Raw genomic sequence first — 72,089 nt, forward strand, 5'->3', positions numbered from 1 at the left:
TTTTATTTTTATGAATTTGAATCGACTAAAATTTGGATTTGAACAAAACTTTAGTTAGAATAAAAGTTTTGGAAACTTCATTAATTTTTCTGTTCTGACAATTAAGAATGTTTTGGAAACTTAATTAATTTTTCACAGGATTTACAAGTTTTTGAATTCTAAACTTCAATTATTCTTGGTGGGTGTTTTAGATAGAATATAAACATGAATAAAAAAAGCATTAACTAATAAAATATGTGCAATAAAGTAATCCTTTGTAAGCATCCTGAGACAATTTTTTTTTTTTTTTTTTTTTTTTTTGAAAGGTTAATTCGCATCCTGAGAGTCTGAAACACTTGATAGCATGATTTTTTATTAAAACTTAGAAGAGTAGAAGAACTCTTTAACTTTGATATATGTCCATGACTTTATTCTATTCAATTTCCTAATAAAGAATGGTTCATACCCTACCACTGTGGTACTAAAGTATGGTTCCAATAATAGATGGAAAGGCTTCAAAATTTTCATGCAAAGACAAACTACTATTCCATGTAAAACTAAAAAATTTAAGTAAAGGTATAAACAATATATCAACAACTTCTCCTCCACCACAATCAATCAAAACCTCCACATACGATGATCCCATACTCCCATGCTTTTGACATTTTAAAACAAGAAATAAAAATGGCCTCCACACGGGCGGATGTACCAATAAGGTAATAAAGTTCAAGATACACCACAAAATTGGTCACTTAAAGGCACGTGACCCCCCCAAGTATGAGTATAAAAAGCATTAAAATTGTGCAATCATAAAAGAATTTTATCGCACATAAAGACCATATAACTTACAATATTCACATACACATGCATGCACGCTAGTAAAAATGTACATGCAATGCAACATATATGTATAACTTTTGGATACATAATAAATTCTATTTCCATTTATATAAACAATATAGTACTCGTTCATGAATTTTGTAGGAATTAACTCAAATCCCTTTTGAAAGCTGAATATTAAGATGATAAAACTTAGAATAATCAAACTTTAGTACTTTTTGAGTGTTCCATTGATCACTATATGTGCCATTAACTTATAATTTGTCACCCTCATGATCTCTAAAGTGCCTGCAACTTTACATGCACTCTCGATTGATGAAAATATCAGTGAGCCATTCAATTCTGCCCCAACCTCCATTCAAAATATACTGGTTAATTTTTTAGAAAATTCAGGCCCTTCACAGGTTTTTCAAAGAAAAATGTAGCTTCATAGTGTATTGCATTCACAACCCAAGTAAAACTGTCCCTACTCCATTCAACAATTCCCAAACTCGAATTACAGATTTTTAGCCCAATCCCCTTTTCAATTTAAAATCACAGTCCAATAATCAAGTCCCATTGTTCAATTTCAGTCCAATTTTTTCTTTTTAGATTTCAATTTTTTTGATTTTTCAGAATATCAACTCAACAAGTATGCATATATATACTGAGAATGAAAAATAAAAATAAAAATAAAAGATAAAAGGCACGTGACCCCCTAAAACAATCAACTTTTTAAGCATATAATGCATTGCCATGGTGATAATAAAAATGAAGAAGCATAGTATTTGACCTTTGTTGTAGACTGGAATCATAAAAATTCCGATTCTTCTACTCCTAATGAACTGGTGATAATCAATCCTGTCAGAAAAAAATATTGACAGAAGAAAAGGAGGAACCAAAAGCAAATCCAGGAAAATAGCTTAATTTCTTTTAGCAACAATGATATGACACAGACCTTGTAGCACCAAGGAGTAAGTTCCTGCAAAGACTTTCTTCCTTCTGCTATCTTTTCTCTAAATCACTGTGAAAGAGAAAGAAAAACGTCAATGCAAAACAACAGTAAAAAACAACGATGTGCAAAGATAAAGCCTGAAAATAATTGCAAAACAAGATTTTAGCAAGGTAGTTGAAACTCTCCCCTCATTGTTCACCAAAATAAACACATCTAGTTATAAGATCACATTTACTGACTTGTTAATATATTTTCAAATCTCCTTAACACGCTTGTCCTTTTTTGTCTTAACTCTTTCAACTACATCACATGTTATATAATTCATAGGTATAAAGTTTTTGTACACAATTACAAAAATTTCGTTCATCTCGCAAAGTTAGAGTTGTGCAAAAAATAACAAATCATTATTCTACCACCAAATGCGTGCATCATTAATGAAAGATGAATTAGTGATGCACAAAAATCTCAAAGCATTTTGTAACGAAATCGAATAAATACTTGCCAAAGAAAATAAATTAAGATCACAAAATTCTAAAATTACAAAAAAAAAAAAAAAAGAAAAAAAAAAGTGTGTTCACAAAGACCTACTTCACTTACAGAGGGTGGAACTTACAGAGGGTGGAAATGAGAGCAAGTAAACGAAGTCACTTCAATTAAGTTAAGAAAAAGAACAAAAACTTCAGTATTTGATATCAATGAACACAAAATACATCAACTACAAACCAGAAATTCAGTGGCACTGTGAGGTGCAATCATCATGATTTTATAGTGTAACAGGAAATATTGCTCAATCTATTTAGCTTGTGCTTAGCTTAACTCATTATTTATTAAACAGGCATCCATTATGCAATATTTTGAAAAGTAAATCAAATGTCATCATAACACCACTGTGATGGCCATTCACCTGTCTTTTAGCCTTTTCATGAAGATACTATACCAAAATAATGCACTTTCCAGGTAGAATATTTATGAATTTACAATATCAAGTTACTCACAGTAATTGAGTTACTTCAATTGCCGTTTCTCTAAGCGCCTTCTATCTAAAATGAAAGTAGAAGCTATTTCTACTAAAACCTAATTTATTGACTTGCTATACTTTTGAGTCTTAGGTTGATGTGGCCTTCTATATAGCTACATTAAGATAATTCTGAACCTCAAGGATTCCAAAAAGACTTGTAATTGATCAACTGCTTCTTCTTCTTCTTCTTTTTTTTTTTTTTTTTGACCAGATAATCACTTCCAACTGGAATCTCAGATATGCTTAAACAGTAAGAAGAAGTCACCATACAAAAGAATAATTGGCTTCCAGGTAGTCAATTTTCTCCCATTTGTGCTTGCCTTGTTGCATTTTTATGTTACTATCTTGTTTCTATTTGATAAAGTGTGCAATTCTCCTAATGTCATGTTACTCTACTCCAGTTTTATCCACAAGACCCCAGCAAACTAATGATCACATGTGCTGATTCACAAGTCAGATTCTTCATGGAATTAATGTGATTGGCAAATATAGGGGTACGTGTTTATTCTTTTCTTGGGGAAAAAAATAGGGGAGTTTCAAATGAAAGATAATAATAATAAATAATAAAAATAATAAAGGACATACTAGTTCTTAGCCCAGAGCGGTTTGAAATGCACAGTCAAACAAATCTTCCCTCCTCTATACATCTAACAAAATTCGCAAAAACCCAAATCAAATTACATCATTCCCACACATACAAACACATAGATAAAAAAATTGACAAACAAAATTTGATAAAAAAAAAAAAAATTAAACCTAATCGAACCTTGTGGGTCTTGCCATCCAGTTGGGGCAATTCGAGTTCAGGGGCAGTGGAAGGGTAGGTGATGGGGATGTCGACACTGCAACAGTCATGGCTTTCACCAGCGCTCAAAAACGTTGGTGAAAGCCTTAAAAAGTGCTGGTAAATCCCCTTCTTGATTGCTAATGTGAAGGAAACCGGGACAAAGGCTAAATTATAGTGGTCACACTGTCAGCAATAGTAAGAATGTAGCAAGCTCAGTGTCTTGTAGCATACAAAAACAGAATTTTTTGTTCAAGTAAAAGGCAAACAAGAGACCAAATGAGTCTTTGGTTCTTACTATGGTTATTTAGTTACAGTAGTAAAAGTCATCTTCAATGGAGTTTATTATTATGTCACTATCCCATAACTAATCCACGAAATTTCATAGTTATGATAGGCTGATACCATTGGCCACAACTTATGTCTATGTAAAATAAAAAAAATAATAGTAAATGAATTTCTCTAAGATATTGTGTGATGATTAACTGGGAAGGCTTGGACTGTTGACCAGCAAGTAAGAACTCTAGACTTTTGTTTTTTAACTTGGAACATATAGAGGTTTACACTTTATGGTGATAAAAAAGAAGTCCATGCTTACTAATTTCACTAATATTTAACTTCAAGATTTTTGTGACCCCATGTATCAACACTCATATTTAAATTCATATACTTAAATATATATATATATAAAAAATAAAAAAAAAACCCTCATATAAGGATCATAATATAAATAAATAAATAACTAAAATGAACAACTTACATGTTGAAGCAACCCTGGCACTTCACATCCACAAAAATTATATCGTTGAAAGTCTGAAGAAACTCTACATAAGACAACCAAACATCAATAGTCTTACAGAGAGAAACTAAAACAATCCTAACCAAAGTCTGAAGAAACGTATTATAAAAAATCTTATGTACAGTAAAAGATCTAATATATATATATACACACACACACACTAAGTACGAAAAATTCGTTTGGAAATAAAAGAAAAAAAAAAAATCAAACCAAAAATTCATATCATAAAAGAAAAAAAAAACATTAAAAAATGAAATTTGCTTATGGATTGGAACTTACTCAGAAATTGTAGAGAGAAACTAAATTGTGTAAAATGAATGATCAGTGAGAAATAAAACAACGAACCACGAAGAAATTAAAATGAAACAAAGCGGTATCTGAGAGAGGCTTTAGCGAGAACGTTTTGGGAGGAAAATCTAGTGAGTAAGATCTCGAAATGACATAAATTTACAGCTCTTAGAGATCGAGTAGCTGGTTAGAGATCGAGACTGAGGAGAGACAGCTTGAAGAGAAGCCTAGGGCTTCAACTTTGTAATCTCAGATGAGATAATGCCGAAAGAGAGACGGGTTAGCAAACATCAATCAAGGGCTTCAGCTGAGAAATGGAGATCGAGAAGTGAGAGATCAAGACAGGGTAGAGGAGTCTTGCAGTGAGATATCGAGATAGAGCAGGTTAGCAAACATCAATCGAGGGCTTCAGCTGCGAAATGGAGATTGAGCAGTAGAGATCGAGACAGAGTTATCTTAAATCAAAGGCAAAATATTTTTCAGAGATGGGAGTCTTGCAGCTGAGAGATCGAGATAGAGCAGAGAGAGGAGACGGATGAAGTATGGCTAAATGAAATTAAAATGGGAAAGTGAAATGTTGTAGTGTTAATGGACCCAAAAAAACGACGCAGTTTAGGCACCAAATATTCTAAATAAGCGGAGGGAAAAAGTGGAGGGAAGAGAAAAATTATAGGGAAGGGGAAAAACCAGAGGGAATGGATTTTTGTAAAAGGCTAGCTTATTTATGGGGCAATAAAAGTACCTTAGATGTGAATTTATCCATGAGTCCTTTAATACACCGTAAAAGAACTTAAATTCATTTTTTTATTATTTTTTGTGTATATTTTTTAAGTAATTTTATTAATTATGCCTATTCAAGCTTATTTATAGGGAAAAAAAAAGGTCTTTAATGTGAAATTTAATGCTTCATCTACGAGGAACATTTATCCAGTTAAAGGTGTAAAAATATGCCGTAAATATATCTAAATATTCACCGGCTCTTTAATATGCCGTAAAAATATTTTTCTTCGACGATTCTATAAAATCATCGTGAAAGCATATCCTATAACGTAACAATTACGAGGATTCTTTTAAAAACTCCGTAAATGGTGGTAACCACAAAGCAAAATAAAGAAGCCCTATAAATATTATGTCGTAAAAGCTCACTTTTCTTACCTTGTTGTGAACCCTTACTCGTATCCTGTTATCGTGTCATGTTATAACTTGCCACCCCTAATTGAACCTCTACTTCTTTATTTTTCCTATGAGTGGCCCCTGTTAGTTGTTACAGTATTCCCCTTAAATCTACGCCAATATACACGTCTATACACACATTTCTACTGATCCTTATGTCTACTAGATTCTTTTTAATTTAAAATAGTAAATGTATACTTCAATTCTATCCATTTTTAGAACTACAATATCTATTGGTGAAAGAATTTTGGAGATTTAATAAACAACCCTCCACCTCCACCTCCACCTCCTCCTCATCAGGACGAAAGAGGAGGAAAAAGAGCGCTTCTCTTTTGCTATGCAAACACGCAGTTGATATATATTTTGAAGGAAAATACTTAAGAAAAATATATATTGGCCATCATGGAAAGCAAAATGTTGTTGTTTTCAAAACTTCCAATTCTCATTGCACTCTTCATTATTTTATCTACGTCCCCAACCCCAGCTTTCGCAGCAAAAAAGGTACAATATTTTTTTCTCTACATCTATGGTGGAAATTTCGCGGTTGGAATTTAACTTATTTGCTAGTTTTTTCCCCTCTAATGGATTGGCTTTGATTATTCTCCTTTATTTGCTTATTTATTTATTTTCTGTTGTGGTGGTCTTTAATAGTCATATATTGTGTACATGGGAGGTCATTCACATGGTAGAAAGCTGACAGAGGTAGCTCTAGGCGAGGTCTCAGATTCTCACTACGAGTTCCTTGGATCATTCCTGGGAAGGTATGAGATTTGACACTTGTTTTGAGTAATAATTTTTTCCCTTTTCCATTATGTTCGTCATTCTCTTAAACCTATTTAAATATTTGGAGTTGGCCAAAAAAATTATAATTTCAAACAAAGAAATAGAAAAAGAGAATTCGTGTGGCCAACCCTTGAATTCATGGTGTCACAAATTTGAGAATTCACAAATTTCTCCACTTTTACCTTGTGTCAAATGAACTAATATGTAGATTGAGATGACAATTACCTTATGCAAATAATATTAAGTCTAATTCAATCTTTTCCGTTTCGAAAATCCTAATTGAAAAGAGATTAGGTGTTAGCATTTTTCATACTATTATAATGTTCAACTCTCTCTTTTGCTCATGGTACGGTTTAATGCAGTACAAAGGAGGCCAAAGATGCCATATTTTACTCCTATACGGCTTACATCAACGGCTTTGCTGCAATTCTTGATGAGGAGGTGGCAGCTAATATTTCAAGTAAAATGTCTTAGTGTTGATAAATACTTTTCCTTAATCCTTTGTCTCCTTTATGTTTGATCAGTGATATTTGGTGTACTAAAATGAACAATGTTTCACAATATATATCTATGCAGAGGATGCAAGAGTTGTGTCAGTTTTCTTAAATAGAAGGATAAAAAGACACACAACGCATTCATGGAATTTTCTTTCCCTAGAAAATAACTACGGTGATGTCGACTCGAATTCGTTGTGGAAGAAAGCCAATTATGGAGAAGATATCATCATTGGAAATATTGATGGTGGTAAGTGAACTCTATATGCTTGCTTTTAAATTAGTTCTCTTTTATCCTTGTAATTCCAGATTTTTAAATTTGAAATTCATAATTCTTGAGACTTTGGTTTTGCTAGGTGTCTGGCCTGAATCAGAGAGCTTCAGTGATGAAGGATATGGACCCGTTCCATCAAAATGGAATGGAATATGTCAGAGTAACACCAAGGATGGATTCCCTTGCAATAAGTATGTTGTAGTTTCATATAGATCACTGGCTGACCAGACGACTAAATATCAAAATAAATCAACAGAAATAGGGAAACAAAATCATATCTAAAAAAACTCGAAACGAATATATCAATAAGAAAGCATACAAATAACTCAAAGCACACACCCATTATGCACAAAACAGTTCCTGAACACTCAACTTTGGCCCAAAAATAATCAGTTGGTATTCAATTGAATTTTTGTTTTGTTTCAAAAAAATACAAGTTTGTGAAAAAATATTGATTCTCTCTTTTTATTTTTGGCTTGTAAAGTGAAATATCAATAATCAATTTTGAAACAATTAAGAAAAGTAAGTGGAAGTGGTTTGTTGACAGTCCAACATCTTGATTCTTCATAATCCTAACTATATATATATCAATATTCTTGAATTCTCACCAAGTCCAGACTTGATAAATATTAGAAACTAAATTTCTTTACGATTAAGACTTCTTCTAGTTAGAACAATACCGCAGGATTTGTTCAGTTATTGATGTACTGCTTGATTATTTATTTTTATTTTTTTTGGAAAACAAAATAATAAGTGAACTTCTTACTTCTATTGTCTAATAAAAATTAAAAATTTCAGGAAACTTATCGGAGTTAGGTACTTATACAAAGGATATGCTTCCTTATGTGGCGTTAAAGACCATTCCAATTTCTCAGCCCGAGAGGTCGATGATGGCCATGGAACTCACACGCTATCAACCGCAGGTGGGAACTTTGTCCCAAGAGCAAATGTGTTTGGCTTTGGCAATGGAACTGCAAAAGGTGGTGCACCTAGAGCTAGAGTGGTTGCTTATAAGGCATGCTGGCAGCGAAGTAAGAAAAAATGTTCAGAGGCTGACATACTCAAAGCCTTTGATTATGCCATACACGATGGCGTTGATGTGCTTTCAGTTTCTCTTGGTCCCGATTCTCCCCAAGACTATTTCAATGATGGCATTTCAATCGGGTCATTCCATGCTGCTAAGCATGGCATTGTCGTGGTGGCCGCAGCGGGGAATGAAGGACCGGAACCTGGTACTGTCGGAAATGTTTCGCCGTGGCTGATAACTGTTGGAGCTAGCACCATGGATCGTGAACTTGGTGCTTACGTTGACCTTAATAATGGAATGCGTCTCAAGGTTCAATTCGAATTCTGTCATTAACTTTGGCATTGTTTCAACTTAAAATATTTTTTTATTTTTCAGTATTTGCAAAGTCTAAATAGAAATTGAGGTCAAATGAAACATGTAAAATAACTTACCTAAATTTATTAGTAAAATATTTTTGTTAGATTTTAATATTTTTTTCTTCTTAAATATTTTTTTGACAACCAAACACAAAAATATATATATATATTTTTTTAAAGATATTTTACATCCAGAGAAATATATGTCTTATACTTGTTTGAGATTTTAATAATTATCTAATATATGATAATAGGGAAAAGATATTAGCTCCAAGCAATTGCCCGAAGATAAATTCTACCCACTTATTGCGGGTGAACAAGCTAAAAATGCCGATGCCGGTACTGCAGACGGGTAAGAACAACCTAGCTTATTCAAACCATCACCTTTTTAAGTGTTGCTTCTGTTTTGTTTCGTTGCATGTAATGTACGTGATGTGCTTGTTTTTATGTAGTTCACGCTGCCTGAATGGAACGCTCGACGCCCAGAAGGTAAAGGGTAAGATCTTGGTTTGTCTTGTTCGAGACACGTCTCGGAGAATTGAGAAAGGACAACAGGCTGCTTTGGCTGGTGCTGCGGGGATAATTTTTTGTGACAATACCACCAAAGGCAATGAAAATGATGATAACAACATTCATGTTTTGGCAGCATCACATATCAATTACACAGATTGTCTTGCTGTTTTTTCCTACATCAACTCTACCAAGTAACTTTCTCTTTGTCATCTTTCACATTTTGTGGACATCTACTTTGATCACTTTTCTTATACTCGTTACAAACATTTCGACAGTAATCCACTGGCTATGATTAAGCCAATGGAAGAACTGCACACAAAGCCTGCTCCGCTCATGCCTGATTTCTCCTCTAGGGGTCCAAACATTTTAACACCAGGAATCCTCAAGGTTTGGCCAATGGACACATTACCATTTTGCTTTTCTATTTTCTTTTTTTCTTTTTTATTTATCAGTTTTTAATTAAGTAGTAACCATTTTTGATCGGATTTATAAACTCAGCCTGACATTACTGCGCCGGGAGTACATGTCATAGCTGCGTACACTGGAGCTGCCAGCCCTACAGAAAAAGATTTCGATCAGCGCAGGACACCCTTTATCCATATGAGTGGAACATCCATGTCTACTCCTCACGTAGCCGGAATTGCTGGTCTTCTCAAGGCAATTCACCCAGATTGGAGCCCTGCAGCCATTAGATCTGCAATCATGACAACCGGTAATTCTTCAATAATTAGTTGTACTAATAAAATTGTTCTACTAATATCAGTTAGTTCTTGGAGCACATTTGTGTTGAACTTATTCTGTTTCTCATCATTCTGTGTCCAGCAAGAACAAGAGATAACACCCGACATCCAATGCTAAAACGATCACTGAATGGATCATTTGCTAAGGCAACACCGTTTGATTACGGTGCTGGGCATATACGTCCAAATCTTGCAGCAGATCCTGGCTTGGTCTATGACATAACAGTTAAGGATTACAAAGAAGACTTCCTTTGTGCACTTGGCTATAATAAAACTGTTATAAAACTCTTTTCTGAGAGTATCGTATGTCCACAATCCACCAATCCTCTCAGTATCTTGAACCTTAACTACCCTTCAATAACCGTCCCTAAACTCTCCCGTCCAATCACAGTGACTCGAACAGTGAAGAATGTCGGCTCAACCAGCACTTACACAGCTCGTGTCCGGCTACCACCGGGATTTTCAATTTCTGTTGAACCCAATGTTCTGAAATTTGAGAGGACTGGTGAAGAGAAAACCTTTTACGTGACTTTGAAAGCTAAAAGAAATGGTGTTTCAAAAGGTTATGCATTTGGAGAATTATTATGGTCAGATGGTGTACATAATGTTAGGAGTCCAATCACAGTTGCCATTGATCCCACACCTCCACAAAAGAAAGAGGAGGAGGAGGAGGACAACGAATGCTAGTCCAATTACAGTACCAAATAGAAAACACAATCATCAATCGGATTTGAATGAATGATACACTTAATTAATTGTCATATTTTGTACAGGGATAATATTTATATATTGGATTGGGACATAGGAAAAGAAGATATGAGTGGGTATCTTTGTATTTGATAAAAGCAGTTATAATTTGTGTATTTAATTTAAATAGAATTACTTGTTTGTGTAACTTGAGTTCTCTTTTAACTTAATTAGTAATTGCCTACCAACATTTTATAGTTGAGTTCCAATCTAAATTAACATAAATTTATTTTGCAAACCAGTTTTAGAGAAGACAATTTTGGAAAACAAAAGTAATTGCTATGTTTTCATTTTATCAACTCCAATAACATAAAAATTGTGTTTTCAATAAGAAAATTCAACAAAATTGATGAAGCCAGTTATATAAGGAAAGTTATGTCTCTAGAATTTTGCTTCTGAAGAAACGTGGCAGCAAAAGAAAAAAGAGGAGGAAAAGGTTGAAGTTGGTAATCCATCTTTCAAACTCACTCCAATCAGAATTGCCCATCAATTCTGGAGGCACCAATGCATGCGACGTCTTCCCAAAAGGTAACTTTCTTATATAATTGAATTTCATAAAGAACCAATCAATACTTTCCTTACAAATCCAAAATCTTCAAGTTAACAAAATTTTCTTCAAAGTTTTGGTTTCTAAAAAATATCATTGTGGAATATTTTCTTACATCTCATGTGGAAAAGAATGAAAGATAGATAGCAATAACACAATGATAAAACAAATAAAACAAGAGATAGAATTGAAAGAAATATAAACGTAATAAGGGGCATTACTAGAAGAATATATGAAGCAGTAAATGTATGAAGACGTAGAATCTTTGCTGCGTTGACATTGGGCAGTGACGTGGCAAAGCTGGATTTGGTGGCAATAGCATGACAGTGGGTATTCTAATACTGAAGGAGTTCAAAGTAGATGGACGATGAGTTAGTCATTTGATGTTTGGACAGTCTTTAGTGGTTTAGTTTGTCTTGACATTAGGATAGTCTTTATAATATTATTTTAAGAGTTGTTTAGGACTCTTTAGTTTTTCTTTAAAGAGTGGGGAATAATCATTGTAAGGGGTCCACACCTCTCAAACAATCGCATGATCAAACTCTAGTGCAATTTCCTTTATTATTTATCCTCTACCATTTGAATTATTTATTTATTTTTTTTTTCGGAAAGTAAGGTTTTATATAAAACTGTGCAAATGTACAAAAGGCCGAAGCCCCCAAACACAGCCCAAACAATATTGAGCCCAAGCCTATTCTAAGGCAAGATTACATGCAATCAGAAATTATCTAATTGTATACAGAATCAGTGGTTAGCCACCCACAGTCCGGTTTGTGGAAGAGGACGGCGACAGAGTAGATCAGAAATCATCCCGCCGATCACTGTCAAGAGAGGAAACCAAGAAGCTGATTTAACTCTGAGAGCAGCGGGAGACAGCGGACGAGACAGATTTGAATTATTGTTCCTAGCGTTTCATTAATTCAATTTTAGCAGTTATCATCGTTTTCTCAGCCTCATTTAATTCCACTTTAGTTTTATTTTATTGCAATTTGTTTTTCTTTTAAAAGTCCTGTTTTTATTCAAGGCAATTTGTTTTATCAAATTCTAGTCATGTTTTCTGGCTTTTACAATTGGACAAGTGAAATTGAATAAAATGATAAACATGGGTAAGAGTGTGAATAATAAAACTGGTTTAAGCTTTGTTAAAGGCTCATCTAGTAATCATGGTAAGCAGTTTTTGTGAAATCTGTTAATCATATTGTGACTAATCCTAGTTTGATTTATTCATCATTGCATTCTGATATGTCCTATGTATCAATATGTTGCACTACACTTTTTGTGGTAATAATGGACATAACCAACATTCATGTTTTCACAAGAAAAAAAAAAAAAATTCAGACTTTCATTCTCATGCGGTTCATGATAAGAATAGGGTGCATTCTAAAAAGAAAAATAATTTTGGTTCACCTAAAAATTTTATGGTTAGAAATTTGCCCAAGAAAGACATAAATTCTAAAAAATCTTTTCAAGAAGTGAGAGTGAAGACTATGTGGATCAAGAAAAAAGATTTAGTCAAGTACCAATTGAATCCTTGGAACTAGTTTCTAAAAGGACATTAGGTACAAAACCTTTAAACTAAGTCCTAGGGTAATTGAGTGATCATGGAATGTGTTGATTGAAAATTTTGTTGCCATTTAGATCACTTTTTAAGGCTAGGGTTTGGTTATAGTTTTGAGACTTTGATCATTTATTTTTTCATGACAATATATGTGAAAAATTCTTTCAGTTAAATTTATTATCTATTTGGGACACATGATGATTTGATAAAAATAGATTATTGGATTGTAATCTATACAATGAAAAATAACTTGCTTTAATTATGTGATTTTTAGATTTGAATCTCTTGAGTTCATATATTTTTGGTGTACTAGTCTATCTTTCAGAAAATTGATTGAAAATCATTGGATTTTTTACTAGGTTGTATTACTCATGAAAGTTATAAATGTTATTGTAATATATATATATATGAGCATGAAAATAAAAAATATATATAATAATATTCAGCATGAAGAAAAGAAAAAATTGAAATTGTTGAATTCTTTGTTGAGGAAAAGGTTACCTATTGAGTTTGGGTTGAAAACTCCCATTAGACTTTGAAGTGGAGTTATTTGAATAAAAAAAAAGGTGGAGACAAGTTGAAATGGAAAATTGTTGTCTGCTCTTTTGTAATGACCCGGTCATTTTCATTCCTTTCCTTTTTCTAAAATTTTACGGATTAATTTTTTCCGTTCAATTTTCTTTTCTCAGTTTGGTCACTCATCTCTTAGTGTCATCTCGAGTGCTTAGAAATGGTTTTCGAGACTCTTTCTTTGGACTGACAACTTCTTTTAAGGACTGAGTCATTTCCACTTTTCAATTTTTGAACACTATTCACTTTTCGTCCTTTTCCTGTTTGTCACTTTGTTGGCACAACTTCACTTTCCGTGTTCGGAGTTAAGTTTTGACTTCACGAGTTTTCATTCCAGTTGATTTCCTCGAAACGCGTAACTTTACTTTTGGAGAAAAGCTCGTCGATTATTTATTTCTCTTGTAGGGGCATGGATGAAAGGATTCTTCTGAAATATTGATATTTCTTTGGGGTGTTTTTCATAAATATCTTTTGGAGATATTTTGATCAGGGGTTTTTAAGAAAATATCTTTTGGGAGCCAGTTTTGCAATTATCCTTTTTGGAGGGGTATTGTGCAATTAATGAAAGTTATTGTAAAGTACCTCATTTTGAGCCTGAATTCTCGTACGGGATTTATTTTCACATTTCGTCAAGGCAGGAACTCTTAGAATTTTTGCACGGTCGTTTTTTTCAATTTTAGAGTTTTCGGCTCTAGTTACCGCCGAACTTATTCAGGGCATATCTTTCTACACGAGACTAGGTTTTCGACGTTGTTTCTTCCGTTATTCATTTTTTTTCATTTTGGTTCTTTTTCGTTCACGATGTTTTACCGTTTGAGCGCGTCTGCACAAATTCCACTTTTTCAGACCCGGGGGACCCGTTAGGGGCACTTTTTGAGATTTCTATAAATAGGGGGTCAAGAAAAATTAATTAGAATTTTTCCGCTTCTTCTCCCACGTTTCAGACCAGCCATTGCAGCCCAAGGGGCTGCTACCCTTCTTTCTTCTTTTCCACCTTCTTCCCCTTTGTAAAATGCCGTAGTGCCTTAACGTTTATCGTGGGTGTGATATCCCCGGATTTTCGGATACGGGTTGGCCAGGCCCACGCCCGATTACCCGGGGATATCAAACCAATTAGCAATAAATGAACACAGAATGTAGTTAAGATAAACAAGAACAAATAAAACTGCTGAAGCGAAACTAGAATGATAATCCAAAACTGAAAACCTCATAATAAAATTTTATTAATAAAGAATTAATCTGATACATCCAACTTCTCTAATTCTAATACATCTCGGGAATCCATCTCTAATGGACCCCTAATAATAATCCAAACTGAAATGAAAGCTACTTAAAGAACATCCAGAGTAAACGATGGAGAAAAGTCCTACGTCGTCGGAAGAGTGAGTAGTAGTTCTGCTCAGCACGATCAAGTCAAAGTCTGGAACTGATGAGTACCTGAAAAATAGAGGTGGGTTAGGCCCACGAACAAGTTCTAACTTACAACAATCCAAGCAGAGACTCGATACGCATATACATTCTAACCAACTCAACAATAGCTATTAGTCCGTATGTATGTATATTCACACTACAAGACTCTCACTGGACTATGGAGAGGGTCTCAACTAGAATAGAAGGCAACATGCGAAAATGCACCCATAGCTGGGCATGAGTACCTAGACCTAACAGGGTACACCTCAACCTCTCATATCTAGCTACGCATCCTACTGCATATACATACCCTAACCAACGAGTCTGAGACTCAAGCTAATCTCGTGGTACCATAAAAATATATTTAAAATCCTTTCATATCCATCCATAGGAAATCCAATAAATCTTTCAGCTTATTCAACTGCACAGACTTATAGAAGAGATCCAATAAGTCGTTCAGCTTATTCAACCGCACAGACTTATAGAAGAGATCCAATAAGTCGTTCAGCTTATTCGACCGCACAAACTTAAATATAAGGAGAATTATGTTTTTATAATTCGAACCCTTATTCCAAAATAGGTAGGACTGAGTATTTTGAATCAGTCTGTCCCTAGTATGCCACCGTCCCATGCCGGTTCATACAATCCACAAAATCCATATAACTGATAGAAAAGGTAAAGCTGTTTACCAATTAAAATCCATAAGGAAGGAATTAGCGTTTTGAGCTAAACCATACCTAGTATGTCACCGTCCCATACCGGTGCATACAATCCTCCATATCCATGTAAATTACAACATATAAATAATAAGTAAGTAATTTACAGTCCAAAACCAAATATCCATATCATTGCAGAAAAGTGATTAAAGTTTCAGCAATTTAAATCCAAGATCTAAACCATATAATTGCAAGAAATGGTTTAATAGTTCAACAACCAGCATCTAGAGCATGCATAGATCAGTTTTAATAAATCAACAACTCTATCATGTATTTAAATAAGTTTTATAATTATGTTATAGTCCCAAACAATTGCTAAATTAATTTAAGCAATTTAGTTCTTTCCATCCTGTAACATGATTCTCTAATAAGATTAAAATACGGAGAATAGGTATAATCCATTCTATAATCCACTATGAACTTAATAATAACATTATCAGAATTAACATGCTCACTTGAAACTATTCAAAGATCCAACAATTAATGACTTATAACCTGCATATAAACATCAATATAAATCCAAGATAGCATAACAGAATATACAGATTCATATGCTTACTATTATACCAAACCAACACTAACTGAAGCAAGTCGTTAAATTCTATACGTCAGTTAATCCGTAGCTAGCAGTGATTAAAGTTTAAGTATGATTATTCCTACCACTGTTCCATGACTAGTATGGTGTAACCATCCACTGTAAACTGCAAATTAAATCATAGGCAATTAAACATCTACATCTCCAAAAACGGTAACCAGATTTGCATCTAACAATTTATGCATTGTTTTACTATAAACACCAGTGTGTTAATCCACGTTAACCAACCCTTGGAAACTTTAATATGGCCTTAGAACATACTGAAAACCCCAATTATACCCTCTAACAAGATCTGAAATCTCCAAAATCCAACCCTCGTAGCCCAAACGGTCGCCAAAACATCAAAAACTGGAAAAAAAACCTTGAAGGAGCCGGCTCCAAACAAGTTGGAGCCACCTCCAACTCACTTGGAGCCACCTCCAAAGAACTTTGAGCCGGCTCCATGTTTTCATGGAGCCGCCTCCTTCCTCCTCTCATCCATTCTGCTTGCTTCCTTCAACTGTGTCCTCTCCGGCGACGTCCATTTCATCCGTCCTAAATAACTAAGGCTGCTATTAGTTTAAGTTATGTCTCAGTATGATCCAGAAATAGTTTAATGCCTTAGTCATTCACCGACAACAATCGGAACAAGAATTATGCAACGAGAGGTTAGAGCGAGTAGTTTATAATTCAAGAACACGTACTGTTCTAAATAATTCAATCATGTGAACCGGAGTAATATTAAGACTAGTTCAACTCTCTGTACATCAGTTTACATGACTTAGATCAAGAATTTCATAGAAAAGTATGTAAAACAACAGTACACAACCCACGACCACTTTTAGTTTAAAAACATCAAGACATGAACACCAGTTTAAGTTTGATTCTTATTTATTCCTGGAGTTGAATTAGACATGCAAAGAACACAAGTCAACGGGATAGAGTTATGACTAGAACTTGCCTGTGAGTTTTCAGTTCAAAACCTCAGCGTCGTCTTCCTAAGTTTCTCCGGCGAACTAGGTAATCCTCCTCTGTTCCTTCTCTGCTTCCACTGTCGTGAATAGGGTTCTAAAACCCTAGGCAGAACTTAACACCTACATTTATAGGTTTACACAAGACCTAGGTTCAATTCAAACCCTACACTAAATCCTAGTCGGCCCATAGAAAACCCTATTTAAAATCTACGTCGGCTAACATACGTGACTTCTCAAAGAACCCTAAGTACTGAACGTATTTTAAAAAACTCATTTAACTTAATTACCTAATTAAACAATTCCTTACAATAGTGAGATCAAAATAAAACAATTAAACAAGTAAGCTAATTAAATACAAAGTAAACATATAATTAAATTAAACCAACCAGTCAATTCACACTTCACGTAATTCAAATTTCACACATAACCACATAAGCACCTACAAATAATAAAATAAATACTGAAAACAATAAAATAAATAATAAAATTCTGATTATATCCCTTTCAAAACTAGGGGTATTACATTCTTCCCCCCTAACAAACCGAATTCCGTCCTCAGAATTCACGAAACTCTGAATTATATTTGTTAAAATTCATTTCCATTCCATTGTGGATGCTGCCACTATGCAGGAGCTCCACTGAATTCCAAATCCTCCAAGGAAACTTATAAGTTCCCTACCAATGAAACATAAAAGTTATGCAACACGTAAGTTGGAGTGAGCAACTTCCTATCCTTTTCTAAAGTGTTTAAACAGGGTACAGATCCACATTCCTCCAAGGTACATAGTAGAAATGTGTAAAACTTCTATGCGTCTCATCCTAACGTTGTAAATCACGAATTGATAGGCTACCGCCTAGATGGAGAAACACCCTCCATGAACGTCAATGAATATATAAAAATTGACCTTCCTCAGTAACGCACCTTGCTTCGGATATAGAAGACATTCCCAAATCAACTATTTCCCACTCCCATTTTGATTTAGGCAATGGCAAAAATCTCCAATGAGCTCCGGTTATCCATCGTCCACCTTTTAATCAAGTGTTACTTGTATAGATAGTTATAGACATGTCTCTTCCCAAACCTGATCCCTAGAATTGACAGTTGATGTCTTGATGTGCCTGATAACCATTCGAGTGCATGAAAAAGAAGTGTCGATTGTGAAATCACATTCATTCTGACAGCACTAACAAAACTACAAATCGCCCGTCAGTACCTTAAGCTCTAATTGAGAAAGGTAACACCTCCATGAAGATCAACCCCAATATGTGCAGTTGACTTCCTTATTTCCTGTGATAACAGCCCGTGTCATTGTTATAGAAGCAAAACTGCCACTATGAACCTAACAATGAATCGCAAGATATGAATATCCGATCGGTTGTTGAGAGCATCCATCTCCCTATTCCTTTCCCCTGGACAAAACTTAATGCAAAATGTGAATCACCACATTGAGGCATCTAAGTCGTCTTGTAATCCCCTCAATTCAAAACCATGAAAAGGGTCTATCGGTCTCGTAATCTCGAATGGTCCATCTTGATCATTTTAGAAATGGTATCCAAATCACCACGACCGTCTGCTTGCCGATCCTCCAAACAACTGCTTCATACCATGAAGCATTTTATGTTGCACCAGGATGAATAAAGAACTAAGAGATGTGAATCTCAGTCCTTATATCCTCCTTCCCATTTATCTACAGAAAATACCAACTGGTCTGGTACCACCAGCTTCCGTATGCACCCATTGTTTACAGCGAAACATTGTCAAAAGCTAACCCTATAACTGTATCTATGCATCACCAGTTAGTGACAAACTTACCGATAATAAAATTAATCGGTAATTGCATTCATCGAAGGTCAACTCATTATGACGTTTTCACACACACCGTGCACCATTTCCTTATATAGGTGTTCAGTCTCACCTTCCTGTCCTAAACACACCCTATATCTCTATTATAGTTAAGTGTCAGGTTAACTCCTTTTCTCGTTTCAATTGAATAGGAAACCTTTCCCATCCTCCATGTAGTCATCAACGTCGGAATAACAGCTAATTGTTACGAAAGATAATCCTAAAAAAAATTCTCACATTTTATACAGTGTAGAAACTTTGGTTCCTCCTCTAAGTGCAACACCAGCAACTCCTCCAAATGACACCCTCATAAAATCATGTCTAGATCACGAATAGACTGATAAAGCTTTCATCAGTCCACTATCCTCCCTTGGCGTCATGCTAATAAGTACCTACCAGCACGAAATCTTCCATCCGAACCATAGTGGCATTATAGTGATCTTTACCAACCACAACCTCCACGAATCCCCAAAACATTAACAACCACCCTTCTTACAGCGTTGTAAAAACGAATCCCTACTTAGCATAGAACATATCAAGCCAATCCTTTTGGATTATTTGACTCCTGTTGATAGTTTAACTATCCCATCCTAAATAGCAGACCATATTAATGCATATCCAAGTCCAATAGATTGGCTAGAAATTTGTATTTCTACCCAATCCTATGACCATACATTCACAAATCCTAACGTACATAGCGCTATTACCCATATCATCAAAATAAGAGTTTGTTGATCATATACTTGTGTCCCTAACCAATCCATACTCCCAATCCGGACTAATTAACAAAATGAAACACGTAATAACAAAACCGAAACACATAACAATCAAAGATGAAACATGTAGGTACACACAATACATAAAACAAACAAAATAAAATTCTACTTAAGACATCATTCATTCCAGAGAAGAAAACCTCCTTTGAACTCAAGTTCCCAAATTATGTCACAAAAGTTCATTTCGCAGTTTCGTTGGTAATCATCCAACCTTGAAACCTATCTGTAACCATAGCTTAAAAGCAACATTCTTTTGCCTAAGCAAATACCAAAGGCTTACCCCTTATCCTTCTTATACGCGGAATGCAAACCGTCTATCGCTGCTTTGCAATGCAACTTATATTGTCACAGCCTAACCCCCATACTTTCCTGAACGTGAGATAAAATCACATCTTTGTTCTAATAAGAACTCCATCCGATTCTCAAACTCCTAAAGAGTACTTCTCAATTAACTCTTTAAGACATGATACGAAAATTCATCCATCCGTAGATTGGTTCACACCAACGCTACCAGTATCTTTCACTATACTGCGGGTGAATGAAAGCACCCTCGTGCAATTCTTCATCTTCAAGCTTCAATATCCCCTTTCTTGGAGATGCTGATATCTCCTCCCTTAGGATCCTTTTCAGAATCTTACTCCTTGCTTGTTTCCTTTTTGAGAACAACTGAAGTTGTGTTGGCCCCGACATGCGGCAACCTAACACCTACACCCTGATCCGTTCTTGGCGTATACTTTCTAAATAATGCCAACCTTGGAACTAAACCTTCGATCCTAAGTTTTGCTTCTGGCAAAGTACTCGACAACGTACTCCTTTACTCCGTTGGGTCCGTATCGCTTTCGTCGTGGACCCCATCATCCTCCTAGTGTCAACCATTCCATAACTATGGAATATAATTGAAATCCGCTCCTCCTAACGAACCGTAAAGAGAGTACAACGAATCCTAATATGGCTCTAAGTTTTTAAGAGACGCAACGCGGAAGTCTTATAACGAAAACACTCCTAAGGACACTAGAACCTGGAGTACTCTAATACCAACTGTGATACCCCCGGATTTCCGGATGTGGGTTGGCCAGGCCCACGCCCGATGATTCTGGGATATTAAACCAATTAGCAATAAATAAACACAGAATACAGTTAAGATAAACAAGAACAAATAAAACTGCTGAAGCGAAACTAGAATGATAATCCAAAATTGAAAACCTCAGAATAAAATTTTATAAATAAAAAATCAATCTGATACATCCAACTTCTCTAATTCTAATACATCTCGGGAATCCATCTCTAATGGACCCCTAATAATAATCCAAATTGAAATGAAAGCTACTTAAAGAACATCCAGAGTAAACCATGGAGAAAAGTCCTACGTCGTCGGAAGAGTGAGTAATAGTCTCTGCTCAGCACGATCAAGTCTAAGTCTGGAACTGATGAGTACCTGAAAAATAGAGGTGGGTCAAGCCCACGAACAAGTTCTAACCTACAACAATCCAAGCAGAGACTCGATACGCATATACATTCTAACCAACTCAACAATAGCTATTAGTCCGTATGTATACATATTCACACTACAGGACTCTCACTGGATTATAGAGAGGGTCTCAACCTGAATAGAAGGCAACATGCGAAAATGCACCTATAGGTAGGCATGAGTACCTAGACCTAACAGGGTACACCTTAACCTCTCATATCTAGCTACGCATCCTACTGCATATACGCACCCTAACCAACGAGTCTGAGACTCAAGCTAATCTCGTGGTACCATAAAAATATATTTAAAATCCTTTTATATCCATCCATAGGAAATCCAATAAATCTTTCAGCTTATTCAACTGCACAGACTTATATAAGAGATCCAATAACTCGTTCAACTTATTCAACTGCATAGACTTAAATAAGAGATCCAATAAGTCGTTCAGCTTATTCAACCGCACAGACTTAAATATAAGGAGAATTATGTTTTTATAATTCGTACCCTTATTCCAAAATAAGTAGGACTAAGTATTTTGAATCAGTCTGTCCCTAGTATGCCACAGTCCCATACCGGTTCATACAATCCACAAAATCCATATAATTGATAGAACATGTAAAGCTGTTCACCAATTAAAATCCATAAGGTGGGAATTAGCGTTTTGAGCTAAACCATACCTAGTATGTCACCGTCCCACACCGGTGCATACAATCCTCTGATAAGTGCTTAAATGTTGCACATTTCAGCACCTAAGCTAGGGTATTTCAGTCATTGCATCTATCTTAATTTCATATTTTAGTCCTAATTTATGTTTATATGTATTTCAGGGCAATAAAGTTAACATGAGCTAAGAACGGTCCATTAAAGCCTTTTTGGAGTCAAGCAAAGGTATTCAGAAAAAGTTCAGAAAATGACAAAAAGGAGGTCGTAGCCCATTGCTCATATAGTGTGTTTATTCTTCAAAAGCGGTCAATTTCAGGCCTTTGATGATGTTCCCAAAGATGAAGAAGCAAACTAATGAGCTCGAGGCCAAAATGGAGCTAAATAGAGATTAAAGGAAATTTCCAACTCTGGGGGAATCAATCCCCCAGGGTGGGGGATCGATCCCCCAGGACTTGGCAACATTATAGATTTTTCTTATTGTTTGGGCTTATTTTGTGAACTATTGGGCTTTAATAGGGTTATTACTTAAGGCCCAGTGAGCCATTAGTTTATGGTTAGTTTTTATTTTATTTAGGAGAGAGTTTTATTTTTTTATTATTAAGTTTTATTATTTTTTTCTGTACCGTGATATTACGTTCTCTCTGGGAAAAAGGAAAAGCTAGGGTTTGAAGATAATGTGGCTACATCTATAATTACACAACTCATTCTTGATGTTGATAATCTATGCTTACAATTGTGATTTGTGATGATAATGTGGCTACATCTATAATTACACTAATGAATTCCCCATTAATTGAAAGCATATGGTTAATTGCATGAGCTTAGTGGTGAATCCTAACCCTAAGACTCTTTCATATCTCTTTAATTCTTAGTTTAATTTAATTTAATTTACTTGCATTGTCATTTCTATTTCCATGCTTTCGATTTAACTCTAGTTTAATCACTTCACCAAAAATCTTTTTCTCTCTCTCTCTCTCTTTCTCTCTCTCTCTTGTGCAATCTCATTAGCACTAAAATCAAGTTTAATCCCAACACGTGTTCAATCCCTTGGGTTCGATCCCTACTCGCTTCATACTACATAGTATAAGTGTTTAGTGGTTTTATAAATTTTAAAATATGATGCCCACTTGACACCATTTCCAAAACCAAAGTGTTGTGCATTATTTTGTGCACACGCTCGGGTCGCATCATAATTTTGGCGCCGTTACCGGGGACTGACGGTTTAGTTGGAATTGAATTAGGCATTAGGGTTAATTTGATTGTTTTCTTTAAATTACTATTTTCTTACAAATCCCTCTTGTTCAATTAGGTACTTGAAAAGAAGAGGAGCAAGCATTGGATCTTGGCACGATTGTGACGTTGTTGCTATAGACTTTCGTGAGCTTCCTTGAATTTCTTTAACTATAATTGTTCAATTCTCTACATGCTTGCGAGATAGCCCTTGTCGAGGCTATCACATTGTTTAAATTCTTGTCCAAGCATAAGCCCAAAATGAGGCTATTACTTTCTTGATAGAAAGCATCGGCCCGTGTGGAGGCAATTTAATTTTGTACATTGATATAACATGGGAGTATGGGAACATCGTATGTGGAGGTGGTGAATTGTTGTTGATTGTTGTTGTGGTTTGTTGTTTCTAGGAGAATTCTTCCCATTCTTGACTATCCCACACTTAATGGAAAATCAATTCTAAGATCTAGGGCATATGGATAATCTAGGTGAGTATCACCCTCTTAATGGGCATCCACCTCAAGGTGTGCATCCACCCTTGAGAATTCCACATCCTAATATGTTTCCATAACCCAATCAAATGCAACAACCTCCAATAATACAAATTCATCCTCAAGATCATGTAGTGTATCCCCCAAATCCTCAATTATCTCTTCGGGATCACTACACTCCAAATGAATACAATGCACCAACATGCTTCCGGTTGCCAAACTTTCAGGCAACCCATTATGAAATCAAGCCCGCAACCATCCAAATGTGCCCCATTTTCTATGGGGTGAGCAATGAAGAACCACATAAACATTTGGATGAGTTTCTGGAAGTTTATTCAACCGTGAAAATCACGGACCTTCCGGAAGAAGTCTTAAAAATGAAGCTTTTCCCTTTCACTCTTCAGGAAAAGGCTAAATATTGGTTCAATAACTTGAGGGCAAATTCAATCACATCTTGGGCTCAACTACAATATGAATTCCTAAAAAAATTTTACCCCGCAAGTAGATCGATGCTATGAGAGCTTCTATCCGTGAATTCTCCCAAAATGAGGGAGAACCTTTACATGAAGCATGGGAGCGTTTGAACGATTTGCTACGGAAGTGTCCACATCACGACATTCCAAAGTGGCAATTAGTTCGTTGCTTCTATGAAAGCTTATCTGATACCCAAAAAGGTATTGTTGATGTTTCATGTGGAGGAGCCTATTTGGACAAAAATGAAGACGATATGTGGCATCTTTTTGATCGCATGAGCGAAAATTCAATGCATCATTCTTTATTGTCCCGATTTGGCCAAAATTTGAATGAAAGAGGGAAGAAAACCTCCAGTCTTTCTCAAATGGAGAGTTCCATGAAAATTGCCACCGAAGTCAAAAATCTTACTCAAAGGTTTGATAAATTTCTTTCGAGCCAAAACCCGGCAATTCAGTCATCCAACTCTTTCCATTCTCAAAGTGTGATGTGCATGACTTGCTCTAGTTATACTCACAATACTTCCAATTGTCCTCTTGGACAAGTTTTTCCGAGTGAGTATCAAGAACAAGTCAATGCTATTTTCATTCATCCGGAAAACAATCCAAATTCTAACTCCTACAATTCCGGATGGAGTGATCCTCACTTCTCTTGGAGAAATCAAGGAGGAGGTATCATTCCTCCTCTTCAAAAAATTCTCAAGAAAAGTATGTACCGCCCCACCTCCGAAATGCAAAGTCTCAAGCATACCATTCTCCATCTTATCCTCTTCCAAATGTGAATCAATTCTCCAATTCTCATTCTTCAAATCATCAATCTTTTTCTCATCCACCTCAAGAGCCTTCTAGAAATCCCACTTTTGAGGATAAGGTTTTAGAAGCTTTGGGTGATCTTCGAAAGGAAAATCAAATGTTTCATTCGCATTCTCAATCAATTGTAAAACTTGAAGCCCAAATTGGGCAAATGGTTCAAACAATGAAAGGGAAAGGGCCTATTTTAACCAAAATGCATACTCCATTTCTACCTTGAGGAGTGGGAGAAAAGTTGATAACAAAGTTGAGAGACCTAGTGAAGTTGGTGTTTCGGTGCAACCAAGTGTTAGCCCATTTACCATTCCCAATTCCATTCCTATTTCACTAGGGACAAATGGTCACATTAAGGAGCAAATTCCATTATCATCATCTTCCTCCCATGTAGAGAAGCCTTATGAGCCAAAAGCTCCATTTCCTCAAGCTTTAAACTTGACTCCATTTTCGAGGCAAGAAGGAAAAATCAATGACATGATGGAAGTTTTTAAACAAGTTAAAATCAACCTTCCTCTTCTTGATGCTATTCGACAAATTCCACCATATGCCATTGAAGGACTTGTGTACTCAAAAGAAGAAGAACAAGGGACCAAGCCCAAAGAAAGTGCTTCTTATGGAGCAAGTGAGCTCTATCATTAAGCTTAACACCCCACCTAAGTTCAAAGACCCCGGCGCGCCAACCATCTCTTGTACCATAGGAAACCATGAGGTCAAAAGGGCTCTTCTTGACTTAGGAGCTAGTGTTAATGTTATTCCTTACTCCGTGTATCTTCAATTAGGTTTGGGAAACCTTAAGCCAACTTCGGTAGTTATTCAACTCGCCGATAGGTCTACAAAACAACCAAGGGGAATTGTTGAGGACATCCTCATCAAAGTCGACAAATTCTATTTCCTGGTTGATTTTGTTGTGCTTGACACTGAGCCGGTTCCCAATCCTACCACTTACATTCCCATCATTTTAGGAAGACCATTCCTTGCCATCGCTAATGCGATAATCAATTGTAGGTCCGGCATTATGGACATATCTTTTGGCAATATGATGGTTAATCTTAATGTGTTCAACACGAGCCAACATCCTATCAATGAAGGCGACTGTTTCATGGTGAATGTCTTGGATGAAATTGTTGAAGAAGCTATTCCTTCCATTCATTCTATTCTTTCTGAAGATCCTCTTGAGGCATGCCTCTATCACTTCAATATAAATGCATTTGACATTGAAAGCTCCATATATGAAGTGAATTCTCTAATGGACTCCGTGGCCATCTTAGACTTCCCGCCATGGAAAAACTCAAAAGAATCTCTTCCTCCAATCGTAAGTACTATTTCTTATCAAAAAGAGGAAGAAGTTGTAAGTTCATCAATGGCCAATCCAATTTATGAGGATATTCCTTTTAATATTGAGCATGAAGTCATTGAGGCGACCTTAGTGAAGGAGGAGAAAGTGATCAATGTGGAAGTTGACAAAAAGGATGAAGAGATTGAGTTTCCTAATAATCCAACCGAGTCTTTGAAAGACATTACATTGCCAAGTGCAAGGCCGATCATGATGGACTTTATCTTCAAGACCGTGGATGAAAGGGAACAAATTGCATCTTCCATCATTTCTTTCCAAATCATTCTTTTAGGAGATGTATTCATTGTTGTGAGAGAACATCCATTGGGGAAAATAGATAAACGGATCAATGAGAATGTCTCATATCCGGTTTTTGATTCTTTCGACTAGTGAGTCGCCCCAACGTCTTTCTAGTGACGTTAAATACTAGTTTTTCGTAGAGTTTCCCGACTTTACTTCTCCCTCATTTCTCTTTATTTTATTTCTTACAACTTCGTCTAAATAAAATTTTATTTTATTTTCTTCTTTTACTTTATTTTATTTTTTTATACAATTCTGCTTTCAGAAATTCAAAATAAAAAAAAAAAATTGTAAATGGGTAATGTAGGTTGGTGTTTGATTTTATTTCTATTTTATTATTATTATTTTTATATATATTTCATGTTAGTTTTGCTTTATTCAAAAACATAAAAAAAAAAAATTAAAATTTTTTTTAAAGAAAAGTACTAAGTGATTTTATTTTAATTTATTATTATTATTATTATTTTTATTCATTTTAGTGTATATATTCTTTTTAGTTTTGTTTTATTTTATTTTTTTTTTAAAAATAAATAAAAAAAAAAAAACCCTAAGTGGATTGATCCCCGTCCACGTGGATCTATCCCATTTTACTTGTACTTTTCCCTTTCTCATTAAACAGTGAAGGGGACTTTTTTTGCCTAAAATTGTCAATCCCCCGTCAAAGCAGATCGATCGCCCCTTAGCACCACGAATACATTCCTCTTCTCAGTTTCTTCAAACCCCTAGCTTTTCCTTTTTCCCTTAACCTTGCCCATTCACTGTTTACCTTCACCCCCACATAAATTCCTCTCTTCTCCCTTTGGATTCCTTAACCCAAATCTCCACTTCCAATCTCCATGCCCAATTTCTTCATCCAAACCTCATTGTTCTGTCCTTCTTTTCCGCGGCATTGAAGGCGTCAAATTCCTGGGCCATGGCTCTGAGTTTTTCTGTGCCGACGGTTTCTGATTTGTAAATCGCCGATTTCTCCGGCGATTTTGATTTGGTCGACGATTTTCGCCAATTTCTGGGTTCTGATTTTGGGTTGCAGTTTCTGGGTTGGTTAATCGGCAGTGATTCGCTGCGCCGACGGTGACTGGGCTGTCTCTCCGGCGATCGTGGCTGCTTCTTCCAACGGCGTCGGATCTGGGTTGTTATCTCCGGTGATCGCGGCGGCTCTTTCCAGCGATTTCGGCTTGGTGTCGCCGGTGATTTCGGCTGGGCTTATCGCCGGCTAGTTTGTGGGTCAAAATAAAAATAAATAAATAAATAAAAAACCGCAACAGAACGATTCCGGCTGGGCTGAAATTCCAGCGCTATTTAAGACTCGCACTTTATTTTTCCGGCGTTGCAACTGGCTGTTCCCTCCAGCGATTTTGGCTAGATTTTGATTTGGTTTCTTCATCGTTTCCGGCGGCTTTTGACTGGGTTTTCTCCGGCAAGTATGTGGGTAAGAGCTGATTTTGTGATTTTGGCAAGTTTGTGAGTTGTTAATTGGGTTCCAAATTCCATTTTTTTTTTTTTTTTTAAATTTTCATTGATGACTTAAAAAAAAACAGTTAGGGTTATTGATTTTGGACTACTTCCCATATATTTCAATCTTAAGAAATGTCTCGTGTTTCTTCTTCCAAACGTTTCAAACCCTCCAAAGAGACTCCCAAAGTTGTGTGGCGCAACAAACGTCTGGATTTTGAGACTACCTTCGACATTGAAGGTACGTTTCGCCACAATGACACGACTGAATGGGCGGTGTTAGAATTTGAAAGGAGGCGTTTGTCCTGCCTTTTTAGACCAGCTGCAGAGGTTGTCTATCCTCGTATTGTGCGCCTGTTTTATCAGAATATGGAATGGTTTAGTGATGCGCCGGACATATTAGTTACAACCATTGATGGTGTCCGAATTCACTTTGGTGTCTTAGACATAGCCCAGGCATTAGGGTGTCCACATTTGTGCCCCACTGACTTGCTAGCAGAGAATGGGGAGCTACGTTTTGGCAAATTCTCGAAAAAACCTGCTGTGCATTCTATTGTTAAAGATATGTGTGATGGGAAGTATGGTGACAAGAAGAAGAAGAATTGTGCCAGCAAGTCCTCATTACCTAAGGATATGTGGTTTTTCGATCAGGTTCTGAAACAGAATGTTTTTCCAATAGGTCATAAGGTACAGCGGGGACAAGAGTTCCTTAATAGCGTTGTATGCTACCCACACTGGAACATGGTTTTCTGTTCCATCTTTCGTCTTTAACCAGATGCATAAATATTAGAAGCATTTAGTGGCGAGTGGGGATCCGAATGCGAAAAAATGGAAACTTCCGTTTCCGTATCTTATTACCCAGCTCCTTGTCCTTCGGCGCTTCGTGGTTGATAATGATGAGATCTCTGAGGCTCCACGGGCGACTTTTAGGCCAGCACAGTGGAACTTAAGCCTTTCTCATATACCTAGTGCCAAGAAGAAAGGTGATGGCATGGTAGCAGGTGCTAGAGAGGACGTGAATGCCCTGGTTGAGGACGTCGTTGGGAGGTCTGAGGAGTAGATTGCTGATGGTGCTACTTATGAGATAGCACATGCTGCGTCACCACATGCAGAGGAGTTTGCAAGGGTGACTAGGGCAGAGTTCAATGCCATTGTGGGGCAGTTGAGGATCGAGTTAGCTGAATCTCGAGAGCAGCATCGAGTCAAGCATGCTGAGCTTATACAGCAGCACACCACTACCCAGCGCATGCTACGAGATCTATATGAGATTGTTTCATCGAGTCTCCCACGCACTTCCACATTGCCACCTGATGCATGATTTCTTTTGTCTATTTTATGCTGTTCAGATTTTTCTATTTTAGGTGGATGGGATTTTATGTGGCTATAGCTAGATTTTTGTGATTTAGAGCTGGCTATTTTGGGAACTTGTAATTCTGGGTTTTGAAGATATATTTTGGTTTAATTCATCCATATATGTTTTGTATTGATGTTTTTGCTATAGATATATACATGGATGATTGTTTTTGGCTTTGTTATTCATATTCATTTAAAAAAATAAAAATAAAACAATAATAAATAAATAAAATAAAATAAACATAAAAAATTAAAAAAATAAAAATTGCAAAGTATCATTCCGTCTTGCTAGAGACGTTAAACTTAGCCCATTTTTCTTATTTTTGTTTATTTGTTTTATTTTGTTGGTTGTATATATATGTTCTTTTCCTTTGTTTCTTTAAAAAAAAAAAAAAATGTGTTACCAGTATGCCTTTATGCTTGGTTACGACTGTTTTTTATCTTTTCTCAAGGGCATTCATCTCATATTTCTTTGCCTCTTATTATATATTGTTTTAAACTGTATGCATTGCTTATTTCATATGCATTTGATGTGAGTTTGCTAGTATGGTTATACAGCTAGGTTTTTGCATCCAAGTTTAGGGGAGACATCTTTCCTACTAGATCATTGCCGGACTTCATAGTCTTTGCCATTACGGTATACTCTTTCCATCATTTTTCATTGTTCTCATTGCACATTGAGGACAATGTGCAGTTTAAGTTTGGGGGTAAGGTAGTCGTGTTACATTCTACTTTAAGTTGAGCTTTAAACACATAATTGAGATTTGAAATGTATTTGGCAATGATTTCGAACTTTTGAAACATAGTGCCATTGGAAAGCAAGTTGTTAGAGTCTAATACTTCTTGTATGCTCTAGGATGCCATTTAGGGGAAAATTTTAATTTTTGACATCATGTTTGTTTTTGTGGTACACATCATCTTGTTGGTTGAAAATGCTTTAAAAGTTAATTCTAGAATTCTACACTTGTACTTGCGCACACTAGCATTCAATTTGTGGGGTACATGCTTAGTTGATTATTGTCTTGGTTTATCCTAATTGAGCTAGTATGCTTTGAAAGCTTTCATTCTTGATAAAATGACCTTGCAAAGAAAAGAAATAAAAGCACTCACCAAAAGTGAGAAATAAAAAAAAAAAATAAAAAAAAAATAACTGCATTCTTTCAACATGTCAACTGATTAAAAAGGAAGACAAGGGAAGAATGTAAGATGTATAATTTGTTTGAGTTCGTAACCTTGCCATTCTAAGTCATTACGCCCTTAGGAGTGTCTTTACACTTAACGCCCTTAGGAGTGTCTTTACACTTAACGCCTTAAGACCATCTGGTTTGGGAGTCGTTGGCTCAACGCTTGTTACATGGGGTGATTAGAGAGCTTAAGGAACTTGGACATTGCACATGGCCATACATAAAAATAAAAAATAAAAAAAAATGAAATCAATAAAAAAAAAAAAATGTTTGATTAAATAATAAGGTTCATTCAATGTCTTGATGTCTGGTACTATATCTGCATGCTAGTTTGAGGGTAAGGCTATGCCATTACTTTGATTTACTAGGATAACAACACATTTTGATGCCGGTTCACTTAAAAGGATGATAGAATTGATTCAATTTGCATGATTAATTGATTGATGTGTGGAGGACCGTTTTTGCTTACATGATGTTGAAATGTTGATAATAGCTTAGAAATGGCAGAAATTTGCATACTTGAGGTAGTCTACTTTCAACACTTGTTTAATATGTGTCATTGCTTCTCAAGTAAGAAAGAGCTTTTGATGTTTGTGGGTACCATTTCTGGAAACCCTCACGAGACTTCACTCGTCTACTAGGGGTAACCTAGGGGTTTAAAAGGCTTGTTGCATATGCTAAATGCAACCGTGATCCCTACGAAAGTGGTGTTATCTTTATTTGCTTTATTAGTTCATAGTTATATATATGTTTGTTTTATTTCCATGCTTTAGTTCATTGCTAGGGACTAGCAATATTTAAGTTTGGGGGTGTGATAAGTGCTTAAATGTTGCACATTTCAGCACCTAAGCTAGGGTATTTCAGTCATTGCATCTATCTTAATTTCATGTTTTAGTCCTAATTTATGTTTATATGTATTTCAGGGCAATAAAGTTAACATGAGCTAAGAACGGTCCATTAAAGCCTTTTTGGAGTCAAGCAAAGATATTCAGAAAAAGTTCAGAAAATGGCAAAAAGGAGGTCGCAGCCCATTGCTCTATAGTGTGTTTATTCTTCAAAAGCGGTCAATCTCAGGCCTTTGATGATGTTCCCAAAGATGAAGAAGCAAACTAATGAGCTCGAGGCCAAAATGGAGCTAAATAGGGATTAAAGGAAATTTCCAACTCTAGGGGGATCGATCCCCCAGGGTGGGGGATCGATCCCAGGACTTGGCAACATTACAGATTTTTCTTATTGTTTGGGCTTATTTTGTGAACTATTGGGCTTTAATAGGGTTATTACTTAAGGCCCAGTGAGCCATTAGTTTAGGGTTAGTTTTTATTTTATTTAGGAGAGAGTTTTATTTTTTTATTATTTAGTTTTATTATTATTTTTTGTACCGTGATATTACATTCTCTCTGGGAAAAAGGAAAAGCTAGGGTTTGAAGAACATTTTTACAGAGGCTTTGTCTACAATTGAAGGAAGAAGAAGAAGAAGCCAAAAGATGGAGATGGAGCTTGTTGACACCATGATTATCTTCTCTATGAGCTAGTTCTTCACTTAGGGCTTGGATGAGCCCTAAGTTCATGTAACCCTAACCTTTGTATTTCTTTTCTTGGGGAATTATTATGTTGTAATTAAATTATATTGCCTTGTGATTTCTTTATATATACATGCTTGATTTGATAAATTAGGGTTTGTATTGATGAATTCTTCCATTGAAATCTCCAATTAATTGTATGTCTATGTATGATTAATTAGGGATTTTATTCTTCATTAGATGATTAGAACTTAATTCTTTCATTAATTCTATATGTAATTTGCATGTCTATGTGTGATTGATTTAGGATTATATTCTACATTAAATACTTCTTGTAGTTGTGTTTAGTAATGGCCATAACATGATACTTATTTGATACAATTGTCAATTAATTTGATGGATAAAGGCTTAATCTTGATGGGTTGTTCTACAAATTAGCTTTCTTGTTATTAGTTAATTTAGTTAAGTAGGTAATTTGCGCTTGATTATGTTAATCCATGCTTTTAATTACAATTAGTATTATTCTCTTGATTGATGTGTGCTCTTATTTGATACATTTGTGAATGTGTATGGTGGGTTATGACGTAGTCTTGAATGGGTTCTACACTTTAGTTTAATTGTCATTAAGTAGACAACTCATTCTTGATGTTGATAATCTATACTTACAATTGTGATTTGTGATGATAATGTGGCTACATCTATAATTATACTAATGAATTCCCCATTAATTGAAAGCATATGGTTAATTGCATGAGCTTAGTGGTGAATCCTAACCCTAAGACTCTCTCATATCTCTTTAATTCTTAGTTTAATTTAATTTAATTTACTTGCATTGTCATTTCTATTTCCATGCTTTCGATTTAACTCTAGTTTAATCACTTCACCAAAAATCTTTTTCTCTCACTCTCTTTCTCTCTCTCTCTTGTGCAATCTCATTAGCACTAAAAACAAGTTTAATCCCAACACGTGTTCAATCCCTTGGGTTCGATCCCTACTCGCTTCATACTACATAGTATAAGTGTTTAGTGGTTTTATAAATTTTAAAATATGATGCCCACTTGACACCATTTCCAAAACCAAAGTGTTGTGCATTATTTTGTGCACACGCTCGGGTCACATCATCCTCCATATCCATGTAAATTACAATATATAAATAATAAGCAAGTAATTTACAGTCCAAAACCAAATATCCATATCATTGCAGAAAAGTGATTAAAGTTTCAGCAATTTAAATCCAAGATCTAAACCATGTAATTGCAAGAAATGGTTTAATAGTTCAACAACCAGCATCTAGAGCATGCATAGATCAGTTTTAATATATCAACAACTCTATCATGCATTTAAATAAGTTTTATAATTATGTTATAGTCCCAAACAATTGCTAAATTAATTTAAGCAATTTAGTTCTTTCCATCTTGTAACATGATTCTCCAAAAAGATTAAAATACGGAGAATAGGTATAATCTATTCTGTAATCCACTATGAACTTAATAATAACATTATCAGAATTAACATGCTCACTTGAAACTATTCCAAGATCCAACAATTAATGACTTATAACCTACATATAAACATCAATATAAATCCAAGATAGCATAACAGAATATACAGATTCATATGCTTACTATTATACCAAACCAACACTAACTGAAGCAAGTCGTTAAATTCTATACGTCAGTTGATCCGTAGCTAGCAGTGATTAAAGTTTAAGTATGATTATTCCTACCACTGTTCCATGACTAGTATGGTGTAACCATCCACTGTAAACTGCAAATTAAATCATAGGCAACTAAACCTCTACATCTCCAAAAACAGTAACCAGATTTGCATCTAACAATTTATGCATTGTTTTACTATATACACCAGTGTGTTAATCCACGTTAACCAACCCTTGGAAACTTTAATATGGCCTTAGAACATACTGAAAACCCCAATTATACCTTCTAACAAGATCTGAAATCTCCAAAATCCAACCCTCGTAGCCCAAACGGTCGCCGAAACATCAAAAACAGGAAAAAACCTTGAAGGAGCTGGCTCCAAAAAATTTGGAGCCACAAACAAGTTGGAGCCACCTCTAACTCACTTGGAACCACCTTCAAAGAACTTTGAGCCAGCTCCATGTTTTCATGGAGCCGCCTCCTTCCTCCTCTCATCCGTTCTGCTTGCTTCCTTCAACTGTGTCCTCTCTAGCGACGTCCAGTTCATCCGTCCCAAATTACTAAGGCTGCTATTAGTTTAAGTTATGTCTCAGTGTTATCCAGAAATAGTTTAATGCCTTAGTCATTTACTGACAACAGTCGGAACAAGAATTATGCAACGAGAGGTTAGAGCGAGCAGTTTATAATTCAGGAACACGCACTGTTCTAAATAATTCAATCATGTGAACCGGAGTAATATTAAGACTAGTTCAACTCTCTGTACATCAGTTTACATGACTTAGATCAAGAATTTCATAGGAAGGTATGTAAACAACGGTACACAACCCACGACCACTTTCAGTTTAAAAACATCAAGACATGAACACCAATTTAAGTTTGATTCTTATTTATTCCTGGAGTTGAATTAGACATGCAAAGAACACAAGTCAATAGGATAGAGTTAGGACTAGAACTTGCCTGTGAGTTTTCAGTTCAAAACCTCAACGTCGTCTTCCTAAGTTTCTCCGGCGAACTAGGTAATCCTCTTCTGTTCCTTCTCTGCCTCCACTGTCGTGAATAGGGTTCTAAAGCCCTAGGCAGAACTTAATACCTATATTTATAGGTTTACACAAGACCTAGGTTCAATTCAAACCCTACACTAAATCCTAGTCGGCCCATAGAAAACCCTATTTAAAATCTACATCGGCCAACATACGTGGCTTTTCAAAGAACCTTAAGTACTGAACGTATTTTAAAAAACTCATTTAACTTAATTACCTAATTAAACAATTCCTTACAACAGTGAGATCAAAATAAAACAAATAAACAAGTAAGCCAATTAAATATAAAGTAAACATATAATTAAATTAAACCAACCAGTCAATTCACACATCACGTAATTCAAATTTCACACATAGCCACATAAGCACCTACAAATAATAAAATAAATACTGAAAATATTAAAATAAATAATAAAATTCCGATTATATCCCTTTCAAAACTAGAGGTATTACAGTAGGTCTTGGCGAGGCGGTCCTTTCCCCTTTATTATAAGCCAGTTTTGATCAGTTTTGAGTTCGGGTTTTGAGTTCGGGTTTGGATTTTGGTGATACCTCAAAGGTGATTATTGTTTCCCTCGTAGTCCCTGACAAAACCTAGAAGTATCGTCGGATTCGGAGCGATTTTTTTTCGGTGGGGATTTGTAATTTCATCACAAAATGAGGTAGGGGATGTCTTAGGTTTATATAATTGTTGTATTGATTATTTTATAAGCTTATACAACTTGTATGCATGTCTAGGTATTTTATCTATAATTTAATTTAATTATTTTCTTTGTATAAAATTTAATTCTCATGGTTGTATATAACTTGGAATTAAATTGTGGCATGTTATTAAATTAGGCATTGATATGTTTATTAACATATATTAAATTTGAAACATTTGAATAAGTATTAAAATTTTTATTTAATCTTTCACTTGTATGAAAATTTAATTCACATGATTGCAACTAGTATGGAATCAACTTGTAATATGATATTAAATTAGGCATTGGTATATTCTTTAAAATATGTGAATTTGAGAATATTCGGAATTGTTTTAAAATCTAGAGAAAATTAATTAATTAGGTTAATTAATTTTATTTTTAAGTGTTCTACACACTTAATTGAATTTTTAACTTGATATTATTGACGAGCTTGGCATTTTCTATCATATACATTAAATTGAGAATATTTGAATAGGTTTTGAAACTTTTATTTAATTATTTTCTTTGTATGGAATTTAATTCACATGGTTGTACCTACCATGGAATGAACTTGCAATGTGATATTTAATTAGGCTTTAATATATTCATTAACATATATTAAAATGAGAATATTTGAATGAATATGGAGAACTTTATTTAATTATTTTCTTGTATGATGTTTAATTTACCTAATTGTAACTTAAGTAGAAATAACCTGTAATGTAATATTAAACTAGGCCTTGCCATAACCTTTGACTTGTATTAATTTTAGAATATTTGAAATTACTATGTAATCTTGAGAATTTAGTTATTTAATTTAAATAAATTTCATTATATGTTTCCATTAAGTTAGTTAGGTATTGAAGTTGTTTTCATGCTTAACTTGTAAATTTAGAACTTGTTGTATGATTATATTATAGTATTCCATGAGTAGAAGTTATAGTTTAACTTGCTTATATACACATTATATATTTAACATGTCATATGCCATTGTAGCTTGAAGACATAGGACGAATATTATGTGTTTTACATGACTTGTTTGCGCATGTTAGTTGACTAATATATTGTGTATATGTATTATACCTTGATGCACAACTTATTGATTTTAGGAAAATGTGTATAGACATTGAAATACGTTACGACTAGGGCATAGCTCTAGTACGGGGGATGAGAGCTCCCCCTATAACATTTAGTGCTCATTGGGTGGTACCCTGAGGGCTAGTAACCCTAAAGCACCAACATCTCGGTTTTATTCCGGATTTAGTTAGCACTAGGTAGTACTTGGCAGGCTAGTAACCTGGAATCACTTGCTTGGTCATTGAGACCACATGTCCTTTCCCTTTCCGCCACTACTTGATTTCGCATTCAATTCTAAGTTGTTTAATACGGATTAATTATAACTTGTGATGCGGTGTTTGACATTTCAATTAGGTATAGTATACACGTGCTTAGTATACTTGCATGCCTTGCTTTTCAAAACAAGTTAATAGTATTAAACTGTTATAACTTGTTATTTCCTCATTTTAGATTTTAAGTTGTTAACTTTGATAATCTATGCATTGATACGTTGTATTAGAAGTTCTACTTTTACTAAATTGTAATATTTAGTTGTTTACACACTTTAGGTTTCAAATGGATAATTTTGATAATGTATATTTTGATGCGTTGTATTAGAAGTTCTAATGTTATTTAAAATTGCATTGATATTGTAATTTGGGTATTAATTGTTTAATGTAGCCTAGGATGATTCCTTAGACTCATTTGGAACATAGACGTTAGGTGGCATGAACTGTTTTAGTTGTTTTCGCATTTTAGGTTGCAAGTTGACAGCTCTGAATACCGAGGTCTTGTTGCGTTACACCATATGCCCCTATGTTATTTACTTGCATAAGTATTGTGGTTTATGTTAGGAATGTTTTAAACTAGCTTAGGATGATCCCTGAGTCTCACTTTTGACATAGACGTTAGCTGGCATGAACCTTATGAATGGTTTCATATTAATGTGATAAATTTGTAAAAAGTTAGGTCTATGTATGCTCATTCCCTACGAGTAATACAGGTTACTCACCCTTCGCTGAATGCGACCTGTTTCAGGCAAGAAGACGTGGTTTAAGGATGCACAATATCCCTTGAATGTTTTGTAGACTTGAAGTATTTAATTCATGCAAATGTTAGCATGAAATGTTATTTTTGATTTAAAATGTCAAATCTTGTATTTTTGGTTCTAAATATGTAATGAGTACTTAAATGCGCCATTTGGGATGTATTTGACATGTATATAATGGGGTTATAGGCCAAGGACTTTCATTTTGTATTCAAAGTACTTTTATTTCTGAGTGATTTTATTGAAAAATAGAAAAATGGCATGTATTAACTTCACTACATTTGTATGGGTGGTGGGAAGTGGGCTTTAGCACTTCCATAGGGTCTCTTCATTTTATGTATAAGTGTGGACAAGGGTCAAACGGTTCTTTGAAGCCATTTGATAATTTTTAGTTTCAAGTTTCTCTTTTAAAAACCATTTTATGCAAGATTTGAGGTTTAATAGGTGATATTTTGTATTTAGTGACCATTGAGGCCGTAAGCCATTGGAACGCATGTAAATATGTATATTACGTTTGCTTGAATGCTCACCTTGCACAAAATATCATATTTGTTGTTGGTCTCAAGTTTTCCATTCAAAGCATTGTTATTTTCACACAAGATTTGGATTTTTATGCAATTTTGGAAAGTTGTGGAACTCATAGGGTCTGAGCAGGGTTGCTTAGGATTGGGGAGTACATGTGTGCATTGTATGTGAGTTAGAGTGTGTGCAAAAAGTGAGATAGCTGGGTGTATTTCTTCTTGCATTACAACTAGTGGATATGCATTGGGTATGGCCAAGAATTAAAGTTTTTGATCTTTAGTTGAGAGAGATTTTCCTTGTAAAATCACTAAGCACTTGTGGTTGAATGTGTGTCCGTAACAAGTATTGAAAATTGACGAAGTGTGGAAGAATTTTTATATTAGAACCAATTCACCCCACCCCTAGTTCATCAACTTCGCTTCAAAGGGTTTGTAATCGGACTTGAGCTTGGAGTGCTTGACAACTTGGCTAATCGAAATGTTTTCGGATTTGCTCTTCCTTTTGGAATTGTTGGAGGTGAGCTTTTTGGAGTTGTGTGGTTGGTTGTCGATAATGAGACATAACTCGGAGGAGAACTCGTGGAGAGGGTGATTTTGTAAGCGTTGGTTCGAGACTTTGGTGGGATTTACTTGAGGGTTAGGACTAGGTCCAAGAATTGGGGCTTTTAGGTGTTCAATTTCGAGTCTTTCCATTTGAGAAACATTCACTACTCTTTTAATTATTTATGGGGAAATCCTAGAGTTAGCCGATGATTGAAGGTGACAAAGTGTGTCAAAAGGTCTAAAGGTAAATTCACAATGTAAGATTTTTTAATTAAAAATGCATTAAAATAACAAAGATAGAAAAGTAAAATCATTACTCCGGTTACCCTACATGAACTCCGGTCACTTAGAGGAAAGGTAACCAAAATTATGCAAACTTGGGGAGATATGGGTGTAATTTGACATATCTGCAAGGGAGGTAACTATAAAATATCCAATGAAAAAAGAAGAGGTAAGTTATGTTGACCATTTTTGAGTTCTTATAATTACAAGGACACCCTTTATGGTTTTCAAAATTATTCTGATATTCATCAAAAACAAAACCTTGTTACACGAACCTCCCCTATCACTAAGAGATCATCAACGGAGCTAACAATTGGTATAATTTTTCTTAAAAACCTTTACATAACATAAAATAAGAAAATAGAAATAATCTTGTAACATAAAATGACCAAATTACCAATCTCACTCTCACATTGAAATGACCGAAGTGACTGAATTATACAAATTCTTCATTTAAGTTTTTCAATTAAAACTATATTAGAATTAATTAAGTGTATAAAAATTAAAGATTTTTAAAGTCATGTTAAGAATAGAAATTAAAGATTTCCTTAAATTCGAGACCCTAGCCCACAACAAATGAAAGTGAATAGAGAATAAAAACAATGATATGAATTATGATGTTGGAACTATAAATAGATACAAGAAATATGTAAAAATATGAGTCAGAGAGAGAGCGAGAGAAAGAGATAGAGAGAAAAGGCTATTTTTCTTTCTATTTCTACACACATTCATCTGAACACAAATAAGCCTATTTATAGGCAAGGTTTCGTGGGCACCAAGTACAAAAAGCAGCTTATACCATAAGCTCAAAACTTTTCAATCTATATCATTGCATGTGGACCCCACATATAAAGATATATATATATATATAACACTCCTCCTTGGGGTCCACTGCACCTACACTAAGAATATGCCTCGTTAAAACCTTGCTAAGGAAAACTCAGTAGGACAAAACCCTAGCGAAGGAAAAAAAGTATAATATTCTTATGTATCTGAAAATGATATTACATAGATTAAAACTGGCTCATTAAAACCTTGCCAGGAAAACCCAGTGGGACAAAACCTAGATGAAGGAAAAATAGTACAGCATGCCAATACCTCTTTAATCAATTGCTCCCCCTTATTAGTTTAACCCTGAAGATCCTTTAGTTGACGCATTCCAATGTTGTACACCAGCTTCTTGAATGTTGCAGTTGGAAGCGTTTTAGTGAATAGATCTGCTAAATTTTCACATGAACGTATCTTTTGAATATCAATATCACCCCTTTTCTGGAGTTCATATGCATAAAAGAATTTTGGTGAGATGTGCATGGTCCTGTCACTTTTAATATACCTTTCTTTCATCTGTGCAATGTATGCCGCATTATCTTCATATAATACTGTTGGGCTTTCTTTTATTGATGAGAGATCACATGTTATTCGAATATGTTGGATCATTGATCTCAACCAAATGCATTCCCTGTTTGTCTCATGAATTGCAAGTATCTCAGAATGATTTGAAGAAGTTGCAATCATTGTTTGTTTCATAGATCGCCATGATATAGCAGTGCCGCCACAGGTAAACACATATCCTGTTTGTGAATAAGCTTTATGTGGATCAGAGAGATAACCGGCATCTGCATATCCAATTAATTGAGCATTTGGTGCCGTCGAATAAAACAATCCCATATCAGTTGTGCCACGAAGATATCGCAATACGTGTTTGATTCTATTCCAATGTCTGCGAGTTGGTGCAGAACTGTACCGTGCTAATAAATTGACTGAAAAAATTATATCAGGTCTTGTACAATTTGCAAGATACAAAAGAGCACCAATCGCACTGAGATAAGGCATTTCAGGACTAAGGAGTTCTTCATCATCCTTTCGGGGACGAAAATGATCTTTCTTGATGTCAAGTGATCAGACAATAATTAGAGAGCTCAATGGATAGGCTTTGTCCATATAAAAACGTCTCAGAATCTTTTCTGTATATGTTGATTGATGGATGAGAATACCGCTTGAAAAATGTTCAACCTGTAGCCCAAGGTAGAATTTTGTCTTTTCGAGATCTTTCATTTCGAATTCTTTCTTTAAATACGTGGCCGTCTTTTCGATCTCGTCTAATGTTACCACAAGATTCAGATCATCAACATATACTGTAACAATAACAAAACCAGATTTTGATTTGTTAATAAAAATGCATGGATAAATATGATTGTTTACATATCCTTCTTTTAGTAAGTAATAGCTAAGGCGATTGTACCACATTCGTCCAGACTGCTTCAATCCATATAAGGATCCTTGTAATTTTATCAAGTACATACTACGTGGTTTTGTTTCAGGCATTTTAAATCCTTCTGGGATTTTCATATAAATATCACTTCTAGTGATCCATATAAATATGTTGTAACCACGTCCATTAAATGCATATGCAATCTTTCTGTGACTGCCAAATGTATTATGAATGTGGGTGCATCAATCACAGGGGAGTATGTTTCCTCATAATCAATACCCTCTCTTTGAGAAACCTTGAGCTACCAGTCGAGCTTTGTATCTAACGATTTCATTTTTCTCATTACGCTTTCATACAAACACCTATTTGTACCCAACAGGATTAACACCCTCAGGTGTCTGGACTACTGGTCCAAATACTTCTTGTTTAGCTAATGAATTTAGCTCGATTTGTATCACTTCTTTCCATTTTGGCCAATCATTTCTTCGTCGACATTCTGCGACGTTTTGAGGTTCCGGATTCTCATTATCAATATCAAGAGCAACGACATATGAGAATATGTTGTCGATAACAATTTCATTTTTATTCCATCTCGTTTCATAATTTTGTGAGATCTCATCATTTTCAAGTACCTTTGTCTCATCAAGAGCATGTGCCCCATCAAGGGCCATATCATCATATGTTGTTTTTGCCTCATCAATATTTATTATTTCATCGTTTTTAGGTACCTGAGACTCATCAAGAGCCTCTGCCTTATCAAAGACTATTATCTCAGATTGATCGATAATATCTGTTGCTCCTTTTGTGGCCTCTTCAGGAGTGCCTACTTTTCTTTGTGATTTCCTCTTACGAGGAACAATATCTTTTGCACCGACTCGTCTACCACGCTTCAGGCGTGTTTTAGATGCATTTGCTACATTACTAACAGAAGGTCTCTCAGGGACAGCAATTCGAGCTGGAATATTTACAGCTGGTATATGTGATTTTATCACTTTCTTTGTATACGGCTCTAAGTTTTAAGAGATGCAACGCGGAAGTCACATAATGAAAGACACTCCTAAGGACACTTGAACCTAGAGTGCTCTGATACCAACTGTGATACCCCCGGATTTCTGAATGCAGGTTGGCCAGGCCCACGCCGGAATACCCGAGGATATCAAAACAAATTGATAATAAACGAACACAGAGTACATAAGAATAAAGAAAAATAAATAAAATGCTGACAAAAAACTAAAATGATAATCTAATAATAAACCTCAGAATATATTATCATTAATTAATAAACTCTTCTAATACAACTGATCCTCCAATATACAACTCGGGAATCCATACTGTATGGACCCCTAGAAAATCCAAACTAAACAAATGACAGCAATAACTGTCTAAATCAGGAAACTGAATCATAAAGGAACTCCTATATAGCATCGGAAGAACGAAGTAGATTGATCTCCGCTCAGCACGAACAACCTCTACTCCTGACGAACACCTGAAAAATAATGGTGGGTTAGGCCCACAAACAAGTTCTACTCTACTACAGTCCAAGCAGAGATCCGATACACGTATACGTCCTAGTCAATCCAACAGTAACTAATAGTCCGTATATATATATATACATACTAAAGGAACCTCACTAGACTATAGGGTTGTCTCAACCTGAATAGTAGGCAACATGCAAAACGCACATATAGTGGGCATGAGTACCTATACCTACCAGGGTACACAACTACACTATATCTAGCTACACATCCCTGTCGATATACGCACCCTAACCACTGATCCTGAGACTCAAGCTCATATCATGGTACCATACTTATATATATATAATTTAGTAACCATCATATCCAGTATAAATTAATCCTCAATAAGTCATTCAACTTGTTCAGCTGACCTGACTTGAATATAAATAGGACTTAATATTTTAGTTAATCCATTCCCTTATATAATAAATTAATCCTCCATAAGTCATTCAACTTGCTCAGCTAACCTGACTTGAATATAAGTAGGACTTAACATTTTAGTTAATCCATTCCCTTATATAAAATAGGTAGAACTTAACTGATAAGTTAATCCGTCCCTAGAACGCCACCGTCCCATACCGGTGCATTAAACTACACAATCTAACAATTGATATAACGATTAAGCAAATACATCAAACAATCCAGAAATAACTATGATAATATGATATCAAGTTATCACAAAATAGGAATGACTTATTATTTATTTAAGCTTCCTATATCATATGTCCTATACAAATTGAATCTTATACATGATGATATTTTATTATACCGTCAAATAAGCATTCTCAGTATCCAATTCATTCTACACATTTAATCTCAATTGCTAAAACATTTTAAAAGATTAAATCCATTCGTTTGTTTAAAACATTCAAATAGCAAGCATCATTATGATTGAGTCTATTTAAATTTATTTAAACCCAAACCTAGTTCCTATTTAATGTTCGAGAATCTTAGGCATGTTTCTACATTCCATCATTCCACAAATATGAAAAATACATAATTTAAACATATAAAAATTCACACCAGAAATCAAATCAAAATCATGCATTTATCAATTCATAACACAAGAACAGATATGAACCAATTTTATAAAACCTATGTTCTAATCCAATTAAACATGCATAATTATTTAATTTTATGTGTTTAATAAATCCTGGAATTTCCTAGGCATGTACAGAAACACGAATCAAAGGGAAAGAGATAGAAGAGAAACTTGTCTTAAACTTTCGGATCGAAAGTTAAACTTCTTCTTCCTTAATTTTCTCTCTACAGGGTTTTTCTCCTCCTTCCTTCCTTTTCCTCTTTCCTTCTCTAACTCTCTCTCTAGAATATATCACGTGAATATTTCTAGCCCCCTTCTACAACCTATACCTATATATTTATAGGTTAAATAAAATAATCCTAACCCTTTTCCCAATCCATGTCAACTTAAAAAAAATAAATATTAAAAAATTAAAAAGGTAAGTAAAATATGTTACGTATATAATTTATGTATATCTTTACTAAATAAATAAATTATACAAATCCCATTATTTATTAATGGATTACCAATAATACTTAAGTTACCATAATATTATAAAGTAACTTAAAACATAACACGTAACAAATCTATGTATATTTTTATTATTTAAATATAAAATATATACATAAGATTTAATATTACTACCCAAGTTACCATAAAAGTAATTAATAAATTACTTTCTTTTTTATATATATCTTAAAAAGGTAAGTAAAATATGTTATGTATATAATTTATGTATATGTTTATTAAATAAATAAATTATGCACATTCTATTATTTATTAATGGATTATCCAATAATACTTAAGTTACCATAATATTATAAAGTAACTTAAAATATAATGCGTATCAAATCTATGTATATTTTTATTATTTAAATATAAAATATATACATCAGATTAAATATTACTATTCAAGTTACCATAAAAGTAATTAATAAATTACTTTCCTTTTTATATATGTATATAATATATATCTATATATATACATGCACAACTATCCATGAGTAATAATCCATACACATCCAACCTCCTATCCAAATAGTCCGTGGGACCCAATTGGTTGGCCCATTACTACTAACTATAACCATAAAAGAAAAATAAAATAATAAAAGAAAAAAAAAACTTTTAATTTATGATTAATCAAAACACAATTTAAGCACCTAATTTAATTAAACAATTAACACATAGAAAAATACAAATAATAGATGGACAAATAATCAAATAATCAAGTAATACCTAATTCAATTAAATACATAAGCAATTACGCAAATAATCAATTAAATAATTAACAATACAATTAAAACAAATAAATAAATACCGAGACTATCCTTTTAAAATTAGGGGTATTACATTCTTCCCCCCTAACAAAAGGAATTCCGTCCTCGGAATTCGCCCTTACTTTCTTCCATTATGCTTGGAAATTGTGAGCGAAATACATTCTCATATTCCCAAGTAGACGCAACCTCACTATAAAGGCTCCACTTAACTCCAATATACCAAGTGGTATACAGGGTTCCTATATTTTAAGAAACACAGTAATTATACGATGCGTAGGTTGTATCAACTTAATCCTCCCATGTTGACAAAGGAATGATCTACATACCTCCAAGTGCCATAGTATATACTCACAAACTCTTATGCACCCAGCGCTAATAATTTGGTAACGCTAATTCAGAGGCAACTGCCTCAATTGTGAAACACAATCCTCTAAAAGTCAATGTAATAAGTAAAATTGACCTTTTTCCAAAAATCGCCGTTCTTCCTACATAGAAAACAAAACGAGCAAACTACTCCCTGATAGAAAAACTTTAATATACGAGTTCAACTATTTACAACATCCCACTGTCGCCTCCCAATCGCACGCAGTTCAATACAAAAGGAAGTATCTCTTTCCGGCATATTTTTAAATGAAGTCGAGGTCTGATTGTACAACCCTTACTTCCATTTCCAACCAACAAATGAGAGGTATGTATTATGAAAGATACAAAACCTCCAAAGTTGTCACACTAACCTCCTTGTGCCAACAATATCACAGCCGAAATTCTGATAAGTGAAGCAAACACTTTCAACTGTAAATGAAAATCTTGGATATACGCCTCAAACATATCCTGTATGGTCTAATTTAATCTTTCGATTAATTCCTCCGTCTATAGATATGAAGTAGAGCTGTTACTCCAAAATCTTCATAAAGCTCATTCGAAATAGCACTTTGCATCCACTAATATGGACATCCACTATAACACCACTATCACTGAACTATAGAACTACTATAAAGTTCTAAAATAATCATCACTCAAATTTATGTCCTCAAGCGATCATTCTCAATCCACCACTCGGATTTCATATGAAAAATTGAAATTCCAAATCAATGTCGATCCTTCCCACTGACCGGTCCTTCTGTTTAGTTCAACTTCTATATTTGTTATAGGAAGTGGCTAAAGATTCTTGCGATATCCGATGATCAACTTTCCACCTTTGTAGCAGGTTTTACACTTAGGCCAATTATATATGCATCCTTATCCATATCTGTTCACCAAAATTGACATTTGATGTCATGATGTATCTTCTAACCGCCTGAGCACACTAAGAAAAATTATAAACTTTCCAGCTCAATCGCCCGATCGTCATATCACTATTTACAGAAATTACTAACTCTCCTTCAAGTACTTTAAACTCCATCTGAGTAAGGTAATACCATCTCCAAGGTCAGCTCCAGTATTCAAAGTTGACCTTCTCAACTATCGTAGTAATAACAAGTGTTATTATTACACATGCTATAAATGCATCTGATAACTTAACAACTAACCGAAAGATTTAAATATTCTATCATTTGTTGAAAGTATCCATTTACATCATTGTTTCCACCAGACGGAACTTGATATAAAGTGTGAATCACCATTGTAATCCATCTAAATCGTCTCGTGATCCATTCTATTCGTTTGAACTGAAGTCCTACCAGTTCGAAATAAACAAGAATCAAGCCGACCTAATGTATCAGTCAACCAATATCCCATCCAGAATCCTGACCCTTGTGTAAAATCAGAAATCCCGCAACTAAATCTGTAAAATGCTCTCTCATTTCCACTTTAGTATAAGAAATGGTTGCAAAGGATCTAATGATCTTTGATGGTCCATCTCTACTATCTAATAAATATTAGACTTTGAGAGAAATCACTATGTCCCTTATCCTACCTATCGTGAAGCATCATGTTTCCACCAGGATGAAGAACTAAAATTTGTGAAACTCAGTCCGTGCATCCTCTATCCAATTTGTTTATAGAAAGTACATTTAGTCTGGTACCACCAGCTTTCGTCTGTACCCACCGTTTAAATTGGAGTATATTTAAAAGCGAATTCTGTAACTAAATTTATCTACCATTGATCCGTGATAAACTTGCTGATATTGAAAATCAATAGGTAATTCCATTTATCAATAGTCACCTATGACTTTAACTCAACAAAAGTCAACAAACTACAACATTTCCATACATACCATGCACCTCATCTTTATATAAGTGTTTGGTCTCACCATCTTGTCTTTGACACACCCTGCTTCTTTAAGACAAGTTAATGACAATCCGACTTTTTTGTCTAACTTCAAAAGAATATGAAATCTTTCCATCCTCTACATAAGTCATCAATTTCCTTGTAACAGCTAATTGTTGCAAATTGTGACTAAAAAAAAAATAATTCCATATTATTTATGGAAATGAAAAGGCTTAGTTTCCTCCTCCTTGTGCAACACCGGCAAATTCCTCCTAATGATACACCCTCTTGAATAAATTCTTGATTAAGAATTTACTGATGAATATTTATTCAGTCTCCTATCCTCACTCGTTGTCATTCCAATAAGTACTTAATCCAGTACTAAATCCTCCATCCGACTTGGTAACAACTTCTAAAATTTTCAAGAAGATAATCATCATAGCGTTACAGTGATCTTTATTTACCAAAACCTCACGCATACTGAAACATTAACAATCACCAATATCATGGCGTTGTAATATGATACGAATCCATACCTAACGTAAAGTATATCAAACTAATCGTTCTAGATTGTTTGACTCGTAGTGATGGTTTAATTATCCCATCCCGAAACACACCATAATGACACATGTCCAAGTCCAACAGATTGGCTAGATTTGTGTGTATGTACAAAATCCTACGACCGTATACTTACAAATCTAGCGTAAATAGCGCTATGACGCTATGTTATTAAAACAATAATTGGCTGATCACACACTTATGTCCCCAACTAAACCACATACCAAATCTCGAGTAATTAACAAAAAAAAAAAAAAAAAAAAAAAAAAACGTATGATAAACACAATAAAACAAAATATATTCCCACTTAGGACATCGTTCTTTCTAGAAAAGAAAGTCTCCTTTGAAATCAACCTTACTAGATTGGTTCAAAATTTCCTTTTATAGTTTCATAAATAATTATCTAACCTCAAAACATATCCTTTAAAACATAGCTTAAAAACATAAATGTTTGCCAAAGCAAATACCAAGGGATTAACCCTCATCCTTCTTATATGTGGAATGTAAACTGTCTAACTTGGTTTTATAAAGCAAATTAGAATGTCACAACATAATAACAATGCCCTCTTGTATGTGATTTAAAAATTATGTATTTCGTTCTGATAAGAACACATCCGATCCCCAAACTCCTGAACAATACTTCTTATATACCTCTTTTAAAGATGATAAGAAAGCTTAATTATTTGTAGATTGATCAACCCCAATTCTACTAATGACATTCGCTATCCTATTAGCAATTCAGATCACCTCGCGCGATCACCATCTTCAAGATTTAGTACCCTCTCTATTGGATGCACATAAATCTCCTCCATTAGGATCCTCTTCGGCTCCTACTCCTCGCTTGTCTCCTTTTTGAGATCAATTGAAGTTGTGTTGGCCCCGATATGTGGTGACCTATCACGTGCACTTAAATCCTTCCTTAGCTTATACTTTTAAAGTAACGCCAAACTAACCTAAACCATCGACCCCTAACTCTGCCTTCTGGCAACAAAATCGATAACGTACTCCTTTGAGTCTTTATCGCTTTCGCCTTGAACCCATCCTTTTCCTAGTGCTAACAATTCTTTGACTACAAAATATAATTGACATCAGCTCCTCTTAACAAACCGTAAATAGAGTACAACGAATCCTAATACGGCTCTAAGTTTTAAGAGATGCAACGCGGAAGTCACATAACGAAAGACACTCCTAAGGACACTTGAACCTGGAGTGCTCTAATACCAACTGTGATACCCCCGGATATCCGAATGCAGGTTGGCCAGGCCCACGCCGGAATACCCGAGGATATCAAAACAAATTGATAATAAACGAACACAGAGTACAAAAGAATAAAGAAGAATAAATAAAATGCTGACAAGAAACTAAAATGATAATCTAATAATAAACCTCAGAATATATTTCCATTAATTAATAAACTCTTCTGATACAACTAATCCTCTAAAATACAACTCGGAAATCCATACTGTATGGACCCCTAGAAAATCCAAACTAAACAAATGACAGCAATAACTGTCTAAATCAGGAAACTGAATCATAAAGGAACTCCTATATAGCATCGCAAGAATGAAGTAGACTGATCTCCGCTCAGCACGAACAACCTCTACTCCTGACGAACACCTGAAAAATAATGGTGGGTTAGGCCCACAAACAAGTTCTACTCTACTATAGTCCAAGCAGAGATCCGATACACGTATAAGTCCTAGTCAATCCAACAGTAACTAGTAGTCCGTATATATATATATATGCACACTAAAGGAACCTCACTAGACCAGAGGGTTGTCTCAACCTGAATAGTAGGCAACAGGCAAAACGCACATATAGTGGGCATGAGTACATATACCTACCAGGGTACACAACTACACTATATCTAGCTACACATCCCTGGCAATATACGTGCCCTAACCACTGATCCTAAGACTCAAGCTCATATCATAGCACCACACTTATATATATATAATTTAGTAACCATCATATCCAGTATAAATTAATCCTCCATAAGTCATTCAACTTATTCAGCTGACCTGACTTAAATATAAATAGGACTTAACATTTTAGTTAATCCATTCCCTTATATAATAAATTAATCCTCCATAAGTCATTCAACTTGTTCAGCTGACCTGACTTGAATATAAGTAGGACTTAACATTTTAGTTAATCCATTCCCTCATATAAAATAGGTAAGACTTAACTGATAAGTTAATCCGTCCCTAACGCCACCGTCCCATACCGGTGCATTAAACCACACAATCTAACAATTGATATAACGAGTAAGGAAATACATCAAACAATCCAGAAATAACTATGATAATATGATATCAAGTTATCACAAAATAGGAATGACTTATTATTTATTTAAACTTCCTATATCATATGTCCTACACAAACTGAATCTTATACATGATGATATTTTATTATACCGTCAAATAAGCGTTCTCCGTATCCAATTCATTCTACACATTTAATCTCAATTGCTAAAATATTTTAAAAGATTAAATCCATTCGTTTGTTTAAAACATTCAAATAGCAAGCATCATTATGATTGAGTCTATTTAAATTTATTTAAACCCAAACCTAGTTCCTATTTAATGTTCAGGAATCCTAAGCATGTTTCTACGTTTCATCATTCCACAAATATGAAAAATACATAATTTAAACATATAAAAATTCACACCGAAAATCAAATCAAAATCATGCATTTATCAATTCATAACACAAGAACAGATATGAACCAATTTCATAAAACCTATGTTCTAATCCAATTAAACATGCAAAAATTATTTAATTTTATGTGTTTAATAAATCCTGGAATTTCCTAGGCATGTACAGAAACACGAATCAAAGGGAAAGAGATAGAAGAAGAACTTGCCTTAAACTTTCGGATCGAAAGTTAAACTTCTTCTTCCTTGATTTTCTCTCTACAGGGTTTTTCTCCTCCTTCCTTCCTTTTCCTCCTTCCCTCTCTAACTCTCTCTCTAGAATATATCACGTGAATATTTCTAGCCCTCTTTTACAACCTATAGCTATATATTTATAGGTTAAATAAAATAATCCTAACCCTTTTCCCAATCCAAATCAACTTGAAAAAAATAAATATTAAAATATTAAAAAGGTAAGTAAAATATGTTACGTATATAATTTATGTATATCTTTATTAAATAAATAAATTATACAAATCCCATTATTTATTAATGGATTATCCAATAATACTTAAGTTAGCATAATATTATAAAGTAACTTAAAACATAACACGTATCAAATCTATGTATATTTTTATTATTTAAATATAAAATATATACATAAGATTAAATATTACTACCCAAGTTACCATAAAAGTAATTAATAAATTACTTTCCTTTTTATATATATTAAAAATGTAAGTAAAATATGTTACGTATATGATTTATGTATATGTTTATTAAATAAATAAATTATGCACATTCCATTATTTATTAATGGATTATTTAATAATACTTAAGTTACCATAATATTATAAAGTAACTTAAAACATAACACGTATCAAATCTATGTATATTTTTATTATTTAAATATAAAATATATACATCAGATTAAATATTACTACTCAAGTTACCATAAAAGTAATTAATAAATTACTTTCCTTTTTATATATGTATATAATATATATCTATATATATACATGCACAACTATCCATGGGTAATAATCCATACACATCCAACCTCCTATCCAAGTAGTCCGTGGGATCCAATTGGTAGCCCATTACTACTAACCATAACCATAAAAGAAAAATAAAATAATAAAAGAAAAGAAAACATTTAATTTACGATTAATCAAAATACATTTTAAACATATAATCTAATTAAACAATTAACACATAGAAAAATACAGATAATACATAGACACATAATCAAATAATCAAATAATACCTAATTCAATTAAATACATAAGCAATTAGTCAAATAATCAATTAAATAATTAACAATACAATTAAAACAAATAAGTAAATACTGAGACTATCCTTTTAAAATTATGGGTATTACAATTGAATGAATTGTGGTACTACCCCTAAGATTGGAGAACAGTATTGCCTTGGCTTTGATTCTGCCATAATATATTGGAATGATCTCTCCAGCCATGATTATAAGTATTAGAATTTTAATTGTAACCCGGACTAGAAAATGCAGCATTGGTTTGCACTTATGGATTTTCAAAAGATTGACCCAAGAGAGGACAACTATCAGCATAATGAGATAGACTAGCACAGATAAAACACACCTCATTTGGCAAAGAGGAGTGATGAGAAGAACTAAGAATATTGACAGCTGACAAGAGTTGGTCAAACTTTTAACTCAATACTTCTATTTGAGTAGCTAGCTATCTAGATTTTTCTGCTTCATACAAACTTTCAACTTGATGGATACCAGGAGTGGACCTAGACCTAGAGGAAGAAGCATGTTGAACAGAATTTTTACTTAGGGCCTTAAATAGTTCCCAAGCGTCATTTGGGCTCTTATGCAGGAAACCACCATTACTGGAAGCATTTACCATGTTCCTATGTGGATCATGTAATCCGTCACAGAAGATTTACACCAAATTTCATTTAGCAATATCATGGTGTGAACACTTTCTCAGAAGATCATTGTATCTTTCCCAAGTATCATGAAGTTGTTCACCCAAGATTTGGGAGAACGCCATGATCTTTTTTCCCATTTGTGTGGTTTTACCCACAGTGTAGTATTTTTTTTAAGAACTCTTGTTGCAACTTATCCTACGTGCTCATAGAATTATGAGGTAGGGAGTGCAACCAAGTTCTAGCTTTGTCCTTGAGAGAAAATTGGAAGAGTCTCATCCTAAAAGCATTATCAAAGAGAGTGGAAAACTTTGTAGTTGAGCACAATTCCAAAAATTCATCTATGTGCTTATAGGGATCTTCAGTAGCAAAACCATGGAAATTTGGAAGCATTTGGATCATAGTTCGCTTTATCTCAAAATGGGTTGCATCTGACTGTAGAAGTTGAAAGCAATAAGGGGATATATATGAGGAGGGAATGAAATGATCCCTCAATTGTAGTTGTGGTGGAGGAATAGGTGCTTGTGGCACATGTGCCCTATTGGGATTATTGGTGGCTCGGTCGTCGGCAACCTAAAAAGTTTATGTTTATGTGGCCAAGTTTTTCATTTAGAAATTGCCACTACTACCTTTCACTAAAAATATAGTTAGGGTGAGTAGGGATCGTCCCAAGGGATTGAGTGTCGTACTAGATTGAGGAATTAAAATTAGGGTTAGTAGGTCAAGTGATCAAAATAGTGGTTAGTTGGTTGGATTACACTAGATGCAAATTAAACTAAAGTGAACAATAATGTAATAGAGAGAATAAAAGAGAGAGAGATCTTGGGGTTTAGAGATCACCACTAAGCATAGCTTTTCTACACCTTTAATGAATGATTAATAGAAGAACATGTATTGCAACAAAATGTGTGTGTGTGGTTGTTTCAACAAGCATGAATGACAAATTAAGCATATATTGTCTAAACAACATGGTGGATAGCACAACATATCAAATTAAGCCATTAATCCTTTCTTTAAGCTCACAATCCAAACATATCACAAGGATAGAGATACATGTTACTTGTTTTTCATAAGTATGGAGCAGCAACAATAAGCATGGATTGTCCTCCCATTTAACAACTACACTACAACTAAGTTAATGACATGAAATTAAACTAATTAAACTAAGGGAGAGGTACAATCCATCAAGCAATGAGTATGAACCATCAAATAAACCACAAGAATATGACATTAAGCACTATGTCTTGACAATCTTTAGATCTATAGCATTAACACACATAGACATGCATCAATAACACAAGAAATAGAGACAAACACATGAACATCTATTCTAGTATACATAGACATATGGATAGAATGAAATGATCAATTGGAAGCATTAAACCACATAAATCATTGAATAAACAAGATCTATATATATATAAGTGTCAAGACATGAATCACAATACAAATCCCTTCAAAAATACATAAATCAAGAAGTAGAAAGCATGTTTAGGGCTAACTCTAGCCTAAGAGGATGTCTAGCCACTTATAAATGATGTCCTCCAACCCTCAAGGGCAAGCTCCATGGAAGAAATCTGCTCATTGGTTGATGAAGAGTCTCCAATGGTGTCTCTAGTCTCCTCCTCTTCTTTACTTCCTCACTAAGAGTTCTACAAGGTATGATATGATATGATGTAAAAAGTAATCCTTATCCTTATATAGGTAGGTCAAATGACACCCAAAATGAGCTGGGGTCGTACAACAAATATTCCCCTATGATTGGATGAAGGACAACTTTTTATGAGCTTAACTTTTTCGCACTGGAGGAAGTTCGATCGATCGAACCTTAGACTTAGATCGATCGAACATGGCTGAGATCTATCGAACTGAAGTTGGATTGATCCTCAATGGCGGCGCCTTTTTTGATAAAAACAAATCTGAGATATTTTGAAGATATTTTTGGGAAAAGGACAAAAGCGGTTGGTAGGGTGGTACAATTGGATAAGATCAATCATTTGGATAATGACAAGAATCGATCGATCAGAGAAGGAAGTTGGATCGATCGAACTTTTGAGAACTTTGAACAGGGACAAACATGGCTCAGATCCATCTTGAACTGCTGAGATTGATAAAAGTTGGATCGATTGAACTTTTATTGAGATCGATCGAAGTTGCTGAAATTCCACCCTTTGCTTCCTTTTACTCTACTTTGCTCATTTCTTTGATTCATCTCAGAATTGCTTCAATTGTGCTCTAATTTGGCTGAGTTAGCTTATTTTGGAGATAAGTACCTGACAATGGAAATAACACAAAATCAATACAAAATGGTAAAATAAGATAGATAAAGGTTCTAGAATACCTAAGCTTAAGAGGTTTAAATACGCACTTTTCAGCGCTCATCACACCCCCAAACTTAAATATTGCTAGTCCCTAGCAATTAACTACAAGTAAAGGAATGAAATGAACAACTAAGTAACTATGAACTAGAAAGCAATAAATGGATAACGCCACTTTTGTAGGGAACACGATTGCTCTTAGCATATGCAACAAGCCTTTTAAACCCCTAGGTTACCCCTAATGGACGAGTGAAGTCTCGTGAGGGTTTCTAGAAATGATACCCACAAACATTCAGCTCATTCTCACAAAAAAGGCACCGATATAGCAAACAAGCATTGGGAGAAAACTGCCTCAAGTATGCAATTTTTCAAACATTTCTAAGCAATCTCCCAAAATCTCAACATCAAGCAAGCAAGTATGGTCAAGAAAATGATCATGCAAATGAAAACAACTCTAGAATCCTTTTTTAGTGGACCGGCATCAAGTGTGTTGCTATCTAAGCCAACTAAAGAAATTATCACATCCTTACCCTTAAACTAGCACACAAATCTAGTACCGATCATCAAGACAAAAAGTGGACCTTTTATTAAAGCTTTATTATTCTAGGTGCGCTTATTCTTTTCACTCAATTTTTTATTTTTATTTTATTATTTATTTATTTATTTATTTATTAGAGGATCAAAGATGGAAGCATAGTCTAATGTGTTGATCTATTAAGCTTTCTAGCAATTCAAGAGGTCGAGCGTTAGGTCAATGACTCCCAAACCAAACGGCTTTAGGGCACTAGGTGTTCAAACACCCCTACGGACTTACAAGCTCAAATCAACTAGGCTACAAATCAAAACAACCTCCATCTAATCATTTCCCACTTCTCACTTTTTGAGAGAAGTCCTCACTTTTTATTGCTTTTACAACTTCTTCTTTTTTCTTTTCTTTTTTTTTTCTTTTTTGGAATTCAATTATTAACCTAGAGTTTGGGCCCTCCACCTTTCGGCGCGAGAAATTCAGTGCTTGATGAGGCTAGAATCTCGGCTACTTAGTGAAAAGCGGTTATTATCCACCTTTATCAAGAATGAAAGCCTTCAATGCACTACTAGCTCAATTGGGATATAACCAATTCAATAATCAACAAAGCATGTACCCCACAAATGAATGCTAGTGTGCGTCTTTGCTAGTGTAGAATCCTAGAGTGAATCTCAAAACAATCACAAAATCTAGATGATGTGGACCACTAATGCAAGCAAGATATCAATCTTTCGAAAAATTTACTCCTAAATGGCATCCACAAGGCATACAAGAAGTATTGGACTCTCAAGTCAAGAAATTTTTAAATTTTAAGCAATATAGTCCTCAAAAGATCAAAATCATTGCAAACATCGATCTCAAATCTCAATCATGCATTTAAAGTTCAACTTTAAGTAGAATGCAACAAGACACCTTACCCCCAAACTTAAACTACACATTTTTCTCAATGTGCAATGAGAACAATGGAAAAGATGGAAAGAGTATACCGTGAGGATGTAGACATAAAACCCAGTAACGATCCAATTCAAAAGACGTCTCCCCCAAACTTGGAATCAGCAACCTACTTGATTAACCACACTAATAACCCTCATCAAATATCAAATGGGAGAAGAATAATCAAGCATTCTAAGGCAATAAATCGCAAGATGAAAGAGAGATAGGAGATCAAGCCCGATAGAAAAGTAGCATGACTACACATAAGGGCATAAGAGAGATTTTTTTTTTTTTTTTTTTTTTTTTGAAGAAACAAAAAGGAATTCAAGAAAGTATAAACAATGATTGTTAAGTTTAACGTCTCTAGCTAGACGTAATGCTGCTTTGAATAAATAAGCTTGAAATCCAAAAAAGGAAGAAAATGTCAAACCAAAGATGCTCAAATCGATCTTAAAAGACTTTTTGATTGATCAAACATGTATAACCCTGCAGAAAAGTTCAAATGATGAAACAGAAAGGTCTTTGGATGCAGGTGGATGCAGGTTTAAAAATTTTCTAAGTGTTAGATGCAGGCATGATGTTCGATCGATCGAACTTTTCTTAAGATCGATCGAACAGACAAAAATTCTTCCATTTGCATTGCATCCTTAGATATCTTCATACACAGGGTCTATTAGATGTGCAGCTTCCAAATGTCTTTGGAAGACCTGTCCCTCAATATAGGGTTTTAGTCTCTGTCCATTAACCTTGAAAATGTTGCCCTTTTTCAAATTTTGAATTTCAACCGCCCCATGCGGTGCAACAGAGATGACTTCATAAGGACCCTCCTATTTGGTTCTCAATTTCCCCAGAAAGAGTTTCAGTCTAGAGTTAAAGAGCTAAACTTTTTGACCGCGTTCGAAAGACTTCTTCACAATATGTTTATCATGAAAGGCTTTAGTTCTTTCTTTGTAGAGTTTGGCATTATCATAAGCATTATGTCTCGACTCCTCCAACTCACTCAATTGTAACAATCGGTTCTCTCCGGCCTTATCAAGGTCAAGATTGAGCTTCTTAACCACCCACAAGGATTTATGTTCCAACTCAACCGGAAGATGGTAAGGCTTTCCATATACAAGTCTATAAGGAGACATGCCAATGGGAGTCTTATATGCCGTCCGGTAAGCCCACAAAGCGTCATTTAACTTCCGTGACCAATCTTTCCGGGTGGTGTTAACCGTCTTCTCAAGAATGTGTTTAATTTCTCGGTTAGACACTTCTACTTGCCCACTTATTTGAGGATGGTAAGGAGTGGCCACTTTATGAGTAACGGAATACTTAAGAAATAAATGCCTTAGGAATTGATTACAAAAATGCTTTCCTCCATCACTTATCATAGCCTTAGGTATACCAAAACAAGCAAAGATATTGGACTTGATGAATTGAATAACCACGGAATGGTCATTTATTTTGGTAGCACAAGCCTCCACCCACTTAGAAACATAATCAACAGCAAGAAGAATGTATTTAAAACCATAGGACATACGAAATGGACCCATAAAATCAATGCCCCATATGTCAAAAATTTCTACAACAAGAATGTTAGTCAAAGGCATCATATCTCTTTTCGACATTGAACCCATCTTTTGACATCTCTCACACGACTTGCAAAAATTATAGGCATCTCTATGGATAGTGGGCCAAAAGAGCCCACTTTGAAGAACTTTCAAGGCGGTCTTCTTTGCACTAAAGTGTCCACCACATGCAAGTGTATGACAAAACACAAAAACACTTAGAATTTCACTCTCCGGAATGCATCTCCTCACAATTTGATCCGGACAATAACGGTACAAGACAGGATCTTCCTAATAGTAATTCCGGATGTTGATAAAGAAATGATTTTTTTCGTTCTTTGACCAAGAAGTTGGAAGTTTGCCAATTGCCAAATAATTCACAATGTCGGCAAACCAAGGCATTTGTCCATTAGAAACTTGGAAAATTTGTTCATCCGGAAAAGAATCACGAATTGGTGGACTAGGGAAAGGTTCTATCGATAACCTAGAGAGATGATCAGTAACCACATTCTCGGTGCCTTTATTGTCCTTGATTTCAAAATCGAATTCCTGAAAAAGCAAAATCCATCTAATCAATCTAGGTTTTGTTTCTCTCTTTGTCAAAAGATGTCTCAAGGCAGCATGATTGGAGTAAACAACCACCTTAGAACCTAAAAGATAGGATCGAAATTTATCAAGAGCATACACTACGGCAAGTAATTCTTTCTCGGTAGTGGAGTAATTCAATTGAGCTCCTAAGAAAGTTTTACTTGCATAGTATATGGCACAAGGAAGCTTTCTTACTCGTTGGCCCAGAACAGCTCCCATGGCATAATTAGAAGCATCACACATAATTTCAAATGGTAATGACCAATTAGGAGGTTGCATGATAGGAGCAGATGACAATAAATCATGCAATTTATGAAAAGCGTTTAGGCATGCTTGATCAAAGACAAAAGAAGTTTCCTTGGCAAGGAGATTGCACAAGGGTCGAGCAATTTTGCTAAAGTCTTTTATAAATCGGAGATAGAAGCCGACATGACCTAGAAAGGAGCGAACCTCTCTCACTGTTGAAGGTGGTGGTAATTCAGCAATAAGCTCCACTTTCACTTTATCTACCTCAATCCCCCTCCTTGAGATGACGTGACCCAAAACGATACCCTCTTGAACTATAAAATGGCTCTTTTCCTAACTAAGAACAATGTTTGTTTCACGACATCTCTAAAGCACTAGATCCAGATTTTTAAGGCATGCATTAAATGAAGACCCAAAGATAGAAAAATCATCCATGAACACTTCTAGATACTCTCCACCATGTCCGAGAAGATTGATATCATACACCTTTGGAATGTGGCGGGGGCATTGCACAAACCAAAAGGCATACATCTATAAGCAAATGTGCCGAATGGATAAGTAAATGTGGTTTTCTCTTGGTCCAATGGGTCAAGGGCTACTTGATTGTACCCCGTATAGCCATCAAGGAAGCAATAGTACTATTGTCCAGCCAATCTTTCTAGAATTTGATTAATGAATGGCAAAGGGAAGTGATCTTTTCTAGTGGCAGCATTTAATTTGCGGTAATCAATGTATACACGCCATGAATTGGCGGTACGCTTATAGATTTCCTCACCCTTTGCATTCTCAACCACGAAAATCCCCGATTTCTTGGGAACTACTTGAGTTGGACTCACCCATTTGCTATCGAAGATTGGGTAAATGATTCCGGCATTTAAGAGTTTGTCAACTTCCTTTTTGACTACCTCCTTCATGTTAGGGTTAAGTCTCCTTTGGGCATCCCTAAAGTGTTTTGTATCCTCTTCCATAAGTATGCGATGCATACAAATAGAAGGGTCAATTGCCTTAAGATCCGCCACACTCCATCCTATGGCTTCCTTGTTTTCTTTAAGCACATTTAAGAGAGCTTCTTCTTGGTCTTTTTCAAGACTTGAAGAAATGATAACCGGAAGAGTCTCTTTTGGTCCTAAGAATGCATATTTGAGATTGGAATATAGAGTTTTAAGCTCAAGAGTTGGTGGAAAAACTAAAGATGAGACCGGTGGAGTGCTAGAGAGTGGAGGAATTGGTTCTATTGGGGTTTTTCAAGGTAGAAAATCCAAGCTTGCAACAGATTCCCTGAGATTGCTTACTTCATCCATTGATTTTTCATCATCAAACCCACAATTTCCATACATTTCAAGAAGACAAGAAGTAAGAGGATCATCAGATAGAAGAGATGAAAGGTTATCCTCAATTGGTTGTTTCATGACCATGGTAGGAATTGACCCCTCAACAATCTTATCCAACACATCTACAAGACAACACTCATCTTCATCCACAGGATGTCGACTTGCATTGAAAACATTAAGCTTAACCATCATATTTCCAAACGAAAGGTCCATAAACCCAGATCTACAATTGATGGTTACATTTACGGTGGCAAGGAATGGTCTTCCCAAGATGATTGGGATGTGGTTAGTGGGATTGGCAACAGGTTCAGTATCAAGAACTACAAAATCAACCGGGAAGTAAAACTTATCAACTTTGATGAGGATGTCCTTAACCATGCCCTTAGGTGTTTTGACGGATCTATCGACCAATTGAAGCACCATCGAGGTTGGCTTCAACTCATTCAAACCTAGTTGGACATACACGGAGTAAGGAATCAAATTAACACTTGCACCTAAGTCAAGAAGAGCTCTACGAACTTCATGGTTCCCAATCACATATAAGATGGTCGAAGCACCGGGATCTTTGAACTTAGGTGGGGTGTTTTGTTGAATAATGGAGTTCACTTGCTCTGTGAGGAACACTTTTTTAGGGCTTGGTCCCTTGCTCTTCCTCTTTTGTGTGCAAAGATCTTTCAAGAATTTTGCATAAGGTGAAATTTGCTTAATGGCATCCAAAAGAGGAAGATTGATGTTTACTTGCTTAAAAACTTCCATCATGTCATGTATTTTCCCTTCTTACCTCCCATAAGGCGAAGTTTCTTTTAAAGCATAAGGGAATGGAGCTTTTGGCTCCTAAGACTTTACAATTTGAGGAGATGATGGAGATGATTGAGAATTCCGGTTAGGAACATTTTCATTCAAGGAAGTAAGAGTGGAATTGAGAATTAGATGGGTGACAACTTTAGGTTACACCGATTCACTATCTTCCTTTGGTAGTTCAACCCTATTGTCCACTTGTTTACCACTTCTCAAGGTGGTGATGGCTTGCACTTGAGCTTGGGAAGAACACCCCGATGTAGGGTTTACTTCCACACAAAATTGGGCTTTTGGATTCCTCTCGGGTCGACTAGGTAATTTCCCAATTTCTCTTGCATTCAATGCATTAGCTATGGTTCCAATTTAGGATTCTAGCTTTGATATGGATTGAGAGTGGGAATGCAACAAGTTGGTATTCCTTTCTAAGCTACCCAAAGCTACCAAAACCTCATCTTCAAATGTAGAATCGCTAGAAAGTGCATAAGGATAATGAGAGCAAACTTGCGAATCATACATTTGAGGATGTGAAAAGTGATTGGTTCTTTGATGAGATGAAGAAGAAACAAATCATTGGGAACCTCCTTCCTTTTTATAAGGTGGAATATATTTGCCTTGAAACTTTTTAGCTTGATAGAAACTCGGATTCTCATTCCACATTAGAACATATGCACTTGAGTAAGGGTAAGTGAATGTAGCATTGACTTATTCAAAGTGCTCATTGAATGCATGTCCATGGGGACAATCGAAAATGGTATGTAAAACACTTGAACATGTCATGCATGGCTCACTAAGATGAGAAGTATGATAAAAAGAAGGTGATTTTATAACAGGTTTTTGACTCAACAAGAATTGATCAAGTTTTTTAGAGAGAGTCTTAACCTCGGCTACAATCTCTAATGGACTCTTTACTTGACATACTTACGAATCTCTCTTCTTTTCCTTTAACTATGGTAAAACCGAGAAGTATAATATTTTTGCAATGAGTTTTCGCACATTTTCTCAAAGAGGTGTCATATGTCATCCTCATGTTTTCCAAAATATGATCCTCCACGTGATGTATCGACTATGTCCTTATGAATGTCGGAAAGGCTCTCATAGAAATATTGAACCACTTGCCATTTCGGAATGCCATGATGTGGACATTTGCTTAGCAAGTCATTCAATCTTTCCCAAGCCTCATGTAACCATTCCCCTTTCCTTTGAGAAAATTCTCTAATTAAAGCACGCATTACATTAGTCAAACTTACGGGGTAAAATTTTTTCAAAAATTCATTTTGCATTTGTGCCCAAGATGTTATTGAATTTGCCCCCAAAGTATTGAACCAATGCTTTGCTTTATTTTTTAGTGTAAAAGGGAAGAGAAGTAACCTAAGAACTTCCTCCGGGACATCCATATATCTTACGGTGGAACAAATTTCAAAGAATTCATTAAGATGTTTGTAGGGTTCTTCATCATCTAAGCCATAAAAGAGTGGACACATTTGAATAATCTCGGGCTTGATTTCATATTGATTTGCTTCAAAATTAGGCAACAAAATACAAGTAGGTGCATGATATGCATAAAGATTGTAATGATCACGAAGGACCATTGGAGGAATTGGAGTTTGAACTCCGGGGCCATGTTGATTGAGAGGTGGGTTTTGCATGAAACGTAGGTCTAAGTAGCCAAGATTACCCTCTAGATTTTCCAAGTGAATGCCTAGGACGAATGATAAAACAAGGACTACCCAAGACTTCCAGCAACACACGAAACATAACAAAACAAGCAAGCACTTCTCCGTCACAACAAATCAACAATCAACAAACTTCCTCCACATACAATGTTCCCATACTCCCATGCTTTAACAATATGCGAGAAAAGTAAATTGCCTCCACGTGAGCTCACGATTTATCTAAGAATTGATTTTACAAGCCTCCACGCGGGCCGACGATTTATCTAAGAATTGATTTTACAAGCCTCCACGCGGGCCGACGATTTAACTACGAGTTTGAGTAAGAAAAAGCTCACAAAGGTCCTTTAGCACTTCAACTCCAAATTTATAGCTTCGCTTAACAATTTTTTTTATGATTTTAGCATTTTTCCTTTGCTTGCTTAGCTCTTTTGCTTGGAATACTCCTTTGCTCACCTTCTTAGCCCAATACTCCTTGTCAAACAAGAACAAACACAATAATAACAAAAATTGAAAATAAAGTAAAGACACGATCAAAAGAGTACTAATTCCTAATTGATTCCACAAATACGACGTTGCCAATTGATCAATCCCCGGCAACGGCGCCAAAAACTTGGTGGCTCGGTCGTCGGTAACCCAAAAAGTTTATGTTTATGTGGCCAAGTTTTTCATTTAGAAATTGCCACTACTACCTTTCACTTAAAATATAGTTAAGGTGAGTAGGGATCGTCCCAAGGGATTAAGTCTCGTACTAGGTTGAGGAATCAAAATTAGGGTTAGTAGGTCGAGTGATCAAAATAGTGGTTGGTTGATTGAATTACACTAAATGCAAATTAAACTAAAGTGAACAATAATGCAATAAAGAGAATAAAAAAGAAAGAGATCTTGGGGTTTAGAGATCACCACTAATCATAGATTTTCTACACCTTTAATGAATGATTAATGAGGGGAAGAACATGTATTGCAACAAAATGTGTGTGTGTGGTTGTTTCAACAAGCATCGATGACAAATTAAGCATATATTGTCTAAACAACATGGTGGATAGCACAACATATCAAATTACGCCATTAATCCTTTCTTTAAGCTCACAATCCAAACACATCACAAGGATAGAGATACATGTTACTTGTTTTTCATAAGTATGGAACATCAGCAACAAGCATGGATTGTCCTCCCATTTAACAACTACACTAAAACTAAGTTAATGACAAGAAATTAAACTAATTAAACTAAGGGGGAGGTATGATGACCTTGTGGGCGGGTGTGCCGTAGGACCACACTGGCGAGCTACGGGTGCATAGTCCCACATCGCCTGGGTAGAGGAAAGGTGAAGTGTTTATATGTAAGTGTGTCACCTCCAATTGGTATGAGGCCTTTTGGGGTGAAGCCCAAGAGCAAAACCGTGAGGGCTCAGCCCAAAGCGGACAATATCATACCATGTGGTGGAGCGGATCGTTACAAATGGTATCAGAGCCTGACCCTGCCGGAAGTGTGCCGACGGGGACGGCGGGCCTCCAAGGGGGGTGGATTGTGATGACCTTGTGGGCGGGTGTGCCGTGGGCAGGTGCGAGAGACACTGTCAGGCTACCACACTGGCAAGCTATAGGTGCACAGTCCCATAACGCCTGGGTAGAGGAAATGTGAAGTGTTTATATGTAAGTGTGTCACCTCCAATTGGTATGAGGCCTTTTGGGGTGAAGCCCAAGAGCAAAACCGTGAGGGCTCAGGCCCAAAGCGGACAATATCATACCATGTGGTGGAGTGGGTCGTTACACCAATCCTCTGTAAAATAATCCAGATCTTCTTCCTCTTAAGTACTCGTCTGCATTTGAAAAGAATGTAATGGCTACACTTAGCAACCTTATGTCTAACAATGAATTATTGCATTCCCATTCTCAATCTATAGTCAATCTAGAAACTCAAGTTGGGCAAATATCAGCTCATGTTGGGGAAATAGTAAAAGTGTTGAATCAAAAAGAAGAAGGAAAATTTCCAAGTCAGCCAATTATAAATTCAAAAAGGCAAACTTACATGATTGATGAGACTACTCCTTCAAGTTCTCATCATGAGCAAGTTAATGCCATCACTACTTTGAGGAGTGAAAAGATCATTGATAATTAAGTTGAGGAAAAAGAGGTAGAAAAAGAGAGGCGTAGGATTCCTATCAATCCCATTCTTCCAACTCCACATCCCACAGATGTGACCTCACATCCAACTCTATCAAGCTCCGAAGGAGTTGAAGGTGAAGTCACTTCTCATCTACTCCCAACCTTGAGATAGCTTATGAGCCAAGAGCGCCTTTTCCTGAACGTTTCAAGGGACCCTCTTACTTTGGTAAACAAGGAGAGAAAATTCAAGACATGATGGATGTCTTCAAACAGGTAAAAGTTAATATTCCTCTCCTCGATGCCATTAATTAAATCCCTGCCTATGCTAAATTTCTGAAATATTTATGCACTCAAAAGAGAAAATCAAAAAGCCAAGTCTCTAAAAAAATCTATCTCACTGAGCAAGTCAGTACAATCATTCAGCATAGCACTCCTCTTAAGTTTAAAGATCCTGGTGCTCCTACCATATATTGCATCATTGGAAACAACATGATAGACAGAGCACTTCTTGATCTTGAAGCGAGTGTTAATCTTCTTCCTTACTTGGTGTATGAGCAATTAGGCTTGGGAGAGCTTAAACTCACGTCAATGGTGTTGTAACTTGCTGATCAATTTATGAAGCAACCACGTAGGTTAATTGAAGATGTTCTCATTAAAGTAGACAAGTTTTATTTTTCGGTTGACTTTTTTATCCTGGATACAGAACTTGTTCACGATCCCAATAGATATATTCCTGTTATCCTTGGTCGTCCATTCTTAGCTACAGCAAGTGCCAACATTAATTGTAGGACAAGGGCTATGGATATTTCTTTTAGGAACATGAAGCTCAAATTAAACATCTTCAATGCCACTCCATATTCCCCAGAGAAAGATGAGTGCTTCTTTATTGATGTCATTGATGAGGATTCAGTCACTATCTTTCCAACAAAAGATCCTCCTCCTTTGATGTCAAAGTTTTCTTGTCTTCCTGTGAATCTTCTCACAAACTTGAGCCTAAGCCACCACCGGATAAACTTGAGTATTCTTTCTTGGGTCTTGATGGAACCATATTGATTCCTCCTGTTTCGAATTTTATAATCACCAATAGAACTGGTTTTGGGATGAGGGAGGCAGTTGAGTTCTTGGATACAGGCTAAGGAGTGACCTAATGTCGAGCTATAGATGTTAAACTTAGCATTCGTATATTTGTACCATAGTTTATTTTTATTCTTTTCAATTTTTTTAGGTTTTTCGTTTATTTGTGTATTTTTCTTTTATTTTTAGATTAGGTTAGTTTTAGTTAAAAATAATAATAATAATAAAATAAAAAAGAAATTGACTTGTGCATAATAATATATATCTGTTTTACTCCATATAATTGATACTCTAATGTGTGCTATGGAGTATGATTGTTTTGCCAGGTACAAAAGACTAAGTTTGGGGGTGAGGTGACGATTTTATTTCTCTGAGCTATCAATTCTTGATCCTTGCTAGTTCTGTGTAATTGGTAATATCTTTCTAACTCTACATTTATTTTCACACATTGAGGACAATGTGCATCTTAAGTTTGGGGGTAAGGCATTTTTAAAATTTTGTTGATAATATATTATGCATAAGAGGATGCAATTTAACTGTTTAAACATGATTTTGAATCTGTTGATTGTTGTGATGTCCATATGCAGTCTGATATTGGTTTAAGATGGCTTGTATGTCGAATTCATGCTAAATAGGGATTTTTTAAATTTTTTTGAAATTAGTTGGTGGCCTGTGGTCCACTTTGTCAGGGAAGTTAGAATTTGATGATTCTGATTCCTAGAATACTTCACTTTGTACATTTTCACATTTACATGCATTCTGTGGGGTATAAATTTGAAATCTTTTTCTGATTTGTGTTAAATTGAAATGAGCAGGTGAATTTGATGATTTTGAGAACCAAGGTATAAAAAAAAAAAATGAAAGAAATAAAATAGTATGTATGCAATGAAAAAAATAAAAAAATAAAAAAGAAAAAGGGTTCTTCACTACTGTGAAAGAAACAAATAAAAAGAGAGAAACAAAGGGTCAAGTTTGGGTCTATACCTAGATTGCTTGAACAATTAAGTCCTCAAGGGTGTTTCAACACCTAATGCCCTAAGACCATCTGGTTTGGGAGTCATTAACTGAAAGTTCGTTACATAAGAAGTTTAGGTTCCCTAAATTACTTGAGCAATTAGGTCCGTAGGGGTGTTTTAACACATAATGCCCTAAAGCCATCTGATTTGGGAGTCAGCGTCATTGGCTAAACACTCATTACAAGAGTGATTTAGAAAGCTTAATAGACCTGAGCATTGTACAATAACCTTTTGAAAAGAAAAAAAAAAAAAAGAAAAAAAGAAGAAGAGTTGAAAAAAAAAATTGAGTGATGAATGAAATAAATGCATGTCTGTAGAAATTTAGGAAAAATACCTTGGGGATCAGAATTTGAAAGGTTTACTTGTGAATTGAGGGATAACATGAGTTAGATATAAGTATAGATGGTAAGCCACATGTTTAAAATTGTAAATCCACTATTAAAAAGGATTTTGGGGATCGAGATTGTTAAACATTTGATTAAACTGACATATTGGGACCATGGCTACTGATATGATATATTGAGTTGGACATTTTTCCTGTTTAATATAGTTCTTTATACTTGTTGTATTTGACTAGTCGATGCATTGCTGGGACATAATGATATGAAAATAGGTTTGAATGAGCTTATCGTACAATTAAGGCACTGATTTGAGATGTTTGTGGGTATTTTCACTGGAAACCCTTACGAGACTATAACTCGTCTACTAGGGGTAACCTAGGGGTTTAAAGGCTTGTCGCATAAGCTAAATGCAACCGTGATTCCCCCGAAAGCGGTTTTTTAGTTCTGTATTGCTAAGGGACTAGCAATATGTAAGATTGGGGGTGTGATAAGCGCTGAATATTGCATATTTGAGCCCCTAAATATATGAATGTTAAGACCTAAAGTGATACTTCTATCCATTGTTAGTTTAATTTCTGTATATTTCTTGCTTTTAGGTGTTTTCCCAAAGAAGCAGTTAAAACCGGGCTTTTATGATGAAAAGAATGATAATGAAGTTTACCGCGTCGTTGCTGATCATCCGAAGCAAGTCATGAGCCAAAATAGTGAATTTTGGAAGAGTTCAAGTTCAGAAGCTCGAGCCTCAATTATATGGTTCGAGCACAAAACAAGATATTCCACCAAGGTAAGAAAGCTCGAGCCCTGACCCTCAGAGCTTGAGCCCAACCAAAGGTGCTTGAGGCTTTGCCTAAAAGCTTGAGCATATGATACGTCGAAATATGAAAAGTTGATCCAAGCTCCCAAGACCTCATGCTAAGCCTCAGGGATCGAGCACTAATACCTAGAGCTCGAGCCCAACACCTTGGGATCGAGCACCATTAAGAAGGGATCGAGCACCATCAATAAAAATACGTATCAGACAAATTTTGCTCCCAGAACTCGAGCCCAAGCTTCAAAGCTCAAGCCCGACTCAGAATGCTCGAGCACGACCACTCCGGGCTCGAGCATCGCTAAAAACTCTATACCTGCTTCAGTATTTTAGGCATAACTTTTGACTCGGAACTCCAAATTAAGCAAATTCAGCGGCTCTGGAAAGAAGACTCGAAGCCCGATGTTTTTGTCTATAATAGCCCTCCCCAAATTTACACTTTAAATGGGTCAAAATTGCTTAGGCTCGAGGTATGTTCTTGAAAGCTCGAGCCTTGACTCCAAAGCTCGAGCCTTGACATCCTGGAGATTAAAAATACATGCGAAAAATTACCTAAAATCATCCTTCTTTATTTCCTTAAGAGCCCACCAAAAGCAATAAAACCAATCTAAAGGGGATTGGGACTTGTTCTCCACTATAAAAGAAGAGGAAAAGACACATTAAGGGGGTCTCTCATATCTCTCTCTCACAGCGGCTCTTAGGGTTTTGAAGAGGAAGATCCAAAAGGAGTTTTGGCGGTCCATGGTGATGAAGACCACAACTACACAAACGATATCTTGCGTCGTCATGAGTAGCTAATTCTTCTCTTAGGGCATTGGTACAGCTCGAATCTAAATACTATGGTTTGATTGTTCTATACTTTGGGAATTTAATATATTATGTATTTTAATTGCATGATTTTGGGCAATTGACTTAATTCAATTGGATTTTAGTTATTAAATAGTTCTTAAATGATTAATACCTTATCTTAGATTTAATTATTCTTAAATTATATTCAACCCATTCTTATTGGACGATATCTGGCGGAGCCCTGTAGGATATAAGAATGGAAATCATGCAATGGTGTTCAAATGTTTTTTATGAATGAATGTTTTCATAGTCTATACCTAGGGAAGACGAGTTATACTGCAAAATTAGTTAGAAGTAGGTAGGTAGATAATTCGTGCTAACCGAAGATAGGTTATTATTAATTGAAATTCATGAAACATTTTTCTTTAAATCTGAATTAAACGAATGTTATTGATTTTAATTCCATATAGTACATAATTATTGAAATCCCAAGGTTGAACAGTTGACCATAGTATGAGGTTCGTGGTGAAGTCAATCCCTAAGTATTTCTTCTCTTGATTTCAATCCTTTTATTCCATTTATTTTCTTTTTATGTTATTAAATTGTAACACAACACAAAAAATCAAATCCTCTTTCTAAATTAAAATAGTATTAATTGAAGACTTTATAAACCACCACAGTCCTTGAGGTTCGACACCCTCAAGATGACCCTATCCTACAAGGATTCGTTCTATTGCGAGTGGTATTTTATTATTGATAAATAAAAACACACATCAATTGTTCAATGGCCGATGGAAGAAGGCAAGACAAGTCAGTTTAAGACCCTGCCGAAATAGAAGAGATGCAAGCTAGTGAACTTCTAGCTGAAACTTTACAATTTGCACCTAATGAAAGAGATATGGTGGAGAAATTTTCTCAAATAATGGCAAATGAACCCATCATGGATAATATCCACATGATGGCTATGCAACAAGATCAGCTTGCAAAAGACCAAGCAAAAGCAGCCCAAGACCAGGCAAGAACCGCTTTTTCTCAAGAGTGAAATTTAGCAGAAATGGTGGACCAAATCTCTCGTAGGTTCGAATCTATGTTAGAATAGTCCCTGGGAAGCTTGAATCAAGGTATGACCCCTCGGCCAAACAACTTTAAAGGAACACAATAGTCGGCCTTCCAAGTCAATGGAAATGCCATATTTGTTGACGGAAACTTCTCTCAACAACATGCAGGTTCATTCCCTCTAACTTAGTAGATGCAGTCTGTACCAGTGGCGCAAACATACATTCCAGTTGCACCTGTGACCGCTCCTGTGGTACAGATGACCATTCCACAATTAGTGCACATGCCAGTTGCTCAGCAAGTGCAGAACTCTCCACTTTTGGTTTTTCCACAGCAGAGATGGCATGATCAGTCTGGCCAACCATGGCCATATAATATTCCTCAAGGACAGCAGAATGATCCACCCATGAACATTCAGCCTGTAGCCACAACACCTCCAAGGCTACACATGGTCATTCCGATGATGGTTAGGGGACAACCTTTTCTAAATGAGCCACTTTCGTACCAAGGAGGAAGAAACCGTTGGAGGAATAACCTTTTCGACACCAAACCACTGCCCATGGCAGGTGGGGGGACATCGAGGAGTCAACCAACTGCAAGGTAGGCAAGGTAACAACTTTTTACAGCCCATAGCACTTGATAAAGGCCAATTTGCAGAATTTCTCCAACAAAAGTTTGGCCTAACTCAAAGGAGTGGAAGACCAACTTACAGAAAGCCCTATCTAGAGTTCATTGATGAAATTGAGTATCCACAGAATTTTAGAATTCCAGAATTCTCAACATTTAATGGAGAGGGCAAACAGTCCACATTGGAACATATCAGCCGTTTTACTATCCAATATAGAGGCGCAATAGCCAATCCATGGTTAAAGATATGCTTATTTCCAAATACACTAACTGGCTATGCTTTTAGGTGGTATTCCAACTCACTAGCCAACTCCATCTAAAGTTGGCAGCAATTTGAGGACTTATTCTATACTCAGTTCTATAGTACCGAGCCTGAAGTGTCTATGGCAGACCTTTCCAGACTTTATCAGTCACCTGGAAAGTCAGTGATCAACTTCCTTTCCAGATTCAGAAGGGCCAAATACAAATGCAATTTGTCCTTCCCTCCTAAAGAATATGTGAAGATGTGTTAACGGCTTAGAATTTGAACTTTGTAAGAAATTAGAACGAGCGCAATTCCATGATTTATTTAATTTGGCCAGCAGAGTGGCAAAATACGAAGACCTTCTACATACAAATTAGGACCATAAGTCTTTTTCCAAGGGCACATACTATCGTGATCCTAACTATGAAGTGTTTGCCACTAAAATAGATGGAGATTTGGAGGTTAATATAACTGAGCTCAACATAAAGAAGGCCTATACTTGTGAGGCCTTGGCAAAACCAAAGTCGACCACTGCCAACTTGCAGGCTGATTCCGATTCTAAGTGGAAGGGGATGGATACTTCCAAGAGCTATTCTTTCAACATTTTTAAAGCCAAGCAATTTTTTATTTGTTCATGACTGACAAACAACTATTTTTTATAGTAGGCCATAAAATGCCAACGGCCTCTAAAATGGCCGAGAAAGAATTTACAAATTTCACAAGTCGCAGAGTCATTCCACTAACAATTGTGTAGTTTTACGTAATATAGTGCAAAAGGCGATTAAAGATGGCAGGTTAAACTTTCCAAGAAAAGACAGAAGTGATGGGTGTTGATGGAAATCCTTTCCCTAAGGTTGTTGCAACAAATGTCACATCTTTGGCCTCGAAACACCCTAGGAAGAAGGTGGACTTGACAGAACCAGTGGCCAGTGGAAAACTGGAAATTCCTGAAGAAGCAACATCTATGGAGAAAATAGTAGTTGAGTTGGAAAGACAACTCCGAGAGGCACAGATTGCTTTAATCTAGCAAGGTTTTTGCCCTAAATGCAAAGATCAAAGTAAAGGATACCACCGAGACTTTCCTAAAGAGGAGCAGAAGGAAAGACATTCCAACAGTGAAAGAAAACAAAAATGGAAGGTTCATGACCGGCTAACTTTCCAAAAGGTGGAAAATACAGTTACGGTGACCATTCTAGAGAAGGAAAGCCGGATCCATATAGAAAGAAAGTTAGCAACAAAGAGACCATAATTCCTTACAATGAGCGTGGAAAGGAGTACGGTTCCTTATGAGGCAAGGTCTCGTCCTAGTAGAAAATATGAAAGCAACATTTAGCATGGTAGAAGCTCTGAAGGTGATAAGCATTCTAGGCCAAAACTGGCTTCGAAAGTATGGGTCAGAAAAGAGAATGAGCATCTACGTCCAAGAATGGTTAGACCTCTCACCTCACAACTTGAAAGGTGGAAAAAGGTTAATCATCCTAAGTTTCCTGTTCGTAATAATTTTTCCTTTACTCTTACCCAAAAGAAAAGGCAATAAAGGAAGAGGGCCGATAAAAGGAGGCTATGGGAGAAAGACCATGGGTGGTCCAAATAGCCAAAGAAGATGAAAAAGCCATCATACTTATTGGAACGTCCAGCCAAAAGATAAGACAGAAATCCCAATGACTTACTAGACCTTATTTCAGAGGTTGGAGACTCCTTGATAGCAGACAACTCTCGTATAAAAGATACAACAGGCATGGAAATCACTAATAGTTCCAGTAGCAACAAGAAAATTTGTTTTGGTAGTTTTCCGGGTGAGTTTACTTGTAATATGGTAGTAGTTCTCCCTTTGTTTTTCGACCCACAGCCGAATCAGCCAACTTTAATGGAAGGAGATGTAGTAGTACAAGTCCTCCCATGGAA

At 35.5% G+C, this 72,089-nt stretch overlaps 1 protein-coding gene, 2 long non-coding RNA genes and 1 pseudogene across 6 annotated transcripts in view; 2 read left to right on the forward strand and 2 right to left on the reverse strand.

Moving 5' to 3' along the window:
- LOC132299345 (uncharacterized) overlaps window positions 1–5,204 on the reverse strand; it is an 8,133-nt gene extending 2,929 nt beyond the window's left edge. The window contains exons 1-6 of one of the 4 annotated variants that reach the window (XR_009480078.1): window positions 4,634–5,204; window positions 4,316–4,379; window positions 3,538–3,741; window positions 3,357–3,418; window positions 1,757–1,822; window positions 1,592–1,659 (exon numbers count right to left, since the gene is read on the reverse strand). This is a non-coding gene — a long non-coding RNA (uncharacterized LOC132299345). The remainder of the gene's footprint in view (window positions 1–1,591; window positions 1,660–1,756; window positions 1,823–3,356; window positions 3,419–3,537; window positions 3,742–4,315; window positions 4,380–4,633) is intronic. The other 3 variants (XR_009480081.1, XR_009480085.1, XR_009480077.1) reach the window with 3 other exon arrangements.
- Window positions 5,205–6,217: 1,013 nt separating this feature from the next.
- Window positions 6,218–10,796, forward strand: LOC132273858 (subtilisin-like protease SBT5.4). The gene is made up of 11 exons (XM_059774948.1): window positions 6,218–6,316; window positions 6,467–6,576; window positions 6,961–7,058; window positions 7,175–7,342; window positions 7,449–7,557; window positions 8,165–8,702; window positions 9,004–9,101; window positions 9,202–9,453; window positions 9,538–9,649; window positions 9,761–9,974; window positions 10,085–10,796. The coding sequence occupies exons 1-11, from the start codon at window positions 6,218–6,220 to the stop codon at window positions 10,687–10,689; spliced, it is 2,403 nt and encodes an 800-aa protein (XP_059630931.1). The 3' UTR covers window positions 10,690–10,796.
- A 13,289-nt stretch (window positions 10,797–24,085) lies between these two features.
- On the reverse strand, window positions 24,086–24,184 carry LOC132284192 (small nucleolar RNA R71; annotated as a pseudogene).
- Window positions 24,185–26,788: 2,604 nt separating this feature from the next.
- Window positions 26,789–30,431, forward strand: LOC132299355 (uncharacterized). The gene is made up of 2 exons (XR_009480086.1): window positions 26,789–27,905; window positions 29,840–30,431. It is a non-coding gene; the product is annotated as an uncharacterized LOC132299355 (long non-coding RNA).
- The last annotated feature ends 41,658 nt before the right edge of the window (window positions 30,432–72,089 follow it).

Source organism: Cornus florida, unplaced genomic scaffold (genome assembly GCF_030987335.1).
Source record: "Cornus florida cultivar Cherokee Brave unplaced genomic scaffold, ASM3098733v1 CherokeeBrave_3.0.0_Hap2_Chr01, whole genome shotgun sequence".
NCBI classification, from domain to species: Eukaryota; Viridiplantae; Streptophyta; class Magnoliopsida; order Cornales; family Cornaceae; genus Cornus; species Cornus florida.

Excerpts from the sequence above, each read along its gene's own strand:
- LOC132273858 (XM_059774948.1), top strand. The coding sequence starts at position 6,218 with ATGGAAAGCAAAATGTTGTTGTTTTCAAAACTTCCAATTCTCATTGCA. Across the intron at positions 7,059-7,174 it reads GGTGGCAGCTAATATTTCAA|AGGATGCAAGAGTTGTGTCA; the intron begins GTAAAATGTCTT and ends ATATCTATGCAG. Across the intron at positions 9,650-9,760 it reads TAACACCAGGAATCCTCAAG|CCTGACATTACTGCGCCGGG; the intron begins GTTTGGCCAATG and ends TTATAAACTCAG.